This window comes from Dendrobates tinctorius, unplaced genomic scaffold (genome assembly GCF_039654945.1).
Source record: "Dendrobates tinctorius isolate UK_male_01 unplaced genomic scaffold, ASM3965494v1 ptg000146l, whole genome shotgun sequence".
Lineage (NCBI taxonomy): Eukaryota > Metazoa > Chordata > Amphibia > Anura > Dendrobatidae > Dendrobates > Dendrobates tinctorius.
Window position 1 is genome coordinate 1,322,793 of NW_027361813.1, and position 71,673 is coordinate 1,394,465.

Below are 71,673 nucleotides of genomic sequence, written 5' to 3' on the forward strand. Positions count from 1 at the left end.
AGAATGAATTCGATAGCTGGATGGAGTGTGACCTCCCCACAATGGTCTCCTGAGAGAATAGCAGCTCCAATGGGGAAACACACATGTACAAAAGCATGAATACGACAGATGGGGAAGCAGACATGATGGTCCAGATTGTGCAGGGCTGGTGTTTACTAAGCAGAACATCACTAGTGAGAATTGGAAAGACGCCGATTTAGGATTATACATAGGGCAATTTACGACTTCAACCTTCCAAGACGCTCAGCCAGTTCAGGCATCATACAGCAATGTCCCAAATGTGGGAAAGACCACACTGATATGTTCCATGGTTTTGTGGGGATGTAGTGTCATACAACAGTTTTGGAAGTCAGTCTAACCTTAGTCGTGGGCTGGGGGGTAAGCATTGGGACCTAGATCCGAAGCCATGGATCTTCCACTATGTTGGGGGGGATGTCATTCTTTTTTTGTAAATTCTTTATTTTAGAATTTTTTAAGTTTTTGAACATCACCATTAAACACAACACCAATTCTCAGGTACAGTTGGCGACATATTAAATAGTGTCTGGTTTAGGGCGGGAAGGGAGGAGAAAATAAGGAAAAAATAGGTAGGGGAGGAAAGGAAAAAAGAAAGGGAAGGGGAAAAGGGAACATATTCATATACAATATCAACAACATTAACAATAACAACATGTGGTTGACAACATGAGCACAATCATTGCATGGGTGCACTTCAAAAAATAACGCTTCTCCATGTATTACAATTGAGCTATCTAATATGGGGTAGTAAGGCCAGGAGCCCCAAAGCAGAAGCCACCCAATTCAGTAGAGCCTAACAAAACAAAAAACTCCAGAATGTTCCTAAAGAGGATTGTCTTCTAAGTACCTATTCCAAGGGGCCCAAGTCGACACGAAAGCTTTATGATTATAAATTTCCCAGCTAGACAGCTCCTCTAAACGATAAATCTGATTTATTTTCGTATACCATTCTCCCAACGTGGGAGGAGCTACATCCTTCCAATGGGTAGCTATCAACTGTCTCGCCGCACTCAACATCAGTGGAAGAAGCCCATGTTTTTTTGGTAAAAAATCTTTTGACGGGCATGAAAGGAGAGCTTCCGTGGCTCCAAGATCCACCTTTATTAATCCTAATTTTTTGAGAACTAACTCAACTCCCTCCCAAAAAATTCGCAATCTAGGACATTCCCAGAATATATGCGTATGATGTCCTCTAGGATTGAGGCATCGCCAGCAATCATCATTATCCACGAGGCCTAACTGGAACAACTTAGCTGGAGTTAAATGCCACCTAGTTAATATTTTATAAGAATTCTCCTGCAAAAGTACACATCTAGAAAAACCCCGAGCATTTGACAGCATTTTAGATATTTGATCTTCTGTAAACGTGATATTAAGTTCAATTTCCCACGAGTGTATAAATGAGGGTTTAGAATGTACATTCGGAGAGATGAGATGCGAGTAAATGCGGGATATAATTTTCTGCCGTGGGGATGGAAGTTTAATCATAATATCTAGCCAGGACCAATTAGATTTAGACGGGAATCTCCTTCCAAACTGTAAAAGTATGCGTTTGATGTGTTGTTTCTGGAGAAAATTTGTTGGTTGGACCGATGCCCCCTGTGGCCAAGATCCCTCCCGCAAAGTGTTATTACTATAAAAACTATTTAACGTTTCTCTAGGGAGGTTGGACCATAAATTGTATGGATCCTGAAAGTCTTGCTCTAACAAATAGGGAATTGAGCCAATCGGTGTCAATGTGGAGGGGAAAGTATCTTCCGGGAACTCTCCCATTACCAATCTTTTAATACGCAACGTAGTTGTAGTTACATCATCCAACCTAAGAGAGGCCGGCGGCTTAGCCCTAGTCCAGAGATACGGCAAACCTCTCGGGCCCAGTAAAGCCCAGTCAACACTATCCCCCTCCTCCCTTTCAGCACAGGACACCACCTTTAACCATCTACTGAGATGGATAGCCTTATAATATAAAAGAAGGTCTGGAACCCCCAATCCTCCAGAAGAGATAGGACGAGAAAGAAACTTATAAGGTAACCTAGCCCTTTTATTTTTCCATATAAATTTTCCAATAAGGGATTTTAATGTTCCAAAAAATGTCAGGGGAATCCGAATCGGAACCATGTTCATGGTATATAGTATAATAGGCATTATATATGCCTTAAACACATTAATACGACCCATCCAGGATAAAGTGGGTAAGCTATACTTCTGCATCAGGTTTTTGACCTTTTGAATTAAAGGAGTGTAATGGTCATGGAATAGGTTAGTGGGGTCTCTAGTTATCATTATTCCCAAATATCTAATAGAATTAGTGGCCCAAGAGAATGGAATCTGCGTACGAATGGTGGAGGTCTGAGAGTGAGGGAGACCAATGTTTAACACTTCAGATTTTGACAAATTGATTTTAAAATTAGAAAGGAGACCAAAATGATGAAAGGCTTGAAGAATAATTGGAAAGGCCTGGGATGGATTGGAGATAAGGAAAAGCAAATCGTCTGCGAAAGCTAGAGTCTTAAGTGACCTCTGACCCACCGTCAACCCCTCTATACGTTGATCTTGTCTGATGCTTTGTATCAAAGTTTCTATAACTAAAATGAACAAAGAAGGCGACAAGGGGCAACCCTGTCTAGTCCCGTTGCTAATCCCAAAACTATCTGACAGAGTGCCGTTGACTCTGACCTTGGCCGTCGGTTGTGAATAAAGCGAGAGGACTGCTGTTATATATTGAGGGGGGAAGCCAAACCTAATCATTACTTGTTCCATAAACCTCCAGCTCACTCTATCGAAAGCCTTCTCAGCATCCGTCGACAAGAGCATCAAGGGTATACCCCGAGTCTTAGCAAACATTATAGACTGAATGACTTTAGTAGAATTATCCTTCCCCTCCCTGCCTCTTACAAAGCCTACTTGGTCTGCATAAATTAGCTTAGGTAAGAAATTGCTTAATCTGCCCGCTAATATTTTAGCCCACATCTTAATATCTGCATTAAGCAGTGATATTGGTCTATAGCTAGCGCACAGGTTGGGGTCTTTACCCTCCTTAGGGAGGACTGTGATGTATGCCTCCAAGGATTGTCTAGGGGGGAGCTGGCCTGCTAAATAGGAATTAAACAAAGACACTAGGTGAGGTAACAGTGGTTTTATAAACTTTTTATAATAGATAATGGGAAGACCATCTGGGCCCGGTGCCTTTCCGTTCGGAATAGTAGAAAGAATGTCTAAAATCTCTGTAGGGGTAACTGGGGCAGTCAATAAGGACTGGCCTTCAAGAGTTATTTTAGGGAGATGTAACGAGGTCAAAAATTCTTTCATTTTTGCCAAGGCTGTGACTGGCTCCTGCATGTTATCCGGTGTATTTAAATTGTATAAATTTTCATAAAAGTCTTTAAACTCCCTGGCAATATCTGCAGTCCCGAGAATTGAAGAGCCATCTAAAGCTCTAAGTTGTCTAATAAACGTCTTTTCCTTTTGTTTCTTAAGTAGGGATGTCATAAGCTTACTACTTTTATTGCCATGGAGATAAAACTTCTGTCTACTTCTCATATACATTTTTGCTGATTTAATGTTTAAAAGGTTTTTTAATGAGGTTCTCAGATCTGTCAGTTCAGATAATGTTTTATTTACCTGAGATCTCTTATGTAACCTCTCGAAGGAACTGATTTGATGTAGAATAGACACAACCTTTTTTGTTCTCTCTTTTTTCAAATATGAGCCTAGGGCGATAAATTCCCCTCTCATTACTGCTTTATGAGATTCCCACACCATAGGCAAGGGCGGACCTGAGTGCAAATTATTCTGAAAAAAGAAGTCAAGAGTGTTTGTCAGTTTTTCAATGTGAGAATCCGAGTCCAAAAGAGTTTCATTCAGTGACCACGACCCAGCCGGCCGTGGTAGAGTTTTTATCTCTATGTCAAGGAAAATGGGAGCGTGGTCCCAGAGAGAGATGATATCTATATTAGCTTTTCTAACTAATTGGAGATTAGCTGTTTGTACCAGTAGGTAATCAATTCTGTGATAGCTATTATTCGGATGGGAATAAAAAGTGTAATCTCTGCCCGAAGGAAAAAGCGTTCTCCAAGGGTCTATCAGATGCAATTTTTGTAATGAAAGGTGTAATCGTCTCAGCGCCCTCTGAGAAAGAGCCGATCTGCCCGTTGAAGTATCTAAGGCTGGGTTCAAAGATACATTAAAATCCCCTCCCACCAACAACAGACCCTCAGTAAAGAGTTCTAGAACATTCAATGTTTTACACAGCCAACCTATCTGGTTCCTATTTGGGGCATATAAGTTACACAAGGTAATCTTAGTGTTGGCCAAAAAGCCCTTAATTATAATGTACCTGCCTTCTGAATCAGATACACAATCGCTCAAAATAAAAGGAACATTTTTCTTTATAGCAATACTCACTCCACCGGACGCCGAACCGCCCGCACTGTGATACCAGGTCGGGTAGCGAGATCTAGACATATCTGGGACTCTCCCTTTTTTAAAATGTGTCTCCTGCAGGAAAACTATACTAGATTTCTTTGAGTGCAAAAGATTCATCACTTGGCTTCTCTTATTCGGAGAGCGTAAGCCCTTTACATTATACGAGGCCACAGTTATAGTGGCTAAGTTCACCTTATCACCCATAATTTGTTAAAGAAGGTAATAAAAAGGATTCCTCCGTCATCAAACCACAGAAATTAAAAGAAAAAAACAAAGAGATAAGAAAAATAACAAAAAACCTAAAAATTATTAAGATAAAACATGAGAAATACAACAAGAACCAACTACCTGTCTGTGGCAGAGGCAGGGGGTCAAAAATACCTCCCATAACAGAACAGGAAAAAACATTTCTGACACACGAGTGGCATATGTTAACTTATACGGCAATTGAATGATATCAACACCTGAATAAATGTCAAACTTAGCAAGCTAAAATAGGATAAAGCATGTCCGAACGGGCCGAGGGGTCCGGCTCCAGTGTGGAAAAAACAAATACAACCGAGAGAAGCACAAGAAAGCTCAGGGGGGTATCTCCTTTTCCGTTCCAGATTTCCCTCTTTTGGGAGTCGAGCGTCTCTTTCCCAAGACCCAGTCCCCCTGTCCTCCAGTAAAAGCATGAACAGGGGGAGGCGTACGATGATCCATGTCTAGAGGAAGCCAGGAAGGAATGTCCATAGGGGCAATGCCAAAAGCGTCCCATATTTTGGGTAAATCTTCAGGGGTCCGAACCATTATTTGCCTACCATCTCCTTGTATAGATATACCAAACGGAAACAGCCATTTATATAAGATTTTACGCGAGCGTAACACCTCCAGGAGGGGCCTTAGGACTCTTCTTTTTGCAAGGGTCGACGGCGCAACATCCTGATAAAGATGAATAGCAGATCCCTCATAAGAAAGATTTTTAATGTCTCTTGAAGCGGACAAAATAGCATTGGTATCCAAATAGCTCAGTAGGCCGCAAATCACATCCCTCGGAGGTTCCGTTGGTTTCAGCTTTGGTCTAAGTGATCTATGCACCCTCTCTATTACAATTCGGTCACATGTTTCTTGTGGAATTAAGAGGGCAAAGATCTCCTTAGTAGCTTTTTCCAATATCTCTGTGGAAACACTTTCAGGCAAGCCTTTTATCCGTATGTTCTTTCTGCGACTCCGATTTTCCTGATCCTCAAGGGCCAGAAAAGAGTTGTTAAGCTGTACTCTGTGATAATCCAGATGTTCTCTCATAGCATTGGAGTGGCTAATGATAGAGGACTGAGAGGACTCCAAAGACTCCACTCTATTACCAATGTGTAACAAGTCCGCTCTCATACCAGATATTTCATTAACCAATGGTTTTATAGCCTGTGCTAATAATTTTTTAAAAAACGATCTAGAAAGTTTCCCAGAGTCTGAGTGACATCGCTGCCAGAAGCATCGTCACTGGAGTCTGAGTCCTCGGCATGCTCCTCCTCCACAACTTCTACAGGGAGCCTTTTAGCATTAGGCTTAGACGTAGCAGATTTGTTTTTCAAAAATTTATCCATTTCACCCTGTTTGCTTCGATGCGCCTCCGCAGTCAGCGGTTTTGCACGCTCTTTATTAGTTTTGACCATTTTGCTCAATTGAAGCGTGCCTAAAATTTACCACCCGTGCGTCAAGAAAAGTCTAGTACAGCATTTTGCTATATAAAAATAACCCCATGTAACTTGGAGGGTGAGGGGTTAAAAATTGGAAACATCCGCGGGGATCCGCTGGAGCCGGCAGAGACAGGGTAGCGCCAACTCTCCACTGCTGCGTTTATATCAGCAGACAGCAGCACTTCTATGTGGGGGGAGCGATATCCCCCGCTCAGGCCTTGCAGAAAGTCTCAGCAACGCCGGGGGCCGTCAACAACCTGTCTGGCCCAGAGCCAGCACCCTCCTCCCCCTCATGCAGCTCATGCAGCGACAGCAATCCCCGCAGGCCACACAGACAGCACACCGGGGGTTTCCTCTCACCGCCTTGTGCTCCAACAGGCGAGACCGCTCCCTGCTCTGAGGTCTCACACCTCCACCAAGGGCCTCCTGCGGTCCGGATCTCCGGGTCTTGTACTCAGGGGGATATATAAAGATGGCGCCCGTCTTCCTCCAGCGCCGCAGCACTCTCCACGAGGCCGCTCAGCGCTCCGGTGCCGCGTCTACACACCACTCCTCATCTTCTTCCCCAAGCCCGGGGCACTCTAAAAATCTTTTTTGTCGCTTTTATGCCGCTTTTATCTGGGCCAAATAAGGCAATTTTGTGGCTAGGAGCGGGAGCTGCCATAAAACACGTCCTCCCTGTGTGAGATCCAGGCCACGCCCCCCCGGGGGGATGTCATTCTTACATGATATAGCAATTCTAGCTAAGAAATGTATTTTGAGATGTTGGATAACAGCGGAGATCCTGACTGTGAGTTGCTGAGTAATATGAAACAGCTGTTGTACCTGGAAAAACTGGAAGCTGAAAGAGACCAATCAAAACCAACGGAGAAATTTGTTAATAAATGGAGAAGGTTTATTGAGCGCAATTTCTCCCAGGATCAGATTAATGGAATAATGACGCCGTCCTTACAAGCTGACTGGTATCTGATGAACAACCTCCAGGGTACTTTGGGGAAACTAAAGGTTCACATTTCTTGACTGATGTAACCTCTTGTCGTGCAGGTGTTGCTATTCGGTTTGGGGGAGGATTAGGGTGGGTTGGGGGGATGGTTTGAAAATTGCTGTTATGTATGGAGATGCAATGATGTTGTTCTGCTTTTGTGCAAGTGTTTACAGCTATGAAAACTTATGAAAATCAATAAAAATGATGTGGTAAAAAAAAAGAAATAGGTTTGTTTGGAGAGGTGAAGGGCAGTGTTCTATGTTCTAAGCATGAACTTATAATGGATGAAATCTTCGGGTAGATTGGATTTTCTCCACAGACGTCTGGCGCACCTGGAGCACCGCTGCAGGAAATGTGTTCGCAGCGTGTGCCAGGGTTCTCACTGTCTGTGCCGAGTTGCTCTATGTATAGGAGGTGCAGCTTCATCCAGGGCACTTTGAAGTGTTTCTTTATAATGTTTCATTGCAGAGTCAAGATAAGAGAAGGAGGAGATAGGGGCCAAAGAAGACTGCAAGTTCTTCATAAGTTTCTGGGTGTTAATGGCCTGTATGTTTCTATAAGTCTGGACAGTGGGGGTGACCTGAGCAGCATGGCAGTTCTTCATAGAGAATGAGAGAAGATTGTGGTCAGAGAGCGGGAGAGGGGAGTTGGTAAAATCATGTACTGAGTATAGCCGGGAGAAGACCAGGTCGACGGAGTTTCTGCCTTCATGTGTAGGAGAGTAAGTAAGCTGCTTCACAGTTATGAAATTTCTCTTGTTTTTCATAGTTTTGCTCTTATTGTTACACAATTAACCCCTTAGTGACAGAGCCAATTTTGTACTTATAATATAAAAAGTTCCGGCACTCAAAGAGAAGTAGATGCAGAAAGGATAACCCTGGTAATCTCAGTTTCTTGTGACGTTTCAGTCAGCAACTCAGACCTTCCTCAGACTGGGAACCAAACAAAACAAAAAAGTGTAAAAAAACAACAATTAAAAGCATAGAAAACCTGTGGAGCATCTTTATCAATTAGCAAGAGCTGATGGAAGATAAAATAACCAACAGGAGACTGAGAGTTACATAAAACACAAGCTTCATCTTCATATGTGATACGATGACTCCAGGACTAATGATGTAACACTCAGCAGCTAGAAGATTTGTTATAAGAAATGTCTTGTAGATGAAAGAAGAATCGAATCATAGCAAATATGAGATTAGAAGAGAAGAAGTAGCAGCTAGAGGCCTGGAGGTGTATGCAAGTATGGGGAATCCAGGAAAACTAGCTGCACAAAATGGCAACATTCTCTGGGAAGATGAAGAAGATTATTAATGAGAGTAAGCTTAAAATACGGAAAAATGAGAAAAAAATGAATTAAAAAATTGAATGAAATGAAAAAAATAAAAAAGGAAAAAAAAATAAAATGAATGAAAAAAAGAATAAATAAAAGTAAATAAATGAAAAATATGAGAAAGAAAAGAAAAAGATGAATAAAACGATGAAAAAAACAGGAATAAAGAAACAATCAGCAATTACATAAAGTATTCGTCACTAGCAATTAAGAGCAGTATGCAGGCTTACCCTATGGAAACCACTGCCATGGGACAAAAGAAGGACGTCCCTGTGAAGAGCAAAGCACAGCGATAAGGGACAGCCCAGAGAGGAATAAGCAGAAAGACAGAATGCGGAGAGGCGTTACCTGCTGGAGCATATTGTTACGAGTGGCGGAAGGCACTAGATAAAAAATAAATGACGTGCCTTCGCCACTCTTGGTCCACCGTGCGGCAGGTGATATAACCGCTGCTAGAGAGGCAGAGCACTGTGGCGGTAATGTGCACGGGGTTAACTGCACCCTAAGTGCACAGGCGCGAGCTCTGTTATGCTCACAGAGCTGCAGGCAAAAGTATAACCTAATACGCTGAGTCTGTTCAGGGACACAGACTAACAGCGAAACTGTCACGGTATTTAGAGTCACAGAAGTAGCCTTAGGCCGCAGGACTACTCCCTCTAGACCTACCGCTAAATAAGACAGGAGGCGTCGCAACTGCAGACGCGGGAGAACTGCAATCGCAGCGCGGTGTGAACAGAGCCACAGAGGAAACTACATTCGACTGAAACTGCACTCATCAAAGTGACCAATGACCTTCTGACAGCAAAACGTAACGGTGACCACTCTCTGCTCATTCTTCTGGACCTATCTGCAGCTTTCGACACTGTTGACCACCATCTCCTACTCTCTAGGCTCCAGTCACTAGGCATTAAGGACACTGCTCTCTCCTGGTTCTCTTCCTATCTCTCTGACCGCTCCTTCAGTGTTTTGTTCACTGGCTCCACTTCATCTCCTCTTCCTCTTGCTGTCGGGGTACCTCAGGGCTCAGTCCTTAGCCCCCTTCTTTTCTCTCTCTCTACATGGCCCCAATTGGACAGACCATCAGCAGATTTGGCTTTCAGTACCATCTTTATGCTGATGACACACAACTATATACGTCATTCCCCGACCTTACCCTCTGCTGTACTACAGAACGCCAGTGACTGTCTGTCCACAGTCTCCAACATCATGTCCGCTCTCTATCTGAAACTCAACCTCTCCAAAACTGAACTTCTTCTGCTCCCGCCGTCTACTAACCTCCCTAAATCTGACATTTCTCAATCCGTGGGTGGTACCACAATAACGCCCCGGCAGCAGGTGCTCTGTCTGGGTTTTATGTTTGACACCAATCTCTCCTTCACCTCCCATATACAATCTCTTGCCCGCTCTTGCCGCTTACACCTAAAGATCATCTCTAGAATCCGCCCTTTTCTCACCATGGAAACAAAAACCCTTACTGTAGCATTGATCCATTCCCGCCTGGACTACTGCAACACTCTATTAATTGGCCTCCCCGGCACCCGACTATCCCCTCTCCAGTCCATACTTAATGCATCAGCCAGGGTCATCTATCTGACTAATCGGTACTCGGATGTGTCCGCTCTTCGCCAGTCCTTACCCTGGCTGCCCATTCATTATAGGATCCAATTCAAAGTATTTGTTCTCACCCACAAAGCTCTCCACAGTGCAGCACCCCCCTACATCTCCTCCCTCATTTCTGTCCATCGGCCTAATCGACCGCTGCGCTCTGCAAACGACTGTCGACTAACCTCTGCACTAATCCGTACCTCCCACTCCCAAATCCAAGACTTCTCCCGTGCTGCTCCTATCCTCTGGAAAGTTCTACCCCAAGACATCAGGACTATCCACAATTTGCATAGTTTCAGGCGCTCCCTCAAAACACATCTGTTCAGAGCGGTATATCACGTTCACTAATCACAGTCATTCTATGTGTAAGTGTGCGTGCGTAGCCCATTCACTATCTCCATCCATCCCTCACTCCCTCAGGATGGCTGGACCATCATTGTAAATCCACCATTGTATATACACACCTGTCCTCTGTATCTCCCCCATCTCACTGTAGAGTGTAAGCTCTCACCAGCAGGGGCGGCTGATTGTGCTTTATTGTATTGTTAACGCTGTTACTTATGGCTTGTGTTTTGAAACTGTTAAACTGTAAAGCGCTGCGGAATATGTTGGCGCTATATAAATAAAGATTATTATTATTATAGTCTTGGAGACGGGAGTGGTAGGTTCTGATTATTGAGGATGCTAACCTCAGGTCATCAGCAGAACGGAGGGCGCGGGTAGGGTGGTATACTGAAACAAGGGAGAAAACACTGGCGATTGTCTAAACGCTGTGTCTAATATCATGTCCTCACTATATCTGAAACTGAACCTGTCAAAGACTGAACTCCTGGTGTTTCCTCCCGCTACTAATGTACCTATACCCGACATTGCCATTTCCGTGTGTGGTTCCACTATTACTCCCCAGCAACATGCCCGCTGTCTTGGGGTCATACTTGATTCCGAGCTTTCCTTTGCCCCCCACATTCGATCACTGGCTCGCTCTTGTCATCTGCACCTCAAAAACATTTCTAGAATTCGACCTTTTCTTACTTTTGACTCTGCAAAAACTCTTACTGTTTCTCTTATTCATTCTCGTCTCGACTATTGTAACTCTCTTCTAATCGGTCTCCCTCTTACCAAACTCTCCCCTCTCCAATCTGTCTTGAATGCTGCAGCCAGGATCATATTCCTCACCAATCGTTACACCGATGCCTCTACCTTGTGCCAGTCATTACACTGGCTACCCATCCACTCCAGAATTCAGTATAAACTTATTACCCTCACCCACAAAGCCCTCCATGGCTCAGCACCACCCTACATCTCCTCCCTTGTTTCAGTATACCACCCTACCCGCGCCCTCCGTTCTGCTGATGACCTGAGGTTAGTATCCTCAATAGTCAGAACCTCCCACTCCCGTCTCCAAGACTTTACACGTGCCGCGCTAATTCTTTGGAATGCACTTCCCAGGTCAATACGATTAGTCCCCAATCCCCACAATTTTAAGCGTGCCCTGAAAATGCATTTATTCAGACTGGCCTATCGCCTCAACACATTAACCTAACCTATCCCTGTGTGGCAGAGCCAAAAGTTTTACCATAACCAGGTTCCCCGCATCATGTTCCCACATGCTTTATGCATCCATTAGCCCTCTGTGTCTGTACTGTTACACACTTAACATTATGGCTGGTCCATACAATCAGGGCAACTGTTACCACCCACCTTTCGTGTCTCCCTCTTTCCTCATAGACTGTAAGCTTGCGAGCAGGGCCCTCATTCCTCTTGTTATTTGTTATAATCTACTGTATGTGATTATTGTTATGCTGTAATGTCTATTGTCTGTACAAATCCCCTCTGAAATGTAAAGTGCTGCGGAATATGTCGGCGCTATAAAAATAAAATGTATTATTATTATTATTATAGGGAGATGTAGGGTGGTGCTGAGCCATGGAGGGCTTTGTAGGTGAGGGTAATAAGTTTATACTGAATTCTGGAGTGGATGGGTAGCCAGTGTAATGACTGGCACAAGGTAGAGGCATCACTGTAACGATTGGTGAGGAATATGATCCTGGCTGCAGCATTCAAGGCAGATTGGAGGGGGGAGAGTTTGGTAAGGGGGAGACCGATTAGAAGAGAGTTACAAAAGTCAAAACAAGAATGAATAAGAGAAACAGTAAGAAAGTAAGAAAAGGTCGAATTCTAGAAATGTTTTTGAGGTGCAGATGACAAGAGCGAGCCAGTGATCGGATGTGGGGGGCAAAGGAAAGCTCGGAGACAAGTATGACCCCAAGACAGCGGGCATGTTGCTGGGGAGTAATAGTGGAGCCACACACAGAAATGTCAATGTCGGGTATAGGTACATTAGTAGAGGGAGGAAACACAAGGAGTTCAGTCTTTGACAGGTTCAGTTTCAGATATAGTGAGGACATGATGTTAGAGACAGCGTTTAGACAATCGCCGGTGTTTTCTAGAAAGGCTGGCGTGATGTGAGGAGAAGAAGCGTACAATTGGGTGTCATCAGCATAGAGATGGTACTGGAAACCAAATCTACTGATTGTTTGACCAATAGGGGCAGTGTACAAGGAGAAGAGGAGGGGGCCTAGAACCGATCCTTGAGGAACCCCAACAGTAAGGCTGAGTTCACACGTGGCGGTTTTTTCGCGTTTCCGCGGCGGTTTTAACCGCGCGATTTTGCCGCGAAAAATAAGCATCCCATGCATTCCTATGGGATTCCGCAATGCCGGAATGCATTGTTCCTCTTACTTCCCGCATGTGGCTGTGCACACCATGCGGAAAGTAAGCAGAACATTTGCGGATGGTACCCACGGTCCGGAGGAGAGGAGACTGTCCTCCAGGCTTTGGGTACCATATCCCTGTAAAAAATAGAATTATAAAATAAAAAATATTGTTATTCTCACCCTCCGACGTCCCGCACAGTCTTCCCGCTTCTCTCCACGCTCTCGTTCCCAGTAGTCCTTTGCGAAAATGCCCGTGATGGCGTCCGTTCTCGCGGGATCGCGAAGTCTCGCGGTCATTCGCGTGACGTCATCGCGAATTACCGCGAGACATCGCGATCCCGCGAGAACGGACGTCATCGCGGGCATTTTCGCAAAGAATTACTGGGAACGGCTGCGCGGGACGTCGGAAGGTAAGAATAACACCATTTTTTATTTCTTTTTACATTCTATCTTTTACTACTGATGCTGCATAGGCGGCCTCAGTAGTAAAAAGTTGGTCACACTCGTCAAACACTATGTTTGACGAGTGTGACCATCCTGTCAATCAGTTCTCCAAGCGATGCTACAGATCGCTTGGAAAACGCTAGCAGTCTGCAAGCTAATTACGCTTGCAAAATGCTAGTTTTTCCGCGGGAAAATCGCGGGAATTTAAAATGCGATTTTCCCGCGGACTGGAATTCCGGAATTCTCGCGGTAATTTCCCCCAGAGTTCCGGTACGTGTGCACTTAGCCTTAGGGGAAGGTGAGAGGAGGAGGAACCGGCAAAAGATACAGTAAAGGAGCGGTCAAAGAGATATAGGAGAACAAGGAGAGAACGGTGTCCTTGAGGCCAATGGAACGGAGCATAGTGAGGAGGAGCTGATGATCCACAGTGTCGAATGCTGCAGAGAGATCCAAGAGAATTAGCATGGAGTAGTGACCATTTGATTTAGCTTTTAGTAGATCATTAGAGACTTTAGTGAGGGCAGTTTCAGTAGAATGTAAAGAGCGGAAACCGGATTGGAGAGGGTCGAGAAGAGAGTTATCAGAGAGATAGCGGATAAGACGGGAGTGGAACAGGCATTCCAGGAGTTAATGAGACAAATCAAGTACGTGACGTGACATGCTAAAACGAGAGAAAAAAATGATCAATAAATTGTCAGAAGGAAGGAAGCATATCAAGACAAAGTGATGATATCATATTCTCTATTGAGACCCCTTGGTTCCATACTCTGTAGGTGGTGAATCCAAAAAGCCTCCCTAAGCTTGAGTTGCCTAACCCTGGTACCCTCCTCTCCTATTTTGCTGAATTTGCTCTAAAACCAGGACCCTTAATTGGGCAATAGTGTGACCCTCATTGTGGTGTCGTCCACATCTATTATCAGATTTATGTCGGGAGATGTGGTCTTTGACCGCCTGGGTAGTTTCCTCCACATAGACTTTCCCACATGGACATTTAATTGCATAAGCTACTAATTTAGAGATGCAGGTAAGAAAATCTTTTCTGGAGATGTCTGAGCCTGTACATGGATGGGAAAATGGGTTGCCTTTAAGTACGTTAGTACACTGAGCACATTGGAAAGGTGCCCCTTTTTGGTGTCTGAAGAAACAACTGGCACCTCCGGATCTGCTCCCTTTGTGTGGACTCAATGTGGACTCTAAGAGACGCTATTGATATTTCATGTTCTATGCTCCCGGTCTCAATAAATCCTGTTGGATTGATCTTCAGCCTGGTGTCTCTTCCTGCTCTGTCGCACACACCATCATACCCTTCCTTTTTCCTCATTTTCCTACTATGGCCCCATACAGACTACCGCTATAGTTTGTAGCTACAAGCCAGTGCTGCAGCACTTACTACAGCGATGTCTCCGGGATTCTGTCCTATATGAACCACAGTGACTCGCTATGGAGCAATGTCACTTCCGCTCTCCTCTAGCTTGCCTTCCACGTCACTTCCGGCGATGAGCTTCCGGTCTGACGTGATTCATTGCAGTCCCTCATGTATTTATACTGCAGAGGACGCCTGACCACGGGGCGTCCAAGCCCATATTAGAATGCTGTGCTCATCCATAATATGCTCCAGCAGGTAACGCCTCTCCGCATTCTGTCTTTCTGCTTATTCCTCTCTGGGCTGTCCCTTATCGCTGTGCTTTGCTCTTCACAGGGACGTCCTTCTTTTGTCCCATGGCAGTGGTTTCCATAGGGTAAGCCTGCATACTGCTCTTAATTGCTAGTGACGAACACTTTATGTAAATGCTGATTGTTTCTTTATTCCCATTTTTTTCATCTTTTTATTCATCTTTTTCTTTCTCATTTTTTTCATTTATTTACTTTTATTTATTTATTTTTTCATTCATTTTATTCTTTTTTTTCCTTTTTTATATTTCATTCAATTTTTCAATTCATTTTTTTCTCATTTTTCCGTATTTTAAGCTTACTCTCATTAATAATCTTCTTCATCTTCCCAGAGAACGTTGCTATTTTGTGCGGCTAGTTTTCCTGGATTCCCCATACTTGCATACACCTCCAGGCCTCTAGCTGCTACTTCTTCTCTTCTAATCTCATATTTGCTATGATTCGATTCTTCTTTCATCTACAAGACATTTCTTATAACAAATCTTCTAGCTGCTGAGTGTTACATCATTAGTCCTGGAGTCATCGTATCACATATGAAGATGAAGCTTGTGTTTTATGTAACTCTCAGTCTCCTGTTGGTTATTTTATCTTCCGTCAGCTCTTGCTAATTGATAAAGATGCTCCACGGGTTTTCTATGCTTTTAATTGTTGTTTTGTTCCCAGTCTGAGGAAGGTCTGAGGTGTAGACCGAAACGTCACAAGAACCTGGGATTACCAGATGTATGAATGTTCTACTTCTCGGAGCCCCTTTTATATTCTATGGTGTAAGGAGTGGAATCCTTTCCCGTACACCTTGAACGGAGTGATGTGTACCCCATCTCTGCTCAATTTTGTACTTAATGACGAGGCCAATTTTTACAATTCTGACGACTGTCACTTTATGAAATTATAGCTCTAGAACGCTTCAACGGATCCCGCTGATTGAGATTGTTTTTTCCTGACATATTGTACTTCCTGTTAGTGGTAAAATTTCTTCAATATGACTTGCGTTTATTTATGTAAAAAAACCCCAGAAATTTGGCAAAAAATTTGAAAATTTTGCAATTTTCAAACTTAATTCTTGTGCCCTTAATGAGTCGTATTGTACAAAATACTTAATAAATAACATTTCCCACATGTCTACTTCACATCAGCACAATTTTGGAAACAATTTTTTTTGGTAACAAGTTATAAGAGTTAAATGCGACCAGCGATTTCTCATTTTTCCAACAAAACTTACAAAACCATTCTTTTAGGAACCACCTCACGTTTGAAGTGACTTTGAGGGGCCTATATGACAGAAAATACCCAAACGTGACACCATTCTAAAAACTGCACCCCTTAAGGTGCTCAAAATCACATTCAAGAAGTTTATTAACCCTTCAGGTTCAGGTGTGGAAGGAAAAAATGAACATTTTTCTTTTTTCACAAAAAAATGTACTTTGGAACCAAGCTTTTTATTTTCACAATATTAGGAGAAATTGGACCACAAAATTTGTTGTGCAATTTCTCCCGAGTATGCTGATACCCTGCATGTTGGGGAAAACCACTGTTTGGGCGCACAGCAGGGCTCAGAAAGAAGGGAGCACCGTTTGACTTTTTGAACGCAAAATTGGCTGCAATCAAAGGCGGGCGCCATGTCGCGTTTGGTGACCCCTGATGTGCCTAAACAGTGGAAACCCCCCCCCAATTCTAACTCCAACCCTAACCCTAATCTCAACCCTAACCACCAGGGCTGTGGAGTCGGTAAGCCAAACCTGCGACTCCGACTCCTCAATTTCCCTTACACCGACTCCGACTCCGACTCCACGACTCCCACACATATTGCTTATATTTAAGTGAAAAATTTATTGTAGTACAATGTGAACCTCAGACATTTAATCATTTTTATGATCCAATAATCAAGATGTTTAGATAGAACAGAATATATATTGGTGTACTACCCGGTTTTCATTCTTTTTGGTACAGATACGATATGGATAGACAGATATGGATAAATGGATAGAGCAGATTTCTAATCTGCTTTTGCTATTGAAAACATTATCTATGAGCTCAAAAACCTTTCAGGTGATGCAGTTTTTTAAAAAGATGATCAACTTTTGCAGCTGAAAAACGTATCCTCAAAAAACACAGGAAAAACGCTGTGTGTGAATGTAGCCTTAGATCAGGAATAGAACAGCCATTTATAGGACATTTCATAACTTTCTCAAACTCCTATGAAAAAATATTCAGCACATTCTGCATTGAATTACTGTACCCAATTTATTATATATTTTAGGAGTCGGAGTCGGTCCATTTTATACCGACTCCACCAAAATGAGCACCGACTCCGACTCCACGACTCCGCAGCCCTGCTAACCACAACCACCTTTATGTCACCACAGAGGGGCCACAACTGCTGGTCACAGTTCTGGCACCTCAACAACGGTTTCATGTTGTCATAGGTTTGTTTCAGGTTCACAGCAGAACCAGCTGGAATTGAAGGGAGCGCATTGCCATTAGGCAGCCAGAGGGTTTTTAGGCTCATTTTGGGTGAATCGATGAAGAGCCTCCATTCCTCTGGATTACAACTTCTCTTCAGAGTTTCCGTTAAAAGGCTAGAGTTGTAGTATGCCACAAGACCAAGATCTTCCTCAATGAAGAAGTATTGGACAAGATCTTTATCTTAGCTGTGGAACAAAGAAACATCACCCACTAGGAGATTCCACTGCTGTAGCCAGGAACCCAAGAGCTCAGCTCAGCATTAATCTTGGGCAGATCCAAAAGGTCCCCTCTCCCCTCTGTACCAGTCTGTCATTGTTAGTTTACCGTGATATCTGTAATTTGTATGTGACCCCTTCTCATGTGCAGCACCATGGAATCAATGGTGCTATAGAAATAAATAATAATAATCCAAACCTCTAAGATCATCACTTTGTGTTAAAAGATGTGGTTCAAATGAGGTTGCTGACAGAAAGCCTGGGTAGATGCCTCTGGGTAGAGGAAGATGCTTCTTGACCCCAAGTGCCCTCTTCTTACACATTTGACTTCTTAAAATGCTTCTGGTGCTTTCGGAGTCGGCAGTTCTTCTGCATGTTCTGGGCGTATTCCAGATGGAAGGTTTGGATACTGTAAAGTCCACTTTTTCCTTGAAACTCTTCTCCTAATGGGTGGGCACCATGCAGAAATAACAATTGGTAGTGTGATCGGTTGGCCCGCTGTAGATTATTGGGACTGCAAAAGGCATAGATTGTCTCTACCCATGCAACCACTGGGTAAGAGTTAATGCTCATTGTAGTGAAATATGTACGGATATATGACCAGCAGCAATTAACATCTGTTCTAGGCTGCAGCTCTCACAAAGATGATAGCATGTTTCCAGGCTGCAGCTCTGCAAAGGTCACAACCTATGTTACCCTGAGAAGAGATTTCTTGGTACCTGACCCCAGGGGGCCTTCCTGAGAACACACACAAAATTGGAAACATTTCACATTTCCTAGTGTCTTTGATGGGGAGATGCCAAACTGCAGCGTGACACCATCTATTTACTATGAGAAAGGAAAGTTATACAAACAGCGTTCAGAGAAAAATGTATTCATTGGCAAAGTAGCCATAGTCCAGTCACAGACCAGGAATTAGAATATTAACCTGAGAGGCTGGTCCAGAAATCTGATCTCCAGGTTAAATCTATAAATTAGGCCTTACACATAGAAAGATGTTCACAGACTGAGGGGCAGCCGAGCTGGTGAGTCATCCCATAATCACCCCCCAGGGAGCAGAATACCAGACTGCAAAGTTTAGATATTTCTGTAAGTCTCTCCCTTTTATTTTATACCTGTTTTGCATATTTGTATGTCACTTTTTATTTCCATATTTTTATTGTAAGCACTGTACCTTTTCTATTAAAGCTTAAAACTTTAATAAGTCTGAACTTTGTTGCTCTAATGAATCCATAGCCTTAGAGCGTGTGATCCTGGTGATTGACATATAGTAGTAGTACTTCCGGGACTCTTCGCCCGTGTGTATGAGCGGGGTGCTTGGTCTGTGTCAGGGTGTGATTTATGCTCCCATTGCAGCATAGAAGTTGAATGCTAGACTGAGCGAGAGGAGATAGATTAACCCTTGCAGGCGCAACTCCAAATCACATGCTGAGAAGCGGGTACGTGACACTCCTCTATTGCATCATATGTGTGGAGTCCAACGCTTGTCCTGATCTATTCTGCAGCAAGAATACAGCTTGTAGGTTTTCCTTATCATCGTTATCAAGTTGCACCTTTGTGATGCAAAAGTGACTTATCCGCATATGTAGCAAAAACAATCCGCTTTGTTAATGCAAGAACGAGGCATATCTGAAAACATATAGAATCAAGACATGAGAAATCCTAAATCTGTCTGCCTAACCTAGAGAGCATTTATGAAACTCGGTGAGGCGGCTGTAATTCGGACGAAGCCATCGGCGCGGAGCTGGTGTTCGTTGATTGATCGCCCTTAGATGATAAAATTCTGAAGGCTCAATAGACAATTACTAACAATTCAATATCTGCATGAAAAACGTCAGAAGTTAATGCAACCTCCTCTGGATCTTGAAAATTTGGCATCATATTCATCTTCAGCTCCACAAGATTAAGTTTAACTGTTTTAATCTCTGAAACAATTTTGCTGTTGAACAATGTAATCCGACAGCAGAAGTCGCGATTTATACTTAGCCTGGGTCGTAATGGGAAGAGGTCTGCGCACTAACCACAACCACTCTACCTTTAGGCATGGAGTCAGGAGGGCAGGGCCGAGACCGGAGGGCAGGGCCGAATCCAGAGGGCCACTACTTTTCCTTTGCACATGATCTGCTTCATGACCTGATGTTTTTCAGAGGAGGGAGAGGATGACATTCCTGGGGTGACAGCTTGCTCTGCACAGTGCGGCGTCATGGATCTGGAGCTGCTGCCGATCAGGCCCATCTACATCGTTTCGCCACAGTGTAGAATTGGCGCGGTGCCTTTACACTCTCCCTTTAGTAATACACAACCTCTACAAGGGTGTTTTGTTAGGGAGAAGGTAGCAGAAAATTGCAGTTGATTTTTGGAAGACTCAACATCATTGACAGCTGTGGGGAAACATTTTATTGGTGTCAGTTACCGAGCGGTTTTGCTTTCGCGCCCTGCTGACTCCTGCATCAGAGAAACCTGGAACAGTGTTTAAAATCACATTATACAAAAAAAAAAAAAAATGTACAAAAGCCCAGGTCATCAAGGTGGAATATATAAATATGTACAAGGGGAGACTACAGAAGTTCTATCTACAGTCTCTGTCTTGGAAAAGGAGGTCTCTACGGGGAGGAGACCCTGGCCGTGATGTAGAGATTAAGGGAGGAGGCGCACTTAGGAGGTTGATTGGAGGGGTTTTGGTGAGAAGTCCAGTCCCAGTGTGGTGGTACAGCGCACTCAACATGGATGGAGAAGTAGGCTGCATGGCGACATGAGAAGGCAGCCCAAAAACACGGGCCCGTTCAAAGTCTTCCCGCAGAATATGAGCCCGCTCTTCTCGCTGCTCATACAGGCGTTGTGGAGGTGTAGGAGGAAGGCGAAGGGGAGGTGGGTCGGCTCTACGGTACACATCTCTCCAGGCTTCCAGTGCATTAGGGTACTGCTCTCCCAGAAAAGCCCCACGAAGCCTTTCAAATTGAGGAGATGGATGAGGCATATGAAGTCCAGACAGGGGGGAGCGCACTACTTCAAAGGTGAGTAGCTCCGGCTCCTCCTTCACTTTCACTTTAGTAGGGTGGTCTGGTGTCAGGCGAGGCTTGGTGTCGGAGCAGCTTCCTGGCCGAATGGCAATATAAGGAGACAGTGTACGAGCCGAACTATGCTCCTCACTGCCAGGCAAACGTGTGGTACTAAGAGGCGAGAGCCGGGGTGTCAAGCGGGAATATAGAAGGTCCCTGTAAAAAAAAAATATGTAGAATTTAAGTGCCTATTTACTGAAAAGTGACAGTAAGAGTTGGGAGCATGCCCTTACCGGTCCTTCTCATCTTTTATGAGCGTGCCATGTGGCTCCATGTCCACAACCTTGCCACAGACCTGAGAGGGAGGTGGAGGGAAGGCTGTTGGAGGGCGGTGCAGCCGGCTCCAATGCTCCTGGGGGCTGTGGTAGCCATGAGCCATGGAGGCTTCCTTCTGGTTAAATATCGTTGAAGAATCTAAAACAAATTCACAGACATTTTATTTTTAAAGGATCAAGTAACGAACGAGTTACACATTTTCCAAGCTGGAGCATCACATTACATGTCAGAAGAAGGCTCATTCACACTTACTGAAAGAGGGGTTACCCAGCCCCCCGAAAGCACCATTTGTCAAGGAGGCGAGCGCAGATAATCCGGGAGCTCTTAAGAAAGGATCTAAAACAAAACATATCTGGGTCAGTGCTGTTCAGATGATAGTTAGCCTCCTGTGCAGACCAGAGGTAACTGAAGTGTAGCATGCCAAGGCCAAAACGTTCCATCCAAAGGATGAAGATATGCTGCTCCACCAATCCCGGGACCATTTCATCACTGGCCAAATTACTGTCTCACTGAGGCGCAGGGCGGGCGACACAGTGGCTACACTGCTTCACAGGAATCTTTACAGACTTAATAGAAAGGATATTGGTAAAGTTCACTTTAACTCTAAGACCAGAACCATGCGATAAGTTAGGGTAGACAGACTGGATGGGACTTGGGTCCTAAAGTGGGAAAAAAAGGCTTTATCTAAAAAAAAAAAAAAAAGTTTTTGTAAGTAAAAGTTACCAGAGGGTGCAGACTGTGACAGAAATGTGGCTGAAGGAGCAACCTGGAACTGCGCAGGGGTGTGAGCACCTTAAAGAAAGGAGACAGGTAAACCGAGGATGAGCGCTACGGAGATCCCCAGACAACACCAGAAAACCACGAGTCCCACAATCAGTTACCAGTCATGAGAGAGGAGGGTCGGGCAAGTGCATGTGTGGAGGGCGGAGGACCAAGTCCGGAGTTCAGGCAGAGGAGATCACTACGTAGCTCAGGCTTGTGATGATTTCCATGTGCGAGCTGTGGAGACACAAGAACAGACATTCATGGCGACGTGCCCGATCCCAGGCTAGGGCCAAATCGCTCTGATAATGAGGAAACACAATCACCAAAGGTGTAGAAGAAATAATCATGGGGGCTGTACGAGATACAAGCCTTGGGACACCCAGCGCCAACGCAGGAGGCCAGGAGCTAATATTTCCAGCTTACAAAGGCATATTATATTGAAGTAGGGGAGATCAACAAGTGGACAGCGCGCTAACGACCTTCAGACAATCGACCAATCACTGGTAAGACCTGGCCACCAAAAGGGTCCAAGAAGAGAGCGGCACGTCGCACAGGAAAGACATGTCTGTGCAGAGCGACTCTGGTTACACATCATTAAACTCAATAGCAAGAAACAAATCCGCCCTCAAACAGAGCAAGAAAGAGAGCAAAAAGAGAGAGCGACAGAGAGAGCGGCACGTCGCACAGGAAAGACATGTCTGTGCAGAGCGACTCTGGTTATACATCATTAAACTCAATAGCAAGAAACAAATCGGCCCTCAAACAGCAGGAGAGCGCGAGAAAGAGTGCGAGAGTGTGAACAAGAGAGAAAATCTTGGGAAACCGAAACAGAGAGCAAGAAAGCGAGAGAGCGCGAGCGAGAAAGCGAGAGTGCGAGAGAGAGTGGCCTGAACCATGAAATTGGATTATAGGCTTTCTAACTGGTTGTGGTTTTAGTAAATGTGAGCTTGGCACCATTTTTATATTTATAATATTTTAGAAAATCCATCTATATATACACAGTACAGACCAAAAGTTTGGACACACCTTGTCAGAGTTTTCTTTATTTTCATGACTATGAAAATTGTAGATTCACTCTGAAGGCATCAAAGCTATGAATTACCACATGTGGAATTATATAATTAACAAAAAAGTGTGAAACAACTGAAGTACTGTATGTCTTATAGTCTAGGTTCTTCAGAGTAGCCACCTTTTGCTTTGATTACGGCTTTCCACACTCTTGGCATTCTCTTGATGAGCTTCAAGAGGTAGTGACCGGAAATGGTTTTCTCTTCACAGGTGTGCCCTGTCAGGTTTAATAAGTGGGATTTGTTGCCTTATAAATGAGGTTGGGACCATCAGTTGTGTTGTGCAGAAGTCTGGTGGATACACAGCTGATAGTCCTACTGAATAGACTGTTAGAATTTGTATTATGGCAAGAAAAAAGCAGCTGAGTAAAGAAAAGCGAGTGGCCATCATTACTTTATGAAATGAAGGTCGGTCAGTCAGTCCGAAAAATTGGGAAAACTTTGAAAGTGTCCCCAAGTGCATTGGCAAAAACCATCAAGCGCTACAAAGAAACTGGCTCACATGAGGACCACCCCAGGAAAGGAAGACCAAGAGTCACCTCTGCTGCAGAGGATAAGTTGATCCGAGTCACCAGCCTCAGAAATCGCAAGTTAACAGCAGCTCAGATTAGAGACCAGGTCAATGCCACACAGAGTTCTAGCAGCAGACACATCTCTACAACAACTGTTAAGAGGAGACTGGGCTGCCCCTCAGTGGTGAGATGTTATAGAGCAGCCATATTATACATCCCAATAACAGAGGGAGGACTGGACTGCCCCTCAGTGGTGAGATACTATAGAGCAGCCATATTATACATCCCAATAACAGAGGGAGGACTGGGCTGCCCCTCAGTGGTGAGATACTATAGAGCAGCCATATTATACATCCCAATATCAGAGGGAGGACTGGGCTGCCCCTCAGTGGTGAGATATTATAGAGCAGCCATATTATACATCCCAATATCAGAGGGAGGACTGGGCTGCCCCTCAGTGGTGAGATATTATAGAGCAGCCATATTATACATCCCAATATCAGAGGGAGGACTGGGCTGCCCCTCAGTGGTGAGATACTATAGAGCAGGCATATTATACATCCCAATATCAGAGGGAGGACTGGGCTGCCCCTCAGTGGTGAGATATTATAGAGCAGCCATATTATACATCCCAATAACAGAGGGAGGACTGGGCTGCCCCTCAGTGGTGAGATACTATAGAGCAGCCATATTATACATCCCAATAACAGAGGGAGGACTGGGCTGCCCCTCAATGGTGAGATACTATAGAGCAGCCATATTATACATCCCAATAACAGAGGGAGGACTGGGCTGCCCCTCAGTGGTGAGATATTATAGAGCAGCCATACTATACATCCCAATAACAGAGGGAGGACTGGGCTGCCCCTCAGTGGTGAGATATTATAGAGCAGCCATATTATACATCCCAATAACAGAAGGAGTACTGGGCTGCCCCTCAGTGGTGAGATATTATAGAGCAGCCATATTATACATCCCAATAACAGAGGGAGGACTGGGCTGCCCCTCAATGGTGAGATACTATAGAGCAGCCATATTATACATCCCAATAACAGGAGGACTGGGCTGCCCATCAGTGGTGAGATATTATAGAGCAGCCATATTATACATCTCAATAACAGAGGGAGGACTGGGCTGCCCCTCAGTGGTGAGATATTATAGAGCAGCCATATTATACATCTCAATAACAGAGGGAGGACTGGGCTGCCCCTCAGTGGTGAAATATTATAGAGCAGCCATATTATACATCCCAATAACAGAGGGAGGACTGGGCTGCCCCTCAGTGGTGAGATATTATAGAGCAGCCATATTATACATCTCAATAACAAAGGGAGGACTGGGCTGCCCCTCAGTGGTGAGATATTATAGAGCAGCCATATTATACATCCCAATAACAGAGGGAGGACTGGGCTGCCCCTCAGTGGTGAGATATTATAGAGCAGCCATATTATACATCCCAATAACAGAGGGAGGACTGGGCTGCCCCTCAGTGGTGAGATATTATAGAGCAGCCATATTATACATCCCAATAACATAAGGAGGACTGGGCTGCCCCTCAGTGGTGAGATATTATAGAGCAGCCATATTATACATCTCAATAACAAAGGGAGGACTGGGCTGCCCCTCAGTGGTGAGATATTATAGAGCAGCCATATTATACATCCCAATAACAGAGGGAGGACTGGGCTGCCCCTCAGTGGTGAGATATTATAGAGCAGCCATATTATACATCTCAATAACAAAGGGAGGACTGGGCTGCCCCTCAGTGGTGAGATATTATAGAGCAGCCATATTATACATCTCAATAACAAAGGGAGGACTGGACTGCCCCTCAGTGGTGAGATATTATAGAGCAGCCATATTATACATCCCAATAACAGAAGGAGGACTGGGCTGCCCCTCAGTGGTGAGATATTATAGAGCAGCCATATTATACATCTCAATAACAGAGGGAGGACTGGGCTGCCCCTCAGTGGTGAGATATTATAGAGCAGCCATATTATACATCTCAATAACAGAAGGAGGACTGGGCTGCCCCTCAGTGGTGAGATATTATAGAGCAGCCATATTATACATCTCAATAACAGAAGGAGGACTGGGCTGCCCCTCAGTGGTGAGATATTATAGAGCAGCCATATTATACATACCTATAACAGAAGGAGGTCAGGGCTGCCCCTCAGTGGTGAGATATTATAGAGCAGCCATATTATACATCTCAATAACAAAGGGAGGACTGGGCTGCCCCTCAGTGGTGAGATATTATAGAGCAGCCATATTATACATACCTATAACAGAAGGAGGACTGGGCTGCCCCTCAGTGGTGAGATATTATAGAGCAGCCATATTATACATCCCAATAACAGAGGGAGGACTGGGCTGCCCCTCAGTGGTGAGATATTATAGAGCAGCCATATTATACATCTCAATAACAGAAGGAGGACTGGGCTGCCCCTCAGTGGTGAGATATTATAGAGCAGCCATATTATACATCTCAATAACAGAGGGAGGACTGGGCTGCCCCTCAGTGGTGAGATACTACAGAGAAGCCATATTATACATCCCAATAACAGAAGGAGGACTGGGCTGCCCCTCAGTGGTGAGGTATTATAGAGCAGCCATATTATACATCTCAATAACAGAGGGAGTACTGGGCTGCCCCTCAGTGGTGAGGTATTATAGAGCAGCCATATTATACATCTCAATAACAGAGGGAGGACAGGGCTGCCCCTCAGTGGTGAGATATTATACAGCAGCCATATTATACATCCCAATAACAGGAGGACTGGGCTGCCCCTCAGTGGTGAGATATTATTGAGCAGCCATATTATACATCTCAATAACAGAGGGAGGACAGGGCTGCCCCTCAGTGGTGAGATATTATACAGCAGCCATATTATACATCTCAATAACAGAGGGAGGACTGGGCTGACCCTCAGTGGTGAGATATTATTGAGCAGCCATATTATACATCTCAATAACAGAGGGAGGACAGGGCTGCCCCTCAGTGGTGAGATATTATTGAGCAGCCATATTATACATCTCAATAACAGAAGGAGGACTGGGCTGCCCCTCAGTGGTGAGATATTATAGAGCAGCCATATTATACATCTCAATAACAGAGGGAGGACTGGGCTGACCCTCAGTGGTGAGATATTATAGAGCAGCCATATTATACATCCCAATAACAGAGGGAGGACTGGGCTGCCCCTCAGTGGTGAGGTATTATGAGATATTATAGAGCAGCCATATTATACATCTCAATAACAGAGGGAGGACTGGGCTGCCCCTCAGTGGCGAGATATTATAGAGCAGCCATATTATACATCTCAATAACAGAGGGAGGACTGGGCTGCCCCTCAGTGGTGAGATATTATAGAGCAGCCATATTATACATCCCAATAACAGAGGGAGGACTGGGCTGCCCCTCAGTGGTGAGGTATTATAGAGAAGCCATATTATACATCCCAATAACAGAGGGAGGACTGGGCTGCCCCTCAGTGGTGAGATACTATAGAGCAGACATATTATACATCCCAATAACAGAGGGAGGACTGGGCTGCCCCTCAGTGGTGAGATATTATAGAGCAGCCATATTATACATCCCAATAACAGAAGGAGGACTGGGCTGCCCCTCAGTGGTGAGATATTATAGAGCAGCCATATTATACATCCCAATAACAGGAGGAGGACTGGGCTGCCCCTCAGTGGTGAGATATTATAGAGCAGCCATATTATACATCCCAATAACAGGAGGAGGACTGGGCTGCCCCTCAGTGGTGAGATATTATAGGGCAGCCATATTCTACATCCCAATAACAGGAGGAGGACTGGGCTGCCCCTCAGTGGTGAGATAATATAGAGCAGCCATATTATACATCCCAATAACAGAGGGAGGACTGGGCTGCCCCTCAGTGGTGAGATATTATAGAGCAGCCATATTATACATCCCAATAACAGAAGGAGGACTGGGCTGCCCCTCAGTGGTGAGATATTATAGGGCAGCCATATTCTACATCCCAATAACAGGAGGAGGACTGGGCTGCCCCTCAGTGGTGAGATATTATAGAGCAGCCATATTATACATCCCAATAACAGGAGGAGGACTGGGCTGCCCCTCAGTGGTGAGATATTATAGGGCAGCCATATTCTACATCCCAATAACAGGAGGAGGACTGGGCTGCCCCTCAGTGGTGAGATAATATAGAGCAGCCATATTATACATCCCAATAACAGAGGGAGGACTGGGCTGCCCCTCAGTGGTGAGATACTATAGAGAAGCCATATTATACATCCCAATAACAGAGGGAGGACTGGACTGCCCCTCAGTGGTGAGATATTATAGAGCAGCCATATTATACACCCCAATAACAGAAGGACTGGGCTGCCCCTCAGTGGTGAGATACTATACAGCAGCCATATTATACATCCCAATAACAGAGGGAGGACTGGGCTGCCCCTCAGTGGTGAGATATTATAGAGCAGCCATATTATACATCCCAATAACAGAGGGAGGACTGGGCTGCCCCTCAGTGGTGAGATATTATAGAGCAGACATATTATACATCCCAATAACAGAGGGAGGACTGGGCTACCCCTCAGTGGTGAGATATTATAGAGCAGCCATATTATACATCCCAATAACAGAGGGAGGACTGGGCTGCCCCTCAGTGGTGAGATATTATAGAGCAGCCATATTATACATCCCAATAACAGAAGGAGGACTGGGCTGTCCCTCAGTGGTGAGATATTATAGAGCAGACATATTATACATCCCAATAACAGAGGGAGGACTGGGCTGCCCCTCAGTGGTGAGATATTATAGAGCAGCCATATTATACATCCCAATAACAGAAGGAGGACTGGGCTGCCCCTCAGTGGTGAGATATTATAGAGCAGACATATTATACATCCCAATAACAGAGGGAGGACTGGGCTGCCCCTCAGTGGTGAGATATTATAGAGCAGCCATATTATACATCCCAATAACAGAGGGAGGACTGGGCTGCCCCTCAGTGGTGAGATATTATAGAGCAGCCATATTATACATCCCAATAACAGAAGGAGGACTGGGCTACCCCTCAGTGGTGAGATACTATAGAGCAGCCATATTATACATCCCAATAACAGAGGGAGGACTGGGCTACCCCTCAGTGGTGAGATATTATAGAGCAGCCATATTATACAACCCAATAACAGAGGGAGGACTGGGCTGCCCCTCAGTGGTGAGATACTATACAGCAGCCATATTATACATCCCAATAACAGAAGGAGGACTGGGCTGCCCCTCAGTGGTGAGATACTATAGAGCAGCCATATTATACATCCCAATAACAGAAGGAGGACTGGGCTGCCCCTCAGTGGTGAGATATTATAGAGCAGCCATATTATACATCCCAATAACAGGAGCAGGACTGGGCAGCCCCTCAGTGGTGAGATATTATAGGGCAGCCATATTCTACATCCCAATAACAGAAGGAGGACTGGGCTGCCCCTCAGTGGTGAGATAATATAGAGCAGCCATATTCTACATCCCAATAACAGAAGGAGGACTGGGCTGCCCCTCAGTGGTGAGATATTATAGAGCAGCCATATTATACATCTCAATAACAGAGGGAGGACTGAGCTGCCCCTCAGTGGTGAGGTATTATAGAGAAGCCATATTATACATCCCAATAACAGAGGGAGGACTGGGCTGCACCTCAGTGGTGAGATATTATAGAGCAGCTATATTATACATCCCAATAACAGAAGGAGGACTGGGCTGCCCCTCAGTGGTGAGATACTATAGAGAAGCCATATTATACATCCCAATAACAGAGGGAGGACTGGACTGCCCCTCAGTGGTGAGATATTATAGAGCAGCCATATTATACACCCCAATAACAGAAGGACTGGGCTGCCCCTCAGTGGTGAGATACTATACAGCAGCCATATTATACATCCCAATAACAGAGGGAGGACTGGGCTGCCCCTCAGTGGTGAGATATTATAGAGCAGCCATATTATACATCCCAATAACAGAGGGAGGACTGGGCTGCCCCTCAGTGGTGAGATATTATAGAGCAGCCATATTATACATCCCAATAACAGAGGGAGGACTGGGCTACCCCTCAGTGGTGAGATATTATAGAGCAGCCATATTATACATCCCAATAACAGAGGGAGGTCTGGGCTGCCCCTCAGTGGTGAGATATTATAGAGCAGCCATATTATACATCCCAATAACAGAGGGAGGACTGGGCTGCCCCTCAGTGGTGAGATATTATAGAGCAGACATATTATACATCCCAATAACAGAGGGAGGACTGGACTGCCCCTCAGTGGTGAGATATTATAGAGCAGCCATATTATACATCCCAATAACAGAAGGAGGACTGGGCTGCCCCTCAGTGGTGAGATATTATAGAGCAGACATATTATACATCCCAATAACAGAGGGAGGACTGGACTGCCCCTCAGTGGTGAGATATTATAGAGCAGCCATATTATACATCCCAATAACAGAGGGAGGACTGGGCTGCCCCTCAGTGGTGAGATATTATAGAGCAGACATATTATACATCCCAATAACAGAGGGAGGACTGGACTGCCCCTCAGTGGTGAGATATTATAGAGCAGCCATATTATACATCCCAATAACAGAGGGAGGACTGGGCTGCCCCTCAGTGGTGAGATATTATAGAGCAGACATATTATACATCCCAATAACAGAGGGAGGACTGGGCTGCCCCTCAGTGGTGAGATATTATAGAGCAGCCATATTATACATCCCAATAACAGAGGGAGGACTGGGCTGCCCCCCAGTGGTGAGATATTATAGAGCAGCCATATTATACATCCCAATAACAGAAGGAGGACTGGGCTACCCCTCAGTGGTGAGATATTATAGAGCAGACATATTATACATCCCAATAACAGAGGGAGGACTGGGCTGCCCCTCAGTGGTGAGATATTATAGAGCAGACATATTATACATCCCAATAACAGAGGGAGGACTGGGCTGCCCCTCAGTGGTGAGATATTATAGAGCAGCTATATTATACATCCCAATAACAGAAGGAGGACTGGGCTGCCCCTCAGTGGTGAGATACTATAGAGAAGCCATATTATACATCCCAATAACAGAGGGAGGACTGGACTGCCCCTCAGTGGTGAGATATTATAGAGCAGCCATATTATACACCCCAATAACAGAAGGACTGGGCTGCCCCTCAGTGGTGAGATACTATACAGCAGCCATATTATACATCCCAATAACAGAGGGAGGACTGGGCTGCCCCTCAGTGGTGAGATATTATAGAGCAGCCATATTATACATCCCAATAACAGAGGGAGGACTGGGCTGCCCCTCAGTGGTGAGATATTATAGAGCAGCCATATTATACATCCCAATAACAGAGGGAGGACTGGGCTACCCCTCAGTGGTGAGATATTATAGAGCAGCCATATTATACATCCCAATAACAGAGGGAGGACTGGGCTGCCCCTCAGTGGTGAGATATTATAGAGCAGACATATTATACATCCCAATAACAGAGGGAGGACTGGGCTACCCCTCAGTGGTGAGATATTATAGAGCAGCCATATTATACATCCCAATAACAGAGGGAGGACTGGGCTGCCCCTCAGTGGTGAGATATTATAGAGCAGACATATTATACATCCCAATAACAGAGGGAGGACTGGGCTGCCCCTCAGTGGTGAGATATTATAGAGCAGCCATATTATACATCCCAATAACAGAGGGAGGACTGGGCTGCCCCCCAGTGGTGAGATATTATAGAGCAGCCATATTATACATCCCAATAACAGAAGGAGGACTGGGCTACCCCTCAGTGGTGAGATATTATAGAGCAGACATATTATACATCCCAATAACAGAGGGAGGACTGGGCTGCCCCTCAGTGGTGAGATATTATAGAGCAGACATATTATACATCCCAATAACAGAGGGAGGACTGGGCTGCCCCTCAGTGGTGAGATATTATAGAGCAGACATATTATACATCCCAATAACAGAGGGAGGACTGGGCTGCCCCTCAGTGGTGAGATATTATAGAGCAGCCATATTATACATCCCAATAACAGAGGGAGGACTGGGCTGCCCCCCAGTGGTGAGATATTATAGAGCAGCCATATTATACATCCCAATAACAGAAGGAGGACTGGGCTACCCCTCAGTGGTGAGATATTATAGAGCAGCCATATTATACATCCCAATAACAGAGGGAGGACTGGGCTGCCCCTCAGTGGTGAGATATTATAGAGCAGACATATTATACATCCCAATAACAGAGGGAGGACTGGGCTGCCCCTCAGTGGTGAGATATTATAGAGCAGACATATTATACATCCCAATAACAGAGGGAGGACTGGGCTACCCCTCAGTGGTGAGATATTATAGAGCAGCCATATTATACATCCCAATAACAGAGGGAGGACTGGGCTGCCCCTCAGTGGTGAGATATTATAGAGCAGACATATTATACATCCCAATAACAGAGGGAGGACTGGGCTGCCCCTCAGTGGTGAGATATTATAGAGCAGCCATATTATACATCCCAATAACAGAGGGAGGACTGGGCTGCCCCTCAGTGGTGAGATATTATAGAGCAGACATATTATACATCCCAATAACAGAGGGAGGACTGGGCTGCCCCTCAGTGGTGAGATATTATAGAGCAGACATATTATACATCCCAATAACAGAGGGAGGACTGGGCTGCCCCTCAGTGGTGAGATATTATAGAGCAGCTATATTATACATCCCAATAACAGAAGGAGGACTGGGCTGCCCCTCAGTGGTGAGATACTATAGAGAAGCCATATTATACATCCCAATAACAGAGGGAGGACTGGACTGCCCCTCAGTGGTGAGATATTATAGAGCAGCCATATTATACACCCCAATAACAGAAGGACTGGGCTGCCCCTCAGTGGTGAGATACTATACAGCAGCCATATTATACATCCCAATAACAGAGGGAGGACTGGGCTGCCCCTCAGTGGTGAGATATTATAGAGCAGCCATATTATACATCCCAATAACAGAGGGAGGACTGGGCTGCCCCTCAGTGGTGAGATATTATAGAGCAGCCATATTATACATCCCAATAACAGAGGGAGGACTGGGCTACCCCTCAGTGGTGAGATATTATAGAGCAGCCATATTATACATCCCAATAACAGAGGGAGGACTGGGCTGCCCCTCAGTGGTGAGATATTATAGAGCAGACATATTATACATCCCAATAACAGAGGGAGGACTGGGCTACCCCTCAGTGGTGAGATATTATAGAGCAGCCATATTATACATCCCAATAACAGAGGGAGGACTGGGCTGCCCCTCAGTGGTGAGATATTATAGAGCAGACATATTATACATCCCAATAACAGAGGGAGGACTGGGCTGCCCCTCAGTGGTGAGATATTATAGAGCAGCCATATTATACATCCCAATAACAGAGGGAGGACTGGGCTGCCCCCCAGTGGTGAGATATTATAGAGCAGCCATATTATACATCCCAATAACAGAAGGAGGACTGGGCTACCCCTCAGTGGTGAGATATTATAGAGCAGACATATTATACATCCCAATAACAGAGGGAGGACTGGGCTGCCCCTCAGTGGTGAGATATTATAGAGCAGACATATTATACATCCCAATAACAGAGGGAGGACTGGGCTGCCCCTCAGTGGTGAGATATTATAGAGCAGACATATTATACATCCCAATAACAGAGGGAGGACTGGGCTGCCCCTCAGTGGTGAGATATTATAGAGCAGCCATATTATACATCCCAATAACAGAGGGAGGACTGGGCTGCCCCCCAGTGGTGAGATATTATAGAGCAGCCATATTATACATCCCAATAACAGAAGGAGGACTGGGCTACCCCTCAGTGGTGAGATATTATAGAGCAGCCATATTATACATCCCAATAACAGAGGGAGGACTGGGCTGCCCCTCAGTGGTGAGATATTATAGAGCAGACATATTATACATCCCAATAACAGAGGGAGGACTGGGCTGCCCCTCAGTGGTGAGATATTATAGAGCAGACATATTATACATCCCAATAACAGAGGGAGGACTGGGCTGCCCCCCAGTGGTGAGATATTATAGAGCAGCCATATTATACATCCCAATAACAGAGGGAGGACTGGGCTGCCCCTCAGTGGTGAGATATTATAGAGCAGACATATTATACATCCCAATAACAGAGGGAGGACTGGGCTGCCCCTCAGTGGTGAGATATTATAGAGCAGCCATATTATACATCCCAATAACAGAGGGAGGACAGGGCTGCCCCTCAGTGGTGAGATATTATAGAGCAGCCATATTATACATCCCAATAACAGAAGGAGGACTGGGCTGCCCCTCAGTGGTGAGATATTATAGAGCAGCCATATTATACATCCCAATAACAGAGGGAGGACAGGGCTGCCCCTCAGTGGTGAGATATTATAGAGCAGCCATATTATATATCCCAATAACAGAAGGAGGACTGGGCTGCCCCTCAGTGGTGAGATACTATAGAGCAGCCATATTATACATCCCAATAACAGAGGGAGGACTGGGCTACCCCTCAGTGGTGAGATATTATAGAGCAGCCATATTATACAACCCAATAACAGAGGGAGGACTGGGCTGCCCCTCAGTGGTGAGATACTATACAGCAGCCATATTATACATCCCAAGAGGGAGGACTGGGCTGCCCCTCAGTGGTGAGATATTATAGAGCAGTCATATTATTTATCCCAATAACAGAGGGAGGACTGGGCTGCCCCTCAGCGGTGAGATACTATACAGCAGCCATATTATACATCCCAATAAGAAAGGGAGGACTGAGCTGCCCCTCAGTGGTGAGATATTATAGAGCAGTCATATTATATATCCCAATAACAGAGGGAGGACTGGGCTGCCCCTCAGTGGTGAGATACTATACAGCAGCCATATTATACATCCCAATAACAAAGGGAGGACTGAGCTGCCCCTCAGTGGTGAGATATTATAGAGCAGTCATATTATATATCCCAATAACAGAGGGAGGACTGGGCTGCCCCTCAGCGGTGAGATACTATACAGCAGCCATATTATACATCCCAATAACAAAGGGAGGACTGAGCTGCCCCTCAGTGGTGAGATATTATAGAGCAGTCATATTATATATCCCAATAACAGAGGGAGGACTGAGCTGCCCCTCAGTGGTGAGATATTATAGAGCAGCCATATTATACATCCCAATAACAAAGGGAGGACTGAGCTGCCCCTCAGTGGTGAGATATTATAGAGCAGTCATATTATATATCCCAATAACAGAGGGAGGACTGAGCTGCCCCTCAGTGGTGAGATTTTATAGAGCAGCCATATTATACATCCCAATAACAAAGGGAGGACTGAGCTGCCCCTCAGTGGTGAGATATTATAGAGCAGCCATATTATACATCCCAATAACAAAGGGAGGACTGAGCTGCCCCTCAGTGGTGAGATATTATAGAGCAGCCATATTATACATCCCAATAACAGAGGGAGGACTGAGCTGCCCCTCAGTGGTGAGATTTTATAGAGCAGCCATATTATACATCCCAATAACAAAGGGAGGACTGAGCTGCCCCTCAGTGGTGAGATATTATAGAGCAGCCATATTATACATCCCAATAACAGAGGGAGGACTGGGCTGCCCCTCAGTGGTGAGATATTATAGAGCAGCCATATTATACATCCCAATAACAGAGGGAGGACTGGGCTGCCTCTCAGTGGTGAAATGTTATAGCGCAGCCATATTCCAACAACTAAGGCTGATGTGAAATTATAAGGATGACACACATTGGATAGAAATCGAAAAACATCTCCTAAAATCCCCAAATGATGCATCATTTTTCTACTCACATATCATTGTCGGGCCTAACCCCAGTGGTGATAAGATATTGTGTCTGCCACCAACGGTGAAGGCGGCGCTGGGAGTGTGGGGCATTCTAATTAACAAACTGCACACTATTAAATTGGCGCTCTCTAAAGCCCCCATAGGAGTTTGGAACGGTGTATTCTGGACCTCCAGATACAAAACTGGAATTCCCTGGTAGTCCTACTGATTGAGGACTTGTATGAGGAAGGAATATTGTCCACCTTCTCATGATCAGAGAGAAATACCACCTTACACAAAAAGATCATTATAAATATCTACAAATAAGACATTTCCAACAGGGAAAAAAAAGAGATAATATTCTCACAACCTTCCTAACTATACATGATGCTCCTCACCCCAGAGCGGCAGATGGGAGCGCTGTCCGTAAGCTACAACCATATGCTGGAGGAGACGTTCCCCTCTCTGGACTCGTACCTCTACAAATAGGAAACTGATCTATAATGTGGGATCACCCTGGGGCAATGGTGGACGTCCTTCTCAATGATAGGGACACACGCTAAAATGGACCAAGCACCTGGAGAATGCCAGAAAGCTGCTGTACAGGTGGTACTTCACACCATACAGATTGTCTAAGATCTACCGCAGCTCCCCAGATGTGTGCTGGAGGTGCAGATAGGTTACATGTCCGGTGGAAGTGCCGTAAAGTAAAGCAGCTCTGGGACGCAATCTAGCACCTAATGTCCCAGATTAGCGGCATCCCAATGAACATCAGGAAAGAGCAGGCGCTTCTGGCCACTGACCTGGATTTAATCCCGTACGAGTTCAGGACAGTGACTGTGCACATCCTCATAGAGAGACTAAAAATTGCCGGATATTGGAAAAACCCCAACAGTCATTCACTGAGATTGTGGCATTGGTGACAATTGTTTATCAGAGAAGAGAATTGCTTCATCCACCAATAACCCAACATCACATCTCAGGAGATGGGACAGCTGGCGATCATTCACACCACACACTGCGGTCACAGAGATGGAATCGGGCTATTCATGGTAATATGCAGGGATGATAACCTGAGGTCAGCACCCTTCCCTGCTTCCTAGAATATTTAGTTATGTTTAAAGTTATGTTTAGCTGTCCAATGATTGAGAAAGATATTGTAATGATGTCCAAGAGAGAAAGCGAGAGAGAGCAAGAGAGCGAGAGCGCGAGAGAGAGAGCGAGAAAGCGAGCGAGAAAGATATTGTAATGATGTCCAAGAGAGAAAGAGAGAGAGCGCGAGAGAGAGCGCGAGAGAGCGAGAGCGAGAGAGAGCGAGAGCGAGAGAGAGCGAGAGCGCGAGAGAGAGAGAGCGCGAGAGAGCGAGAGCGAGAGAGAGCGAGAGCGAGAGAGAGCGAGAGCGCGAGAGAGCGCGAGAGAGAGAGAGCGCGAGAGAGAGAGAGCGCGAGAGAGAGAGAGCGCGAGAGAGCGCGAGAGAGAGAGCGCGAGAGAGCGCGAGAGAGAGAGCGCGAGAGAGAGAGCGCGAGAGAGAGAGCGCGAGAGAGAGAGAGCGAGAGAGAGCGCGAGAGAGAGAGAGCGCGAGAGAGAGAGCGCGAGAGAGAGAGCGCGAGAGAGAGAGAGCGAGAGAGAGCGCGAGAGAGAGAGCGAGAGCGCGAGAGAGAGAGCGCGAGAGAGAGCGAGAGCGCGAGAGAGAGAGCGAGAGCGCGAGAGAGAGAGCGAGAGCGCGAGAGAGCGAGAGCGCGAGAGAGAGCGAGAGCGCGAGAGAGAGCGAGAGCGCGAGAGCGAGCGAGAGCGAGCGAGCGAGAGCGAGCGAGAGCGCGAGAGAGAGCGCGAGAGAGAGCGCGAGAGAGAGAGAGAGCGCGAGAGAGAGCGAGAGCGCGAGAGAGAGAGAGCGCGAGAGAGAGAGAGCGCGAGAGAGAGAGAGCGCGAGAGAGAGAGCGCGAGAGAGCGCGAGAGAGAGAGCGCGAGAGAGCGCGAGAGAGAGAGCGCGAGAGAGAGAGCGCGAGAGAGAGAGCGCGAGAGAGAGAGAGCGAGAGAGAGCGCGAGAGAGAGAGAGCGCGAGAGAGAGAGCGCGAGAGAGAGAGCGCGAGAGAGAGAGCGCGAGAGAGAGAGAGCGAGAGAGAGCGCGAGAGAGAGAGCGAGAGCGCGAGAGAGAGCGCGAGAGAGAGAGCGAGAGCGCGAGAGAGAGAGCGCGAGAGAGAGCGAGAGCGCGAGAGAGAGAGCGAGAGCGCGAGAGAGAGAGCGAGAGCGCGAGAGAGCGAGAGCGCGAGAGAGAGCGAGAGCGCGAGAGAGAGCGAGAGCGCGAGAGCGAGCGAGAGCGAGCGAGCGAGAGCGAGCGAGAGCGCGAGAGAGAGCGCGAGAGAGAGCGCGAGAGAGAGAGAGAGCGCGAGAGAGAGCGAGAGCGCGAGAGAGAGAGAGCGAGAGAGCGCGAGAGAGCGAGAGAGCGCGAGAGAGAGAGCGCGAGAGCGCGAGAGAGCGCGCGCGCGCGCGAGAGAGAGAGCGCGCGCGCGCGAGAGAGAGAGAGCGCGCGCGCGCGCGCGCGAGAGAGAGAGAGCGCGCGCGCGCGAGAGAGAGAGAGAGCGCGCGCGCGCGCGAGAGAGAGAGAGAGCGCGCGCGCGCGCGAGAGAGAGAGAGAGCGCGCGCGCGCGAGAGAGAGAGAGAGAGCGCGCGCGAGAGAGAGAGAGAGAGCGCGCGCGAGAGAGAGAGAGAGAGAGCGCGCGCGCGCGCGCGCGAGAGAGAGAGCGCGCGCGCGCGCGCGCGAGAGAGAGAGCGCGCGCGCGCGAGAGAGAGAGAGCGCGCGCGCGAGAGAGAGAGAGCGCGCGCGCGAGAGAGAGAGAGCGCGCGAGAGAGAGAGCGCGCGAGAGAGAGAGCGCGCGAGAGAGAGAGCGCGCGAGAGAGAGAGCGCGCGAGAGAGAGAGAGCGCGCGAGAGAGAGCGCGCGAGAGAGCGCGCGCGAGAGAGAGAGCGCGCGCGCGAGAGAGAGCGCGCGAGAGAGCGCGCGAGAGAGAGCGCGCGAGAGAGAGCGCGAGAGAGAGAGCGCGCGAGAGAGCGCGCGAGAGAGAGCGCGCGAGAGAGAGCGCGAGAGAGAGCGCGCGAGAGAGAGAGCGCGCGAGAGAGCGCGCGAGAGAGAGCGCGCGAGAGAGAGAGCGCGCGCGCGCGAGAGAGAGCGCGCGCGAGAGAGAGCGCGCGAGAGAGAGCGCGCGAGAGAGAGAGCGCGCGAGAGAGAGAGCGCGCGAGAGAGAGAGCGCGCGAGAGAGAGAGCGCGCGAGAGAGAGAGCGCGCGAGAGAGAGAGCGCGCGAGAGAGAGCGCGCGAGAGAGAGCGCGAGAGAGAGAGCGCGAGAGAGAGAGCGCGAGAGAGAGAGCGCGAGAGAGAGCGCGCGAGAGAGAGCGCGCGAGAGAGAGCGCGCGAGAGAGAGCGCGCGAGAGAGAGCGCGCGAGAGAGAGAGCGCGCGAGCGCGCGAGAGAGAGCGCGCGAGAGAGAGCGCGCGAGAGAGAGCGCGAGAGAGAGCGCGAGAGAGAGCGCGAGAGAGAGAGCGCGAGAGAGAGCGAGAGCGCGAGAGAGAGAGCGAGAGAGAGCGAGAGCGCGAGAGAGAGAGCGCGAGAGAGAGAGCGCGAGAGAGAGAGCGCGAGAGAGAGAGCGCGAGAGAGAGAGCGCGAGAGAGAGCGCGAGAGAGCGAGAGCGCGAGAGAGAGAGCGCGAGAGAGAGAGCGAGAGAGAGAGCGCGAGAGAGAGCGCGAGAGAGAGAGCGCGAGAGAGAGAGCGCGAGAGAGAGAGCGCGAGAGAGAGCGCGCGAGAGAGAGCGAGAGCGCGAGAGAGAGAGCGCGAGAGAGAGAGCGCGAGAGAGAGAGAGCGCGAGAGAGAGAGAGCGCGAGAGAGAGAGAGCGCGAGAGAGAGAGCGCGAGAGAGAGAGAGCGCGAGAGAGAGAGAGCGCGAGAGAGAGAGAGCGCGAGAGAGAGAGAGCGCGAGAGAGAGAGCGCGAGAGAGAGAGCGCGAGAGAGAGAGCGCGAGAGAGAGAGCGCGAGAGAGAGAGCGCGAGAGAGAGAGCGCGAGAGAGAGAGCGCGAGAGAGAGAGCGCGAGAGAGAGAGCGCGAGAGAGAGAGCGCGAGAGAGAGAGCGCGAGAGAGAGAGCGCGAGAGAGAGAGCGCGAGAGAGAGAGCGCGAGAGAGAGAGCGCGAGAGAGAGAGCGCGAGAGAGCGAGCGAGAGAGAGCGAGAGCGCGAGAGAGAGAGCGAGAGCGCGAGAGAGAGAGAGAGCGCGAGAGAGAGAGCGCGAGAGAGAGAGCGAGAGAGAGAGCGCGAGAGAGAGCGAGAGCGCGAGAGAGAGAGCGCGAGAGAGAGAGCGCGAGAGAGAGAGCGCGAGAGAGAGAGCGCGAGAGAGAGAGAGCGCGAGAGAGCGAGAGCGCGAGAGAGCGAGAGAGAGAGCGCGAGAGAGCGCGAGAGAGAGCGCGAGAGAGAGAGCGCGAGAGAGAGCGAGAGCGCGAGAGAGAGCGAGAGCGCGAGAGAGAGCGAGAGCGCGAGAGAGAGAGAGCGCGAGAGAGAGAGAGCGCGAGAGAGAGCGCGAGAGAGAGAGAGCGCGAGAGAGAGAGAGCGCGAGAGAGAGAGAGCGCGAGAGAGAGAGAGCGCGAGAGAGAGAGAGCGCGAGAGAGAGAGAGCGCGAGAGAGAGAGAGCGCGAGAGAGAGAGCGCGACAGAGAGAGCGCGAGAGAGCGCGAGAGAGCGCGAGAGAGAGAGCGCGAGAGAGAGAGCGCGAGAGAGAGAGCGCGAGAGAGAGAGCGCGAGAGAGAGAGCGCGAGAGAGAGAGCGCGAGAGAGCGAGAGAGAGAGCGAGAGCGCGAGAGAGAGAGCGAGAGCGCGAGAGAGAGCGAGAGCGCGAGAGAGAGCGAGAGCGCGAGAGAGAGCGAGAGCGCGAGAGAGAGAGCGCGAGAGAGAGAGAGCGAGCGAGAGAGAGAGCGCGCGAGAGAGAGAGCGCGCGAGAGAGAGCGCGAGAGAGAGCGAGAGCGCGAGAGAGAGCGAGAGCGCGAGAGAGAGCGAGAGCGCGAGAGAGAGCGAGAGCGCGAGAGAGAGCGCGAGAGAGAGAGAGCAAGAGCGAGCGCGAGAGAGAGCGAGAGAGAGAGCGCAAGAGAGAGCGCGAGAGAGCGCAAGAGAGAGAGCGAGAGCGCGAGCGAGAGAGCGAGAGCGCGAGAGAGAGCGCGAGAGAGCGCGAGAGAGAGAAAGCGAGAGCGAGAAAGCGAGCGAGAAAGATATTGTAATGATGTCCAAGAGAGAAAGCGAGAGCGAGAAATCGAGAGCGAGAGAAAGAGCGAGAGAGCGAGAAAGCGAGAGAGAGCGAGAAAGCGAGAGAGAGCGAGAAAGCGAGAGAGAGCGAGAAAGCGAGAGAGAGAAAGCGAGAGAGAGCGAGAAAGCGAGAGAGAGAAATCGAGAGCGAGAGAAAGAGCGAGAGAGCGAGAAAGCGAGAGAGCGAGAAAGCGAGAGCGAGAAAGCCAGAGAGCGAGAGAGAGCGAGAGAGAGAGAGAGTGCGAGAGAGAGAGCGAGAGAGAGAGAGCGAGAGCGCGAGAGAGCGAGAGCGAGAGAGAGCAAGAGAGAGAGCGAGAGCGAGAGAGAGAGCGAGAGAGAGAGCGAGAGCGAGAGCGCGAGAGAGCGAGAGAGCGAGAGCGCGAGAGAGCGAGAGAGCGAGAGCGCGAGAGCGCGAGAGAGCGAGAGCGCGAGCGAGAAAGCGAGCGAGAAAGCGAGCGAGAAAGCGAGCGAGAAAGCGAGCGAGAAAGAGAGCGAGAAAGAGAGCGAGAAAGAGAGCGAGAAAGAGAGCGAGAAAGAGAGCGAGAAAGAGAGCGAGAAAGATATTGTAATGATGTCCAAGAGAGAAAGCGAGAGTGAGAAATCGAGAGCGAGAGAAAGAGCGAGAAATCGAGAGCGAGAGAAAGAGCGAGAAATCGAGAGCGAGAGAAAGAGCGAGAAAGCGAGAGAAAGAGCGAGAAAGCGAGAGAAAGAGCGAGAAAGCGAGAGAAAGAGCGAGAAAGCGAGAGAAAGAGCGAGAAAGCGAGAGCGAGCGAGAAAGCGAGAGAGAGCGAGAAAGCGAGAGAGAGCGAGAAAGCGAGAGAGAGCGAGAAAGCGAGAGCGAAAGATATTGTAATGATGTCCAAGAGAGAAAGAGCGAGAAATCGAGAGCGAGAGAAAGAGCGAGAAATCGAGAGCGAGAGAAAGAGTGAGAGCGAGAAAGCGAGAGAGAGCGAGAAAGCGAGAGAGAGCGAGAAAGCGAGAGAGAGCGAGAAAGCGAGAGCGAGCGAGAAAGCGAGAGCGAGCGAGAAAGCGAGAGCGAGCGAGAAAGCGAGAGCGAGAGAGAGCGAGAAAGCGAGAGCGAGAGAGAGCGAGAAAGCGAGAGCGAGAGAGCGAGAAAGCGAGAGCGAGAGAGCGAGAAAGCGAGAGCGAGAGTGAGAGAGAGCGAGAAAGCGAGAGCGAGAGAGAGCGAGAAAGCGAGAGCGAGAAAGCGAGAGAGAGCGAGAAAGCGAGAGACAGCGAGAAAGCGAGAGACAGCGAGAAAGCGAGAGACAGCGAGAAAGCGAGAGAGACAGCGAGAAAGCGAGAGAGACAGCGAGAAAGCGAGAGACAGCGAGAAAGCGAGAGACAGCGAGAAAGAGAGAGACAGCGAGAAAGAGAGAGACAGCGAGAAAGAGAGAGACAGCGAGAAAGAGAGAGAAAGCGAGAGAGAGAGAGAAAGCGAGAGAGAGCGAGAAAGCGAGAGAGCGAGAAAGCGAGAGAGCGAGAGAGAGCGAGAAAGCGAGAGCGAGCGAGAAAGCGAGAGCGAGCGAGAAAGCGAGAGCGAGAGAGAAAGCGAGAGCGAGAGAGAAAGCGAGAGCGAGAGAAAGCGAGAAAGCGAGAGCGAGAAAGCGAGAGCGAGAAAGCGAGAGAGAGAGGGAGAAAGCGAGAGAGAGAAAGCGAGAGAGAGAAAGCGAGAGAGAGAAAGCGAGAGAGAGAAAGCGAGAGAGCGAGAAAGCGAGAGAGAAAGCGAGAAAGCGAGAGAGACAGCGAGAAAGCGAGAGCGAGAAATCGAGAGCGAGAAATCGAGAGCGAGAAATCGAGAGCGAGAGAAAGAGCCAGCGAAAGAGCCAGTGAAAGAGCCAGAGAAAGAGCCAGAGAAAGAGCCAGAGAAAGAGCCAGAGAAAGAGCCAGAGAAAGAGCCAGAAAGCGAGAGCGAGAAAGCGAGAGAGACAGCGAGACAGCGAGAGAGACAGCGAGAGAGACAGCGAGAGAGACAGCGAGAGAGACAGCGAGAGAGACAGCGAGAGAGACAGCGAGAGAGACAGCGAGAGAGACAGCGAGAGAGACAGCGAGAGAGACAGCGAGAGAGACAGCGAGAGAGACAGCGAGAAAGCGAGCGAGAGAGAGCGAGAAAGCGAGAGCGAGCGAGAAAGCGAGAGCGAGAGAGAGCGAGAAAGAGCGAGAAAGCGAGAGCGAGAGAGAGCGAGAAAGAGCGAGAAAGCGAGAGCGAGAGAGAGCGAGAAAGCGAGAGAGCGAGAGCGAGAGAGAGCGAGAAAGCGAGAGCGAGAGAGAGCGAGAAAGCGAGAGCGAGAGAGAGCGAGAAAGCGAGAGCGAGAGAGAGCGAGAAAGCGAGAGCGAGAGAGCGAGAGACAGCGAGAAAGCGAGAGACAGCGAGAAAGCGAGAGAGACAGCGAGAAAGCGAGAGAGACAGCGAGAAAGCGAGAGACAGCGAGAAAGCGAGAGAGACAGCGAGAAAGCGAGAGAGACAGCGAGAAAGCGAGAGAGACAGCGAGAAAGCGAGAGAGACAGCGAGAAAGCGAGAGAGACAGCGAGAAAGCGAGAGAGACAGCGAGAAAGCGAGAGAGACAGCGAGAAAGCGAGAGACAGCGAGAAAGAGAGAGAAAGCGAGAGAGAAAGCGAGAGAAAGCGAGAGCGAGAGAAAGCGAGAGAGAGCGAGAGAGGGAGAGCGAGAGAAAGCGAGAGAGGGAGAGCGAGAGAAAGCGAGAGAGGGAGAGCGAGAGAAAGCGAGAGAGGGAGAGCGAGAGAAAGCGAGAGAGGGAGAGCGAGAGAAAGCGAGAGAGGGAGAGCGAGAGAAAGCGAGAGAGGGAGAGCGAGAGAAAGCGAGAGAAAGCGAGAGAGGGAGAGCGAGAGAAAGCGAGAGAGGGAGAGCGAGAGAAAGCGAGAGAGGGAGAGCGAGAGAAAGCGAGAGAGGGAGAGCGAGAGAAAGCGAGAGAGGGAGAGCGAGAGAAAGCGAGAGAGGGAGAGCGAGAGAAAGCGAGAGAGGGAGAGCGAGAGAAAGCGAGAGAGGGAGAGCGAGAGAAAGCGAGAGAGGGAGAGCGAGAGAAAGCGAGAGAGGGAGAGCGAGAGAAAGCGAGAGAGGGAGAGCGAGAGAAAGCGAGAGAGGGAGAGCGAGAGAAAGCGAGAGAGGGAGAGCGAGAGAAAGCGAGAGAGGGAGAGCGAGAGAAAGCGAGAGAGGGAGAGCGAGAGAAAGCGAGAGAGGGAGAGCGAGAGAAAGCGAGAGAGGGAGAGCGAGAGAAAGCGAGAGAGGGAGAGCGAGAGAGAGCGAGAAAGCGAGAGAGAGCGAGAAAGCGAGAGAGAGCGAGAAAGCGAGAGAGAGCGAGAAAGCGAGAGAGAGCGAGAAAGCGAGAGAGAGCGAGAAAGCGAGAGAGAGCGAGAAAGCGAGAGAGTGCGAGAAAGAAGCGAGAAAGCGAAAAAGCAAGTGAGAAAGAGCGAGAAAGTGAGCAAGAAAGCAAGAGAGAAATTGAGAGAACGAGAGAGCAAGAGAGAGAGAACGCACAAGAGAAAGCAAGCAAGAAAGCAAGAAAGAAAGCGAGAAAGCAAGAGAGAAATTTAAAGAGAGAGCGAGAAAGCGAGAGTGAGCGAGAGCAAGAGAGAAAGCAAGAGCGAGAAACCAAGAGAAAAATAGAGCGAGAAAGATAGACCGAGAGAAAGAGAGCGAAAAAGAGACAGAAAGCGAGAGACATAGGAAGAAAGAGACAAAGACAGCGAAACAGACAGAAAGCGAGAGAGACAGACGGTGAGACTGTACCTTCATTCTCTCCTGATGGCGTAGGATCATATATGCCACACGCACATGCATCGCGCACCAGCGTCCCGACCTCTGCAACATAAACACACCGGCACAAATGAAGAAGCCAGAGATCCTTCTGCTATTTACCCTTCCTCCATGCGCACAGTACCACAGACAAGACCGTGACCCCTCCATAAAGAGAACCTGAAGGACAGATTCCAGGGGACAGTGGGGCAGGAACACAGCTCAGATGTCCATGTGCTGACACTTCCCACAGACACTTACCCTTGGCTTGAATTGTTCAGTCATCTGGAAAAGAGAAAAAAATATTGAAGGTCCTGGGAGATCACACACCTCCGGGTTTGGCCAAAATGTCCCCGAAGCAGCCAATCCCATTCTCCTCCATATAGACGTCGCCCTCGTCCCCAGAGCAGTCAATCCCATCTCCTCCATACAGACGCCGCCCCCGGAGCAGCCAGTCACATCTCCTCTATACAAACGCCGCCCCCGTCCCAAGAGCAGCCAGTCACATGTCCTCCATACAGACGCCATCCCCGGAGCAGCCAGTCACATGTCCTCCATACAGACGCCATCCCCGGAGCAGCCAGTCACATGTCCTCCATACAGACGCCGTCCCCGGAGCAGCCAGTCACATGTCCTCCATACAGACGCCGTCCCCGGAGCAGCCAGTCACATGTCCTCCATACAGACGCCGTCCCCGGAGCAGCCAGTCACATGTCCTCCATACAGACGCCATCCCCGGAGCAGCCAGTCACATGTCCTCCATACAGACGCCGTCCCCGGAGCAGCCAGTCACATGTCCTCCATACAGACGCCGTCCCCGGAGCAGCCAGTCACATGTCCTCCATACAGACGCCGTCCCCGGAGCAGCCAGTCACATGTCCTCCATACAGACGCCGTCCCCGGAGCAGCCAGTCACATGTCCTCCATACAGACGCCGTCCCCGGAGCAGCCAGTCACATGTCCTCCATACAGACGCCGTCCCCGGAGCAGCCAGTCACATGTCCTCCATACAGACGCCGTCCCCGGAGCAGCCAGTCACATGTCCTCCATACAGACGCCGTCCCCGGAGCAGCCAGTCACATGTCCTCCATACAGACGCCGTCCCCGGAGCAGCCAGTCACATGTCCTCCATACAGACGCCGTCCCCGGAGCAGCCAGTCACATGTCCTCCATACAGACGCCGTCCCCGGAGCAGCCAGTCACATGTCCTCCATACAGACGCCGTCCCCGGAGCAGCCAGTCACATGTCCTCCATACAGACGCCGTCCCCGGAGCAGCCAGTCACATGTCCTCCATACAGACGCCATCCCCGGAGCAGCCAGTCACATGTCCTCCATACAGGCGCCGTCCCCGGAGCAGCCAGTCACATGTCCTCCATACAGACGCCGTCCCCAGAGCAGCCAGTCACATGTCCTCCATACAGACGCCGTCCCCGGAGCAGCCAGTCACATGTCCTCCATACAGACGCCGTCCCCGGAGCAGCCAATCACATCTCCTCCATACAGACGCCGCCCCAGTCCCCGGAGCAGCCTTTCGGCCATTTTCATCACTCACTTGAGGAGCTTTGTGGGGAAGTGGTGTAGGCACAGAGCATCGCGAGGCTAGCTCAGAACTTGTGCTCTGTAATAAATGCAGGAAATTAGTAACTCCTGAGAAAATGTACACAATGCACACGGCCACCACCAAAAACCACAATCCGTTCACCTTGGGCTGAAATGCTCCCTGTAGAGATCCAAACGAGACGCTAGGAGGTAGAACTGGGGGTAGTGCAGTAATTACCGGAGAGAAAGGAGGAAAAAACTGGAAAATAGGAAAATAATGAACACTGAAGGGAACCGGCAGAGACTAAATGAAGACAATGTGAAAAGGGGGCAAGAAGAAACACAGCACTGCATGCATGGGGGGGTCACAGAGCAAGGACATCTCCAGAAGCCACCGACGGTGAAAGGCGAAACGCGGAGGGAGGCGTAGGATGGAGAGACACTTACAGAGCTCTGGTTCTGCCGGTACACACTTTCTATTTTACCCGGATATTTCTCATACTGTAAAGAAAGTGACATAAAAGTGGTTAGAAGATCAGTGGGAATGGAGCGAACACCACAGAGTGCATTGTAGATATGTAATGCGAAGGACAAAGATAAGTGAGCAGGTGACACAGGCAAGACACGATCTGCACAAAACCACAGAGAAACCAGGAGGCAGCACTAAGGCCCGAGACTGCAGGACGACCTGGAGGCCACGTACGGACAGGGCACAGGACTACATATGTGTGGGGTGCAGCACGCAAGCATCCCATAAGTAAAGCATCACAGAAGCTAAGCATCATGAAAACGGCAGTTATACATGGCATGGAATTAACATTCATCTTCTCTTCTCTCTTCACACAGGTAATGAACTGAGCCACCCTGCATGTATTTACTCCATTCACTGCTAGCAAGCAGCCTGAATGGTACAACTTCCCATCTCTGTTGCCTCTATATCTCTGCTGCAATATATCCAAATGGCACAACTCTGTACTTCTGCTGCTTTACCATTTTGCTGCATATTTTAATGTGCTTGCTAAAGCTTTGGTATAATTCATTTGTTGCACTGTATGTATCTAGGGCCTCTCTAGATCTTATCAGGTGGAAGGCCGTGTAGCATATTGACACAGCCTGGTCTACTGCCTTTGATCATCTAACCATCCACTGGTGTGCTGGCCCCAGCTGGCAAATTATACCCAACCAGCTCCCACAATCCCTCTCTCCTGACCCTGTAGTGTGGCCTATATATGCAGTAGTTGCTAAGGGGAAGCACGCAGTGTGGGGTGCAGCACGCAAGCATCCCATAAGCAAAGCATCACAGAAGCTAAGCATCCAGCAAAACGGCAGTTATACATGGCAGTTAGTCAGGGCAGGAGTCAGGTAACCCACACTTTGCTCTCCCATTTAACCATGTGCTTTATTTTCATCCTCCTGTGGTCCCTTGCCATCCACATTCACCTCCCCATCCCCCCTCCATCAAGACTCATACACATCAGCCCCTCTATACTTCCCATGTACAGCTCCCATGCACTCCTCACCTTCCTGAGAAACCTCAGCCCATCTTGCCCAAACACATTGCAGAAAAAAACTACTTACAATTCCAACAACTATTTGCTCTTTATCTCCCTACTCCTACTGATTTCAGGGGACATCTCCCCCAACCCTGGTCCACCATCCCCCAACCCCTACCTTACCCCATATCGAAACCATAATCTTATTAATATTACTTGCACTCCCTCATCTCCATCTTTTAATTGTGCCCTCTGGAATCCACGGTCTGTATGTAATAAGCTTCCTTTCCTACACAACTACTTTCTGAACAACTCTCTTAATCTGTTGGCCCTCACTGAAACCTGGATTCAGGATTCTGACACTGCCTCTCCTGCTGCCATTTCCTATGGTGGCTTACAATTCTCCCACTCCCCGAGACCCACAGACATGGTGGTGGAGTCGGCATACTTCTGTCCCCACAATGTACTATCCAGGTCATCCCCCCAGTTCCATCACTCATATTCCCTTCTTTTGAAGTCCACACCATCAGGCTCTTTCATCCCCTTTCCCTCAGAGTAACGGTCATATACCGGCCCCCAGGCTCACCCACCCACTTCCTTGACCACTTTTCAGCCTGGTTGCCGCACTTCATGTCCTCAGAACTTCCAACCCTTATCCTGGGAGACTTCAACATCCCCATTAACAGCCCTATTTCCACATCTGCATCCCAGCTTCTATCACTACCCACCTCTCTAGGCCTCTCGCAGCTTTTAACCTCTGAGACACACAAGGACGGTAACACCCTTGATCTGGTCTTCTGCCGGCTCTGTTCAATCTCTCACCTAAATAACTCACCGCTTCCCCTCTCTGACCACAACATTCTCTCCTTCACACTCACAAATCCTCGCCCACCCCAGCTCACTCCTACCTACCACACAGTCAGAAATCTACAAGCCATTAACCCTCAGACACTTTCAGATTCCCTACACTCATCACTGTCCCCAATCTCCTCTTTTTCTTGTCCTAATCTGGCTGTTCATCACTACAACGACACTCTTAGAAGCACACTTGACCAAGTAGCTCCCCTCACCCTCAGAACCTCCGAGTTAAACAGGAGTGCTGAACGCCTATAGCGAAAAACCCGCACACCAGAAGACTTCACCCACTTCAAATTTATGTTAAGAACCTATAACGCTGTCATTCACCTCACCACACAGACCTACTTCACCACCCTGATCTCCTCACTAGCCAACAACTCCAAGAAACTTTTTGACACCTTTCACTCCCTCCTCAGGCCAAAAGCACAAGCCCTATCACAGACATTTGTGCTGACGACCTGGCCTCCCACTTTACAGAAAAAATAAGATAATATCCGTCAGGAAATCTGCTCCCAACCACCAAGTGCTGTGACTCCCATCCCTTCCTGCATCTCCCCTGGCTCACTTTCCACATTTGATCCCATCACAGAAGAAGAAGTCTCCAGACTCCTCTCTTCTTCTCGTCCGACTACATGCATTACCGACCCTATTCCCTCACATCTCCTCCAGTCTCGCTCTCCAGTCGTCACAACCCACCTAACTACAATCTTTAATCTCTCCCTCTCCTCGGGCATTTTCCCATCCTCCTTCAAACACGCCATCATTACTCCATTACTAAAGAAACCTGCTCTCGACCCATCCTGCACAAACAACTACAGACCAGTCTCCCATCTCCCCTTCATCTCTAAACTTTTGGAGCACCTAGTTTACTCCCACCTTACCCGTTACCTCTCCACTCACTCCCTTCTAGACCCTTCACCAGGCTTCCACCCCCTACATTCGACTGAAACTGCACTCAGCAAAGTGACCAATGACCTCCTGACATCAAAACGTAATGGTGACCACTCTCTGCTCATTCTTCTTGACCTTTCTGCAGCTTTCGATACTGTTGACCACCATCTCCTACTCTCTAGGCTCCAGTCACTAGGCATTAAGGACACTGCTCTCTCCTGGTTCTCTTCCTATCTCTCTGACCGCTCCTTCAGTGTTTTGTTCACTGGCTCCACTTCATCTCCTCTTCCTCTTGCTGTCGTGGTACCTCAGGGCTCAGTCCTTATCCCCCTTCTCTTCTCTCTCTACACGGCCCCAATTGGACAGACCATCAGCAGATTTGGCTTTCAGTACCATCTTTATGCTGATGACACACAACTATATACGTCATTCCCCGACCTTACCCCCTCTGTACTACAGAACGCCAGTGACTGTCTGTCCACAGTCTCCAACGCCAGGTCCGCTCTCTATCTGAAACTCAACCTCTCCAAAACTGAACTTCTTCTGCTCCCGCCGTCTACTAACCTCCCTAAATCAGACATTTCCCTCTCCGTGGGCGGTACCACAATAACTCCCCGGCAGCAGGCGCGCTGTCTGGGTGTTATGTTTGACACCAATCTCTCCTTCACATCCCATATACAATCTCTTGCCGCTTACACCTAAAGAACATCTCTAAAATCCACCCTTTTCTCAACATGGGAACAACAAAAACCCTCACTGTTGCACTGATCCACTCCCGCCTGGATTACTGCAACGCTCTATTAATTGGCCTCCCCGTCACTCAACTATCCCCTCTCCAGTCCATACTTAATGCAGCAGCCAGGGTCGTCCATCTGGCTAATCGGTACTCGGACGTGTCCGCTCTTCGTCAGTCATTACACTGGCTGCCCATTCATTATAGGGTCCAATTCAAAGCACTTGTTCTCACCCACAAAGCTCTCCACGGTGCGGCACCCCCCTACATCTCCACCCTCATTTTTGTCTATCGACCTAGCCGATCGCTGCGCTCTTTAAACGACTTTCGACTAACCTCTGCACTAATTCGTACCTCCCACTCCCGACTCCAAGACTTCTCCCGCGCTGCGCCAATCCTCTGGAATGCTCTACCCCAAGCCATCAGGACTATCCACAATATGCACAGTTTCAGGCACTCCCTCAAAACACATCTGTTCAGAGCGGCCTATCACGTTCACTAATCACAGTCATTCTATGTGTAAGTGTGCGTGTGTAGCCCATTCACTATCTCCTTCCATCCCTCACTCCCTCAGGATGGCTGGACCATCATTGTAAATACACCATTGTACATACACCCCTGTACTCTGTATCTCCCCCACCTCACTGTAGACTGTTATCTCTCACCAGCAGGGGCGGCTGATTGTGCTTTATTGTATTGTTAACGTTGTTACTTATGACTTGTGTTATGAAACTGTTAAACTGTGAAGCGCTGCGGAATATGTTGGCGCTATATAAATAAAGATTATTATTACATGATGGAGGTAGTGGACTCACGTTGTGGGGATAGGGTGTGAAGTGCTGGTGTGTGTGCTGGTGAGTATGCTGATGGTTGTGCTGGTGGAACTGGTACATGGGTCTGACTGCAGCACCGATCTCAGCTGTGCTCCCGGGAGCCGCCAGGAATCGCGATCCCACTTCTTGTCCAATAAGATTATGCTCTAGAATTAACAGAGAACATTACACCCGCACAGCACTGGCATCAGGCTCACACCCCGCGTGAGAAGGCACACTCACCGGATAACACGGCCGCAGGAGGATGACCAGGGACCTGCAGAAGAGGGGGTGGTGGAGGAAGGGCTTGGCCCGGGGCAAATAGGGTCATGTGGTGATGGGAAGGAGGACGTACAACAGAGGAAGGAGCCCTGTGGACTGGAAGACAAATGGATGGAGATGTAGCTCTCTGAGGCAGCGCTGGGATTGGGGCTGGAGCAGGCGATTGTTTCGGGACAGCAGTCCTGCTGCAACTGAGAAAAGAAGAAGCAAGATGTCAGCTCACACAAGTCCGGAGAGGAGAGTTATCCAGAACCCGCGCAGCCTCTTACCTCCTAGCCCTGGGTGCCACACTTGGAGACGGTGGTGGCGTCGGCTGCACAGGCACAGGCTCCACTTTGGGAGACGCACGGGGCAGATCCTGGGACACGGGAACAGGTGTAGGAGGTTGCAGGGGTGAAACAAACTCAACCTCCGGCTCCTGGCTCTTCTCACAACTTCTCCCCAAACCAGAAATTTGGGCAAGAACTGTCAACTTTAGCCGACCGCCAGAAAAGGGAGGTGAAGCTGCAGAAGCAGAAACCGGCAACGGTTAAAAAGTCAAAAGTGAGATAAAAGCAAGTGATGTGCACAATATCAAGCGTCCAGGACGCGCCACCGCTCAGACGTCATCCATAACCCAGGAGATCATGGCGAGGATTCAGCCTCGGCTGCAGGGATCGGCAGGGTCTGATGAGGAGCGGGCATCAGTGTAAGGAGCCGAGTCCAAGAACTCTGCACAGTCAGCACAGATATTACATAAGGGAGAGTCAGCACAGAATGACTGTTCAGACCGAGCACAGGCCCTCGGGGCACCATGCCGTGGCTAAACAACAGTTCATTGCACCTTCCCACCTCCGCATACTACATAAAGCTGAGGGGATGGAGAGTTAGGCAGGTGGGAAGGTGGATAGAAGGCTGCCACGATGCACCGAGCGCCTGGGCTTGGTTTCAACAGTCATCTGTACTGCCAATCTCTACCCTGCAGAGCTTTCTTCGGACTAGAGGGGCCGAACCACAGACAACCGGCGCGCCAAAAACAACCGGTGAGCCAAAGACAAAACGGCGAGCCAAAGACAACCGGAGCGCCAAAGACAACCGGAGCGCCAAAGACAAAACGGCGCGCCAAAGACAAAACGGCGCGCCAAAGACAAAACGGCGCGCCAAAGACAAAACGGCGAGCCAAAGACAACCGGAGCGCCAAAGACAACCGGAGCGCCAAAGACAAAACGGCGCGCCAAAGACAACCGGTGAGCCAAAGACAACTGGTGAGCCAAAGACAACCGGAGCGCCAAAGACAAACGGAGCGCCAAAGACAAACAGCGCGCCAAAGACAAACAGCGCGCCACTGTTCTCCGGACAATGGCTACACATTCCTCCAGGAATTAGGCAAATCAAACAGCTGCTGAAGTGAACCCCAGAAAACCAGCATCCTGACCCCTTGGGATGCCCGGCATTTCTTCCAGGGATAATATGGAACTGGGAGTGACCCTATTATAAGGTCCAGGGACACTATGGAGCTGGGAGTGACCATCTTATAAGGTCCAGGGACACTATGGAGCTGGGACTGACCCTCTTATAAGGTCCAGGGACACTATGGAGCTGGGAGTGACCCTCTTATAAGGTCCAGGGACACTATGGAGCTGGGAGTGACCCTCTTATAAGCTCCAGGGACACTATGGAACCGGGAGTGACCCTCATAAGCTCCAGGGACACTATAGAGCTGGGAGTGACCCTCTTATAAGCTCCAGGGACACTATAGAGCTGGGAGTGACCCTCTTATAAGCTCCAGGGACACTATAGAGCTGGGAGTGACCCTCTTATAAGCTCCAGGGACACTATAGAGCTGGGAGTGACCCTCTTATAAGCTCCAGGGACACTAAGGAGCTGGTAGTGGCCCTCTTATAAGCTCCAGGGACACTAAGGAGCTGGGAGTGACCCTCTTATAAGCTCCAGGGACACTAAGGAGCTGGGAGTGACCCTCTTATAAGCTCCAGGGACACTAAGGAGCTGGGTGTGACCCTCTTATAAGCTCTAGGGACACTAAGGAGCTGGGTGTGACCCTCTTATAAGCTCTAGGGACACTATGGAGCTGGGAGTGACCCTCTTATAAGCTCCAGGGACACTATAGAGCTGGGAGTGACCCTCTTATAAGGTCCAGGGACACTATGGAGCTGGGAGTGACCCTCTTATAAGCTCCAGGGACACTATAGAGCTGGGAGTGACCCTCTTATAAGCTCCAGGGACACTATGGAACCGGGAGTGACCCTCATAAGCTCCAGGGACACTATAGAGCTGGGAGTGACCCTCTTATAAGCTCTAGGGACACTAAGGAGCTGGGTGTGACCCTCTTAGAAGCTCTAGGGACACTATGGAGCTGGGAGTGACCCTCTTAGAAGCTCTAGGGACACTATGGAGCTGGGAGTGACCCTCTTAGAAGCTCCAGGGACACTAAGGAGCTGGGAGTGACCCTCTTAGAAGCTCCAGGGACACCAAGGAGCTGGGAGTGACCCTCTTATAAGCTCCAGGGACACTATGGAGCTGGGAGTGACCCTCTTATAAGCTCCAGGGACACTAAAGAGCTGGGAGTGACCCTCTTATAAGCTCCAGGGACACTATGGAGCTGGGAGTGACCTTCTTATAAGCTCCAGGGACACTAAGGAGCTGGGTGTGACCCTCTTATTAGCTCCTTGTAAAAAAACCCTGAGATCTGCAGATCTTTCCAGTTTTGAGAAGTGTTGCTCCATTGCAGGTATATTACACGTGTTGCTTTTGGAGCGCAGCATTGGAAATCTCTGCTTGTAGGTCGACTAGGCGTTCTGCGAGTATTCTCTGGGGCGAGTGACCCCTCTCTTCCAGATGCTGCCAATCACAGCTTGGCAGTGGATCTAGTTTGTGATGTAGTCGAGAACTGACTGGCAGTGTCTGGGATTGAGGGGCGAAGGCGTACTCTCCAGAGGAGGAGAAACGCCAGTTGTACTACAAGCAGAGATTTCCCACACTGCGCTCCAAAAGCAACAAATGTGAACATCTCTCTGCGACAGAGAAACGCAGCGCAAACAGAGAAAAGTGGCAGAATCAGGGGAGAGCTGGGAGTTTTACAAGGAATTGGTCTAATTTTTGTTTTAGAAAGCAGCACGTCGTCTGGAAGCAGCTAAAGCCTCCAATGACCGGGAGTGGGGGGCTCCACATTTATCTGCCCCCAACACTCACAGGGACATCGATCTACTGCAGAAATGTAGGAGAGCCTCTTGGCAAGGTGGAGATACCTGTACTTGTAGAAATAGTGAAGGACACGGCCGGGTCATCACTGCGAAGCTGCAAAACAGAGAAGATCCAAAGGAGATCACCAAATCCACCGAGCAGAAGACAACACCGAGGTAAAGCGAGGGCCGAGCCGCCATTCCTACCTGCTCCTCGGAGCTGCTCTCAGCATCGCACTGAAAAAGAGAACAGCCGCCATCACAAGGACATAAGCACCAGAGACCCCGGAGACAAAGAACGGGACGGACGGTATCTACTCACTATGTATCCAGCATCCAGGCCGCAGCGCAAGCAATCCTGAAAGAGAGCACACCGAGACATGACCGAGGGGCAGCACAACGTGACCCTCCCCAGGACGGCGTCACTCACCTGTGCAGCGTCATATCCCGGAGCGCAGGCGGTAATAGCACCAACCCCACAGCAGTGCCGTTTCTGGGGAAGAAAGAGTTACAGAAGCATTGCTGGATGAGGACCGGGATGGAGGCCTCTCCCCTGCGTTGCACGGGATGGAGGCCTCTCCCCTGCGTTGCACGGGATGGAGGCCTCTCCCCTGCGTTGCACGGGATGGAGGCCTCTCCCCTGCGTTGCACGGGATGGAGGCCTCTCCCCTGCGTTGCACGGGATGGAGGCCTCTCCCCTGCGTTGCACGGGATGGAGGCCTCTCCCCTGCGTTGCACGGGATGGAGGCCTCTCCCCTGCGTTGCACGGGATGGAGGCCTCTCCCCTGCGTTGCACGGGATGGAGGCCTCTCCCCTGCGTTGCACGGGATGGAGGCCTCTCCCCTGCGTTGCACGGGATGGAGGCCTCTCCCCTGCGTTGCACGGGATGGAGGCCTCTCCTTTGCGTTACACGGGATGGAGGCCTCTCCTTTACATTACACGGGATGGAGGCCTCTCCTATAAGCCCCGGTTTCACCACATCACTGAGGGCGACTGCACCCCCTCCACGAACCCAAGCCCCGGTACCACAGCAGTTGAGTGCGGTTGCTGCACAGTAGAAGGGCAGGAGTCATTCCTGGCAGCAGATTACTCCAGTCACCTTTCCGGTGGGCCGCTCGGGGGCGTCTAGAGCCGGAAGTAAATTCACCTACCTGACCCTTGTGGGCTGGGTCAGCAGGAGGATTCTCATTGGCCCCAGGGTCCTCAGAGCTGCCATCACTCCTCTTTCTCTTTCCTGGAGGTCTATTTCTATACGGTTCCTCCAGTGTGGCAGAGTCCATGGAGACGTCTCTCTACAGGAAGAGACAAGGAAGGAACAAGAGACATGAGCACAGAGCTCTCTGCAGATCACCACTAGGGGGCCGGTCCTATCAGTGTCACGGAGGCTGACTGCCCCCCCACCCGCCGCTCTGTCCCTCCGTCCTGTCACTCCTTCACAGACAGCCGCTCTGTCCCTCGATCCCATCACTCCTCCACCACCCAGCTCTGCACCTCCGTCCTGTCACTCCTCCACCGCCTCGTCCCTTCCTCCTGTCAGTCCTCCACCGTCCCGTCCCTTCCTCCTGTCACTCCTCCACAACCCCCCACTCTGCCCCTCCGTCCTTTCACTCCTCCACTCCCCACACTCTGCCCCTACATCCTGTCACTCCTCCACCGCCCCCGTCTTGTCACTCCTCCACCACCTCGTCCCTTTGTCCAGTCACTCCTCCACCACCTCGTCCCTTTGTCCAGTCACTCCTCCACCACCCCGTCCCTTCGTCCTGTCACTCCTCCGTCACTCGTCCACCGCCCCGTCCCTCCTCCACCGTCCGTCCCTTCGTTCTGTCACTCCTCCACCACCCCGTCCCTTCGTCCTGTCACTCCTCCACCGCCTCGTCCCTTTGTCCTGTCACTCCTCCACCACCCCGTCCCTTCGTCCTGTCACTCCTCCACCGCCCCGTCCCTTCGTCCTGTCACTCCTCCACCGCCTCATCCCTTCGTCCTGTCACTCCTCCACCGCCTCGTCCCTTCGTCCTGTCACTCCTCCACCGCCTCGTCCCTTCGTCCTGTCACTCCTCCACCGCCTCGTCCCTTCGTCCTGTCACTCCTCCACCGCCTCGTCCCTTTGTCACGTCACTCCTCCACCGCCCCATCCCTTCGTTCTGTCACTCCTCCACCGCCTCGTCCCTTTGTCACGTCACTCCTCCACCGCCCCCGTCCCTTCGTCCTGTCACTCCTCCACCGCCTCGTCCCTTTGTCACGTCACTCCTCCACCGCCCCCGTCCCTTCGTCCTGTCACTCCTCCACCGCCTCGTCCCTTCGTCCTGTCACTCCTCCACCGCCTCGTCCCTTCGTCCTGTCACTCCTCCACCGCCTCGTCCCTTCGTCCTGTCACTCCTCCACCGCCCCGTCCCTTTGTCACGTCACTCCTCCACCGCCCCCGTCCCTTCGTTCTGTCACTCCTCCACCGCCTCGTCCCTTTGTCCTGTCACTCCTCCACCGCCTCGTCCCTTTGTCCTGTCACTCCACCACAGCCCCCGTTCCCCGTCCTGTCACTCCACCACAGCCCCCGTTCCCCGTCCTGTCACTCCACCACAGCCCCCGTTCCCCCTCGCCGTCCTGTCACTCCACCACAGCCCCCGTTCCCCCTCGCCGTCCTGTCACTCCACCACAGCCCCCGTTCCCCCTCGCCGTCCTGTCACTCCACCACAGCCCCCGTTCCCCCTCGCCGTCCTGTCACTCCACCACAACCCCCGTTCCCCCTCGCCGTCCTGTCACTCCACCACAGCCCCCGTTCCCCCTCTCCGTCCTGTCACTCCACCACAGCCCCCGTTCCCCCTCTCCGTCCTGTCACTCCACCACAGCCCCCGTTCCCCCTCTCCGTCCTGTCACTCCACCACCACCTCGCTCTGCTCCGCTATCCTGTCACTCCTCCACCGCCCCAGCTCTGCTCACTATACTGTCACTCTGCTGCCCCCCGCCTTGCCCTACATCAAGTGTGATGCCTTATGGACCACCGCTCATAATCTGTAGCCAACCCAGTCACCTGCATGGCCTCCAGGCTGCCATAGCTGCTGATACAGAAGCCGTCTATCAGGTCTTCCTCCCGCAGTGCACCACTCTCGTCTCCGCGCTTCCGGCGCTTTTTCTTGCGCTGTGGACGTGGCAAGACTGGGGGCTCTGGGCTTGAAGACAAGGAGTTGGCGGGTGAAGGGCCTCTCTGCCGGTCTCTTTGGGCCTTTGAACGTCTACGTGGGAGACGGGGCCCAGGGCGGCTCCTGGGAATATGGGGCAGGGCCTCCATGTTGGGGCTTTATCCCCCGAGGTACAGCATTATCTCCGCACCTTACTCTTGTGTTCTCAGAAATTCAGCCCAATGATGCAAAAAGTGAAGACTTCGTGCCCCGAGACTTCGGGGGTCACAGCAAGGGCTCAAGCTACGGGAGGTCAGTCTGGGGGGCAAAGGGGTATCCCTACACCAACACCATAATAAACGGTAAAGAAGGGGGCAACCGGAGGGGGGACCTCAGTGATGGGTGGGGGACCTCAGTGACGTGGAGGTGAGGGGACCTCAGCGGCGGCAGGAGAGGGCACCTCAGTCATCGAGGAGAGGGCTCCTCAGTGGCGGCAGGAAAGGGGACCTCAGTGGCGTGGAGGAGAGGGGACCTCAGTGGCGTGGAGGAGAGGGGACCTCAGTGGCGTGGAGGAGAGGGGACCTCAGTGGCGTGGAGGAGAGGGGACCTCAGTGGCGTGGAGGAGAGGGGACCTCAGTGGCGTGGAGGAGAGGGGACCTCAGTGGCGTGGAGGAGAGGGGACCTCAGTGGCGTGGAGGAGAGGGGACCTCAGTGGCGTGGAGGAGAGGGGACCTCAGTGATCGAGGGGGAACCTGAGCGACGGAGGAGGGGGGGGAACCTGAGCGACGGAGGAGGGGGGGGAACCTGAGCGACGGAGGAGGGAGGGAACCTCACTGATGTGGGGGGGGGGGAAGCTCACTGATGTGGGGGGGGCTCACTGATGTGGGGGGGGCTCACTGATGTGGGGGGGGCTCACTGATGTGGGGGGGGGCTCACTGATGTGTGTGGGGGGGAGCTCACTGATGTGTGTGGGGGGGAGCTCACTGATGTGTGTGGGGGGGAGCTCACTGATGTGTGTGGGGGGGAGCTCACTGATGTGTGTGGGGGGGAGCTCACTGATGTGTGTGGGGGGGAGCTCACTGATGTGTGTGTGGGGGGAGCTCACTGATGTGGGGGGGTCACTGATGTGTGTGGGGGGGCCTCACTGATGGGGGGGCTCACTGATGTGGGGGGGCCTCACTGATGGGGGGGCTCACTGATGTGGGGGGGGCTCACTGATGTGGGGGGGGCTCACTGATGTGGGGGGGGCTCACTGATGTGGGGGGAGCTCACTGATGTGGGGGGAGCTCACTGATGTGTGGGGGGGGCTCACTGATGTGGGGGGAGCTCACTGATGTGGGGGGGGGTCACTGATGTGGGGGGAGCTCACTGATGTGGGGGGAGCTCACTGATGTGGGGGGAGCTCACTGATGTGGGGGGAGCTCACTGATGTGGGGGGGCTCACTGATGTGGGGGGGCTCACTGATGTGGGGGGGCTCAATGATGAGGGGGGGCTCAATGATGAGGGGGGGCTCAATGATGTGGGGGAGCTCACTGATGTGGGGGGAGCTCACTGATGTGGGGGGGGTCACTGATGTGGGGGGAGCTCACTGATGTGTGTGTGGGGGGGTCACTGATGTGGGGGGGGAGCTCACTGATGTGGGGGGGGTCACTGATGTGGGGGGAGCTCACTGATGTGAGGGGAGCTCACTGATGTGGGGGGAGCTCACTGATGTGGGGGGAGCTCACTGATGTGGGGGGGAGCTCACTGATGTGGGGGGGAGCTCACTGATGTGGGGGGGAGCTCACTGATGTGGGGGGGAGCTCACTGATGTGGGGGGGAGCTCACTGATGTGGGGGGAGCTCACTGATGTGTGTGTGGGGGGGGAGCTCACTGATGTGGGGGGAGCTCACTGATGTGGGGGGAGCTCACTGATGTGGGGGGAGCTCACTGATGTGGGGGGAGCTCACTGATGTGGGGGGGAGCTCACTGATGTGGGGGGAGCTCACTGATGTGTGTGTGGGGGGGGAGCTCACTGATGTGGGGGGGGCTCAATGATGTGGGGGAGCTCACTGATGTGGGGGGAGCTCACTGATGTGGGGGGGGTCACTGATGTGGGGGGAGCTCACTGATGTGTGTGTGGGGGGGTCACTGATGTGGGGGGGGAGCTCACTGATGTGGGGGGGGTCACTGATGTGGGGGGAGCTCACTGATGTGAGGGGAGCTCACTGATGTGGGGGGAGCTCACTGATGTGGGGGGAGCTCACTGATGTGGGGGGAGCTCACTGATGTGGGGGGAGCTCACTGATGTGGGGGGAGCTCACTGATGTGGGGGGGAGCTCACTGATGTGGGGGGGAGCTCACTGATGTGGGGGGGAGCTCACTGATGTGGGGGGAGCTCACTGATGTGTGTGTGGGGGGGGAGCTCACTGATGTGGGGGGGGCTCACTGATGTGGGGGGAGCTCACTGATGTGGGGGGAGCTCACTGATGTGTGTGTGGGGGGGGAGCTCACTGATGTGGGGGGGGCTCACTGATGTGGGGGGAGCTCACTGATGTGGGGGGGTCACTGATGTGGGGGGGAGCTCACTGATGTGGGGGGAGCTCACTGATGTGGGGGGGGAGCTCACTGATGTGGGGGGGGAGCTCACTGATGTGGGGGGGGAGCTCACTGATGTGGGGGGGGAGCTCACTGATGTGGGGGGGGAGCTCACTGATGTGGGGGGGGAGCTCACTGATGTGGGGGGAGCTCACTGATGTGTGTGTGGGGGGGGAGCTCACTGATGTGGGGGGGGGGAGCTCACTGACGTGGAGGTCTCACCAATGGTGGGGATTGATGAGGGGGGGGGCTCACTGATGTGGGGGGAGCTCACTGATGTGGGGGAGCTCACTGATGTGGGGGGGTCACTGATGTGGGGGGGGTCACTGATGTGTGTGTGGGGGGAGCTCACTGATGTGTGTGTGGGGGGAGCTCACTGATGTGTGTGTGGGGGGAGCTCACTGATGTGGGGGGGGGAGCTCACTGATGTGGGGGGGGGAGCTCACTGATGTGGGGGGGGGAGCTCACTGATGTGGGGGGGGGAGCTCACTGATGTGGGGGGGGGAGCTCACTGATGTGGGGGGGGAGCTCACTGATGTGGGGGGGGCTCACTCACTGATGTGGGGGGGGCTCACTGATGTGGGGGGGCTCACTGATGGGGGGCTCACTGATGTGTGTGGGGGGGCTCACTGATGTGTGTGGGGGGGCTCACTGATGAGGGGGGAGCTCACTGATGTGGGGGGGAGCTCACTGATGTGGGGGGGCTCACTGATGAGGTGGGGCTCACTGATGAGGTGGGGCTCACTGATGTGGGGGGGGCTCACTGATGTGGGGGGGCTCACTGATGTGGGGGGGAGGTCACTGATGTGGGGGGGAGGTCACTGATGTGGGGGGAGCTCACTGATGTGTGTGTGGGGGGGAGCTCACTGATGTGGGGGGGGTCACTGATGTGGGGGGGAGCTCACTGATGTGGGGGGGGTCACTGATGTGTGTGTGGGGGGGGAGCTCACTGATGTGTGTGTGGGGGGGGAGCTCACTGATGTGGGGGGGGAGCTCACTGATGTGGGGGGGAGCTCACTGATGTGGGGGGGCTCACTGATGTGTGTGTGGGGGGAGGTCACTGATGTGGGGGGGTCACTGATGTGGGGGGAGCTCACTGATGTGGGGGGAGCTCACTGATGTGGGGGGAGCTCACTGATGTGGGGGGAGCTCACTGATGTGGGGGGAGCTCACTGATGTGTGTGTGGGGGGGGAGCTCACTGATGTGGGGGGGGTCACTGATGTGGGGGGGGGGAGCTCACTGACGTGGAGGTCTCACCAATGGTGGGGATTGATGTGGGGGGGGCTCACTGATGTGGGGGGAGCTCACTGATGTGGGGGAGCTCACTGATGTGTGTGTGGGGGGGAGCTCACTGATGTGGGGGGGGAGCTCACTGATGTGGGTGGGGGAGCTCACTGATGTGGGGGGGGGTCACTGATGTGGGGGAAGCTCACTGATGTGGGGGGAGCTCACTGATGGGGGGGGAGCTCACTGATGGGGGGGGAGCTCACTGATGGGGGGGGAGCTCACTGATGTGGGGGGAGCTCACTGATGTGGGGGGAGCTCACTGATGTGGGGGGAGCTCACTGATGGGGGGGGAGCTCACTGATGGGGGGGGAGCTCACTGATGTGGGGGGAGCTCACTGATGGGGGGGAGCTCACTGATGTGTGTGGGGGAGCTCACTGATGTGGGGGGGTCACTGATGTGGGGGGGTCACTGATGTGGGGGGGCTCACTGATGTGTGTGTGGGGGGGAGCTCACTGATGTGTGGGGGGGAGCTCACTGATGTGGGGGGGGGAGCTCACTGATGTGGGGGGGGGAGCTCACTGATGTGGGGGGGTCACTGATGTGGGGGAAGCTCACTGATGTGTGGGGAGCTCACTGATGGGGGGGGGCTCACTGATGTGGGGGGGGAGCTCACTGATGTGGGGGGGTCACTGATGTGGGGGGGTCACTGATGTGGGGGGGGGTCACTGATGTGGGGGGGGGTCACTGATGTGTGGGGAGCTCACTGATGTGGGGGGGCTCACTGATGTGGGGGGGGCTCACTGATGTGGGGGGGGCTCACTGATGTGGGGGGGGAGCTCACTGATGTGGGGGGGGTCACTGATGTGGGGGGGGTCACTGATGTGGGGGGGGTCACTGATGTGGGGGGGTCACTGATGTGGGGGGAGCTCACTGATGTGTGGGGAGCTCACTGATGTGGGGGGGTCACTGATGTGGGGGGGGGGAGCTCACTGATGTGGGGGGGGGTCACTGATGTGGGGGGGGAGCTCACTGATGTGGTGGGGGGGGAGCTCACTGATGTGGGGGGGGGAGCTCACTGATGTGGGGGGGGGAGCTCACTGATGTGGGGGGGGAACTCACTGATGTGGGGGGGTCACTGATGTGGGGGGGGGTCACTGATGTGGGGGGGGGTCACTGATGTGGGGGGGGGTCACTGATGTGGGGGGGGGGTCACTGATGTGGGGGGGGGTCACTGATGTGGGGGGGGTCACTGATGTGGGGGGGGGGAGCTCACTGATGTGGGGGGGGGAGCTCACTGATGTGGGGGGGTCACTGATGTGGGGGGGGGTCACTGATGTGGGGGGGGAGCTCACTGATGTGGGGGGGGGAGCTCACTGATGTGGGGGGGGGAGCTCACTGATGTGTGTGTGGGGGGGGAGCTCACTGATGTGGGGGGGGTCACTGATGTGGGGGGGGGGTCACTGATGTGGGGGGGGTCACTGATGTGGGGGGGGAGCTCACTGATGTGGGGGGGGGTCACTGATGTGGGGGGGGGTCACTGATGTGGGGGGGGGTAACTGATGTGGGGGGGGTCACTGATGTGGGGGGGAGCTCACTGATGTGGGGGGGGGGAGCTCACTGATGTGGGGGGGGTCACTGATGTGGGGGGGGGTCACTGATGTGGGGGGGGTCACTGATGTGGGGGGGGAGCTCACTGATGTGGGGGGGGGGAGCTCACTGATGTGGGGGGGGGGAGCTCACTGATGTGGGGGGGGGTCACTGATGTGGGGGGGGGTCACTGATGTGGGGGGGGAGCTCACTGATGTGGGGGGGGGGGAGCTCACTGATGTGGGGGGGGGTCACTGATGTGGGGGGGGTCACTGATGTGGGGGGGGGGGAGCTCACTGATGTGGGGGGGGGGAGCTCACTGATGTGGGGGGGGGGAGCTCACTGACGTGGAGGTCTCACCAACGGTGGGGATTGATGTGGGGGGGGAGCTCACTGATGTGAGGGGTGGGGGGCTCACATAGATGATGGCCGGGTGTCTGGCAGATGCTGCGGCCTCCTCCGTCGCCCCGGGACCTCTCACCTCCTCCCCCGGAGCAGTGCCCGGCCTCCGGTCGTTTCCCTTTCTCCTTTAGCCCCGCCTCCCGCGCTTTGCGTACTGAATACGAGATGACGTCAGATTAGCGTCAGACGCCATTTTCTCGAGGATAAGTCACTGGGAACATGGCGGACACCTCCATGACGTCACGGACGCCATCTTTACGAAGCAAAGACTTCAACAAGATGTCTTCTGTTAGTGAAACCGACACGAGGAGCTGAGGAGCAGCAAAGGCCTTGTGTACAGCATGACGCCTGCGCAGTGGTGCTCTCCATCACTGGCAGCCATATTGTCTGCTGTGCACCTGTCACCGGTCATTCTCCGTCCTCTGTACGGGGTGACACCGGTCATTCTCCTCCATCCTCTGTACGGGGTGACACCGGTCATTCTCCTCCGTCCTCTGTACGGGGTGACACCGGTCATTCTCCTCCGTCCTCTGTACGGGGTGACACCGGTCATTCTCCTCCGTCCTCTGTACGGGGTGACACCGGTCATTCTCCTCCGTCCTCTGTACGGGGTGACACCGGTCATTCTCCTCCGTCCTCTGTACGGGGTGACACCGGTCATTCTCCTCCGTCCTCTGTACGGGGTGACACCGGTCATTCTCCTCCGTCCTCTGTGCGGGGTGACACCGGTCATTCTCCTCCGTCCTCTGTACGGGGTGACACCGGTCATTCTCCTCCGTCCTCTGTACGGGGTGACACCGGTCATTCTCCTCCGTCCTCTGTACGGGGTGACACCGGTCATTCTCCTCCGTCCTCTGTACGGGGTGACACCGGTCATTCTCCTCCGTCCTCTGTACGGGGTGACACCGGTCATTCTCCTCCGTCCTCTGTACGGGGTGACACCGGTCATTCTCCTCCGTCCTCTGTACGGGGTGACACCGGTCATTCTCCTCCGTCCTCTGTACGGGGTGACACCGGTCATTCTCCTCCGTCTTCTGTGCGGGGTGACACCGGTCATTCTCCTCCGTCCTCTGTACGGGGTGACACCGGTCATTCTCCGTCCTCTGTACGGGGTGACACCGGTCATTCTCCTCCATCCTCTGTACGGGGTGACACCGGTCATTCTCCTCCGTCCTCTGTACGGGGTGACACCGGTCATTCTCCTCCGTCTTCTGTGCGGGGTGACACCGGTCATTCTCCTCCGTCCTCTGTACGGGGTGACACCGGTCATTCTCCTCCGTCCTCTGTACGGGGTGACACCGGTCATTCTCCTCCGTCCTCTGTACGGGGTGACACCGGTCATTCTCCTCCGTCTTCTGTGCGGGGTGACACCGGTCATTCTCCTCCGTCCTCTGTACGGGGTGACACCGGTCATTCTCCTCCGTCCTCTGTACGGGGTGACACCGGTCATTCTCCGTCCTCTGTACGGGGTGACACCGGTCATTCTCCGTCCTCTGTACGGGGTGACACCGGTCATTCTCCTCCGTCCTCTGTACGGGGTGACACCGGTCATTCTCCTCTGTACGGGGTGACACCGGTCATTCTCCTCCATCCTCTGTGCGGGGTGACACCGGTCATTCTCCGTCCTCTGTACGGGGTGACACCGGTCATTCTCCTCCGTCCTCTGTACGGGGTGACACCGGTCATTCTCCTCCGTCCTCTGTACGGGGTGACACCGGTCATTCTCCGTCCTCTGTACGGGGTGACACCGGTCATTCTCCTCCGTCCTCTGTACGGGGTGGCACCGGTCATTCTCCTCCGTCCTCTGTACGGGGTGACACCGGTCATTCTCCGTCCTCTGTACGGGGTGACACCGGTCATTCTCCGTCCTCTGTACGGGGTGACACCGGTCATTCTCCTCCGTCTTCTGTGCGGGGTGACACCGATCATTCTCCTCCGTCCTCTGTACGGGGTGACACCGGTCATTCTCCTCCGTCCTCTGTACGGGGTGACACCGGTCATTCTCCGTCCTCTGTACGGGGTGACACCGGTCATTCTCCTCCGTCCTCTGTACGGGGTGACACCGGTCATTCTCCTCCGTCCTCTGTACGAGGTGACACCGGTCATTCTCCTCCGTCCTCTGTACGGTGTGTCACCGGTCATTCTCCGTCCTCTGTGCGGGGTGACACCGGTCATTCTCCTCCGTCCTCTGTACGGGGTGACACCGGTCATTCTCCTCCGTCCTCTGTACGGGGTGACACCGGTCATTCTCCTCCGTCCTCTGTACGGGGTGACACCGGTCATTCTCCTCCATCCTCTGTGCGGGGTGACACCGGTCATTCTCCGTCCTCTGTACGGGGTGACACCGGTCATTCTCCTCCGTCCTCTGTACGGGGTGACACCGGTCATTCTCCTCCGTCCTCTGTACGGGGTGACACCGGTCATTCTCCGTCCTCTGTACGGGGTGACACCGGTCATTCTCCTCCGTCCTCTGTACGGGGTGGCACCGGTCATTCTCCTCCGTCCTCTGTACGGGGTGACACCGGTCATTCTCCGTCCTCTGTACGGGGTGACACCGGTCATTCTCCGTCCTCTGTACGGGGTGACACCGGTCATTCTCCGTCCTCTGTACGGGGTGACACCGGTCATTCTCCGTCCTCTGTACGGGGTGACACCGGTCATTCTCCTCCGTCCTCTGTACGGTGTGTCACCGGTCATTCTCCGTCCTCTGTGCGGGGTGACACCGGTCATTCTCCTCCGTCCTCTGTACGGGGTGACACCGGTCATTCTCCTCCGTCCTCTGTACGGGGTGACACCAGTCATTCTCCGTCCTCTGTACGGGGTGACACCAGTCATTCTCCTCCGTCCTCTGTACGGGGTGACACCAGTCATTCTCCTCCGTCCTCTGTACGGGGTGACACCGGTCATTCTCCTCTGTCCTCTGTACGGGGTGACACCGGTCATTCTCCGTCCTCTGTACGGGGTGACACCGGTCATTCTCCGTCCTCTGTACGGGGTGACACCGGTCATTCTCCGTCCTCTGTACGGGGTGACACCGGTCATTCTCCGTCCTCTGTACGGGGTGACACCGGTCATTCTCCTCCGTCCTCTGTGCGGGGTGACACCGGTCATTCTCCTCCGTCCTCTGTACGGGGTGACACCGGTCATTCTCCGTCCTCTGTACGGGGTGACACCGGTCATTCTCCTCTGTCCTCTGTACGGGGTGACACCGGTCATTCTCCTCCGTCCTCTGTACTGGGTGACACCGGTCATTCTCCGTCCTCTGTACGGGGTGACACCGGTCATTCTCCTCCGTCCTCTGTACGGGGTGACACCGGTCATTCTCCTCTGTCCTCTGTACGGGGTGACACCGGTCATTCTCCTCTGTCCTCTGTACGGGGTGACACCGGTCATTCTCCGTCCTCTGTACGGGGTGACACCGGTCATTCTCCGTCCTCTGTACGGGGTGACACCGGTCATTCTCCTCTGTCCTCTGTACGGGGTGACACCGGTCATTCTCCTCTGTCCTCTGTACGGGGTGACACCGGTCATTCTCCTCCGTCCTCTGTACGGGGTGACACCGGTCATTCTCCTCCGTCCTCTGTACGGGGTGACATCGGTCATTCTCCTCCGTCCTCTGTACGGGGTGACACCGGTCATTCTCCTCTGTCCTCTGTACGGGGTGACACCGGTCATTCTCCTCCGTCCTCTGTACGGGGTGACACCGGTCATTCTCCTCCGTCCTCTGTACGGGGTGACACCGGTCATTCTCCTCCGTCCTCTGTACGGGGTGACACCGGTCATTCTCCTCCGTCCTCTGTACGGGGTGACACCGGTCATTCTCCTCCGTCCTCTGTACGGGGTGACACCGGTCATTCTCCTCTGTACGGGGTGACACCGGTCATTCTCCTCCGTCCTCTGTACGGGGTGACACCGGTCATTCTCCTCCGTCCTCTGTACGGGGTGACACCGGTCATTCTCCTCCGTCCTCTGTACGGGGTGACACCGGTCATTCTCCTCCGTCCTCTGTACGGGGTGACACCGGTCATTCTCCTCCGTCCTCTGTACTGGGTGACACCGGTCATACTCCGTCCTCTGTACGGGGTGACACCGGTCATTCTCCGTCCTCTGTACGGGGTGACACCGGTCATTCTCCTCCGTCCTCTGTACGGGGTGACACGGTCATTCTCCTCCGTCCTCTGTAAGGGGTGACACCGGTCATTCTCCTCCGTCCTCTGTACGAGGTGACACCGGTCATTCTCCGTCCTCTGTACGGGGTGACACTGGTCATTCTCCGTCCTCTGTACGGGGTGACACCGGTCATTCGCCTCCGTCCTCTGTGCGGGGTGACACCGGTCATTCTCCTCCGTCCTCTGTGCTGGGCGACAACGGTCATTCTCCGTCCTCTGTACGGGGTGACACCGGTCATTCTCCTCCATCCTCTGTACGGGGTGACACCGGTCATTCTCCGTCCTCTGTACGGGGTGACACCGGTCATTCTCCTCCGTCCTCTGTACGGGGTGACACCGGTCATTCTCCTCCGTCCTCTGTGCGGGGTGACACCGGTCATTCTCCTCCGTCCTCTGTGCGGGGTGACACCGGTCATTCTCCGTCCTCTGTATGGGGTGACACCGGTCATTCTCCGTCCTCTGTGCGGGGTGACACCGGTCATTCTCCTCCGTACGGGGTGACACCGGTCATTCTCCTCCGTCCTCTGTACGGGGTGACACCGGTCATTCTCCGCCGTCCTCTGTACGGGGTGACACCGGTCATTCTCCTCCGTCCTCTGTACGGGGTGACACCGGTCATTCTCCTCCGTCCTCCGTACGGGGTGACACCGGTCATTCTCCTCCGTCCTCCGTACGGGGTGACACCGGTCATTCTCCTCCGTCCTCTGTATGGGGTGACACCGGTCATTCTCCGTCCTCTGTACGGGGTGACACCGGTCATTCTCCGTCCTCTGTACAGGGTGACACCGGTCATTCTCCTCTGTCCTCTGTACGGGGTGACACCGGTCATTCTCCTCTGTCCTCTGTGCGGGGTGACACCGGTCATTCTCCGTCCTCTGTACGGGGTGACACTGGTCATTCTCCTCTGGACAGGGTGACACCGGTCATTCTGCATCCTCTGTACGGGGTGACACCGGTCATTCTCCGTCCTCTGTGCGGGGTGACACCAGTCATTCTCCTCCGTCCTCTGTACGGGGTGAAACCGGTCATTCTCCTCCGTCCTCTGTACGGGGTGACACCGGTCATTCTCCGTCCTCTGTACGGGGTGACACCGGTCATTCTCCGTCCTCTGTACGGGGTGACACCGGTCATTCTCTGTCCTCTGTACGGGGTGACACCGGTCATTCTCCTCCGTCCTCTGTACGGGGTGACACCGGTCATTCTCCTCCGTCCTCTGTACGGGGTGACACCGGTCATTCTCCGTCCTCTGTACGGGGTGACACCGGTCATTCTCCTCTGTCCTCTGTACGGGGTGACACCGGTCATTCTCCTCTGTGCGGGGTGACACCGGTCATTCTCCGTCCTCTGTACGGGGTGACACCGGTCATTCTCCTCCGTCCTCTGTACGGGGTGACACCGGTCATTCTGCATCCTCTGTACGGGGTGACACCGGTCATTCTCCTCCGTCCTCTGTGCGGGGTGACACCGGTCATTCTCCTCTGTCCTCTGTACGGGGTGACACCGATCATTCTCCGTCCTCTGTACGGGGTGACACCGGTCATTCTCCGTCCTCTGTACGGGGTGACACCGGTCATTCTCCTCCGTCCTCTGTACGGGGTGACACCGATCATTCTCCTCCGTCCTCTGTACGGGGTGACACCGGTCATTCTCTGTCCTCTGTACAGGGTGACACCTGTCATTCTCCTCCGTCCTCTGTACGGGGTGACACCGGTCATTCTCCGTCCTCTGTACGGGGTGACACCGGTCATTCTCCTCCGTCCTCTGTGCGGGGTGACACCGGTCATTCTCCTCCGTCCTCTGTGCGGGGTGACACCGGTCATTCTGCATCCTCTGTGCGGGGTGACACCGGTCATTCTCCGTCCTCTGTGCGGGGTGACACCGGTCATTCTCCTCCGTCCTTTGTGCGGGGTGACACCGGTCATTCTCCTCCGTCCTCTGTACGGCGTGACACCGGTCATTCTCCGTCCTCTGTACGGGGTGACACCAGTCATTCTCCTCCGTCCTCTGTACGGGGTGACACCGGTCATTCTCCTCCGTACGGGGTGACACCGGTCATTCTGCATCCTCTGTGCGGGGTGACACCGGTCATTCTGCATCCTCTGTACGGGGTGACACCGGTCATTCTCCTCCATCCTCTGTACGGGGTGACACCGGTCATTCTCCGTCCTCTGTACGGGGTGACACCGGTCATTCTCCTCCGTCCTCTGTACGGGGTGACACCGGTCATTCTCCATCCTCTGTACGGGGTGACACCGGTCATTCTCCGTCCTCTGTACGGGGTGACACCGGTCATTCTCCTCCGTCCTCTGTACGGGGTGACACCGGTCATTCTCCTCCGTCCTCTGTACGGGGTGACACCGGTCATTCTCCGTCCTCTGTGCGGGGTGACACCGGTCATTCTCCTTCCTCTGTACGGGGTGACACCGGTCATTCTCCGTCCTCTGTGCGGGGTGACACCGGTCATTCTCCGTCTTCTGTGCGGGGTGACACCGGTCATTCTCCTCCGTCCTCTGCGGGGTGACACCGGTCATTCTCCGTCCTCTGTACGGGGTGACACCGGTCATTCTCCGTCCTCTGTGCGGGGTGACACCGGTCATTCTCCTCCGTCCTCTGTACGGGGTGACACCGGTCATTCTGCATCCTCTGTACGGGGTGACACCGGTCATTCTCCTCCGTCCTCTGTACGGGGTGACACCGGTCATTCTCCTCCGTCCTCTGTGCGGGGTGACACCGGTCATTCTCCTCCGTCCTCTGTACGGGGTGACACCGGTCATTCTGCATCCTCTGTACGGGGTGACACCGGTCATTCTCCTCCGTCCTCTGTACGGGGTGACACCGGTCATTCTCCTCCGTCCTCTGTACGGGGTGACACCGGTCATTCTCCGTCCTCTGTGCGGGGTGACACCGGTCATTCTCCTCCGTTCTCTGTGCGGGGTGACACCGGTCATTCTCCTCTGTACGGGGTGACACCGGTCATTCTCCGTCCTCTGTACGGGGTGACACCGGTCATTCTCCTCCGTCCTCTACGGGGTGACACCGGTCATTCTCCGTCCTCTGTGCGGGGTGACACCGGTCATTCTCCTCCGTCCTCTGTACGGGGTGACACCGGTCATTCTGCATCCTCTGTACGGGGTGACACCGGTCATTCTCCGTCCTCTGTGCGGGGTGACACCGGTCATTCTCCTCCGTCCTCTGTACGGGGTGACACCGGTCATTCTCCTCCGTCCTCTGTGCGGGGTGACACCGGTCATTCTCCTCCGTCCTCTGTACGGGGTGACACCGGTCATTCTCCTCCGTCCTCTGTGCGGGGTGACACCGGTCAATCTCCTTCGTCCTCTGTGCGGGGTGACACCGGTCATTCTCCATCCTCTGTACGGGGTGACACCGGTCATTCTCCTCCATCCTCTGTATGGGGTGACACCGGTCATTCTCCTCCGTCCTCTGTGCGGGGTGACACCGGTCATTCTCCTCCGTCCTCTGTACGGGGTGACACTGATCATTCTCCTCCGTCCTCTGTGCGGGGTGACACCGGTCATTCTCCTCCGTCCTTTGTACTGGGTGACACCGGTCATTCTCCTCCTGCCTCTGTACGGGGTGACACCAATCATTCTCCGTCCTCTGTACGGGGTGACACCGGTCATTCTCCTCCGTCCTTTGTGCGGGGTGACACCGGTCATTCTCCTCCATCCTCTGTGCGGGGTGACACCGGTCATTCTCCTCCGTCCTCTGTGTGGGGTGACACCGGTCATTCTCCTCCGTCCTCTGTACTGGGTGACACCGGTCATTCTCCTCCGTCCTCTGTACGGGGTGACACCGATCATTCTCCTCCGTCCTCTGTACGGGGTGACACTGATCATTCTCCTCTGTCGTCTGTACGGGGTGACACCGGTCATTCTCCTCCGTCCTCTGTGCGGGGTGACACCGGTCATTCCCCTCCGTCCTCTGTACGGGGTGACACCGGTCATTCTCCTCCGTCCTCTGTACGGGGTGACACCGGTCATTCTCCGTCCTCTGTACGGGGTGACACCGGTCATTCTCCTCCATCCTCTGTACGGGGTGACATCGGTCATTCTCCTCCGTCTTCTGTACGGGGTGACACCGGTAATTTTCCTCCGTCCTCTGTGCGGGGTGACACCGGTCATTTTCCTCTGTGCGGGGTGACACCGGTCATTCTCCAGCCTCTGTACGGGGTGACACCGGTCATTCTCCTCCATCCTCTGTACGGGGTGACACCAGTCATTCTCCTCCATCCTCTGTATGGGGTGACGCCGGTCAATCTCCTCCAGCCTCTGTACGGGGTGACACCGGTCTTTCTCCACCATCCTCTGTACGGGGTGAATCATAGAAACGTAGAGTTGGAAAGGACCTCCTGGGCCATCTGGTCCAACCCCCTGCTCAAAGCAGGATTCGCTAAATCATCCCAGTCAGATGTCTGTCCAGCCTCTGTTTGAAGACTTCCATTGAAGGAGAACTCACCACTTCTCGTGGCAGCCTGTTCCACTCATTGATCACTCTGTCAAAAAGTTTTTTCTAATATCTAATCTGTGTCTCCTCCCATTCAGTTTCATCCCATTGCTTCTAGTCTTTGCTTGTGCAAATGAGAATAAAGTTGATCCTTCTACAATGTGACAGCCCTTTAGATATTTGTAGACCGCTATTAAGTCTCCTCTCAGTCTTCTCTTCT

At 51.8% G+C, this 71,673-nt stretch overlaps 1 protein-coding gene across 2 annotated transcripts; it reads right to left on the bottom strand.

Annotated features, from left to right (window-relative positions):
- Window positions 1-19,926: 19,926 nt before the first annotated feature.
- FBRS (fibrosin) lies at window positions 19,927-57,858 on the bottom strand. Of its 2 annotated transcripts, XM_073546303.1 has the most exons (19): window positions 56,937-57,858; window positions 55,063-55,203; window positions 54,342-54,404; window positions 54,234-54,269; window positions 54,119-54,148; window positions 53,978-54,026; window positions 51,002-51,236; window positions 50,694-50,923; window positions 50,454-50,617; window positions 46,111-46,164; window positions 45,827-45,922; window positions 45,677-45,742; window positions 44,384-44,407; window positions 44,117-44,188; window positions 21,769-21,886; window positions 21,611-21,679; window positions 21,140-21,223; window positions 20,845-21,025; window positions 19,927-20,767 (listed from the first exon to the last, which is right to left on the bottom strand). In XM_073546303.1, the coding sequence occupies exons 1-19, from the start codon at window positions 57,192-57,194 to the stop codon at window positions 20,122-20,124; spliced, it is 2,616 nt and encodes an 871-aa protein (XP_073402404.1). In that variant the 5' UTR covers window positions 57,195-57,858; the 3' UTR covers window positions 19,927-20,121. The 2 variants fall into 2 exon arrangements, with proteins under 2 accessions (XP_073402404.1, XP_073402405.1); XM_073546304.1 differs by lacking the exon at window positions 45,827-45,922.
- Between the last annotated feature and the right edge of the window lie 13,815 nt (window positions 57,859-71,673).

Excerpts from the sequence above, each read along its gene's own strand:
- FBRS (XM_073546303.1), bottom strand. The coding sequence starts at position 57,194 with ATGGAGGCCCTGCCCCATATTCCCAGGAGCCGCCCTGGGCCCCGTCTC. Across the intron at positions 54,027-54,118 it reads AGAGCAGCTCCGAGGAGCAG|CTTCGCAGTGATGACCCGGC; the intron begins GTAGGAATGGCG and ends TCTGTTTTGCAG. Across the intron at positions 20,768-20,844 it reads ATAAAAGATGAGAAGGACCG|GGACCTTCTATATTCCCGCT; the intron begins GTAAGGGCATGC and ends TTTTTTTTACAG.